The sequence below is a fragment of the Homo sapiens genome, chromosome 15 (assembly GCF_000001405.40).
Source record: "Homo sapiens chromosome 15, GRCh38.p14 Primary Assembly".
Taxonomy (NCBI): domain Eukaryota; kingdom Metazoa; phylum Chordata; class Mammalia; order Primates; family Hominidae; genus Homo; species Homo sapiens.
Genome location: NC_000015.10, coordinates 81,735,718 through 81,807,806, shown reverse-complemented (window position 1 = coordinate 81,807,806; position 72,089 = coordinate 81,735,718). Strand labels below are relative to the sequence as shown.

Sequence of the window (72,089 nt, the reverse complement as noted above, 5' to 3'; positions counted from 1 at the left end):
AAGGAAGCTGCAAATACCACCAGGCTTTTGCAACAATCACTTCACAATTTCCCCAAAGTCATTGCCAACTTTTATCCAATGGGATACTATTACTGTCAATCTCTAGGTCCTTGGTTCTGTCTCTTCCCTAGGTTTCTCTGATGACTTTGGTCTTCCCTCCACAGATTTGAGATCCTTCTACGTGCCACTCCACCAGCTCGTGATGGCTTAGGTTGCTTCCAGTGTAAATGATCTACCTCGTCTTTAGTCCTAGTAGAAACCCACTGGGTTCTACCCCTTCCCCATATATCCTGATACTTAGTTAGCACTTACTATCTAGGACATGAGCCAATGCCATCAGCAGAGTGGAGCTGATCCTGGGGCACATGACAGATGGTGCTAGGCTTGGCAGAGAGCGTTTTTTCAGGAAACAGGATCCTATTTGTTTTTCAGCCATGGTGTGGGAGGGGGTAAGAGACAGTCTTCATTTCACATTCTCTATGCCATCTTCTGACTCTCATCCCAGCTGTTCATTCTCACTCTTTGTCCATCTTCTCCTTTAGCCCAAGGACCATATGGAGCCTGCCAGGCAGGGTAGAATAAAAAGTTTAAAGAGGGAGGTACAGGCCAAAAGGGTGAGAAGAGAGGAGGAAAGCATAGAACTCTTAAATGAATTTAAGAGTAGAGATCTTCACCTTACCAAGTTCATACCCAGAGACTAAGGTTTGCAGGAGTGGAAGGGGGGATTAGTTATCCCATAACAATTTGGAAATCAGTGGGAAACTAGTGCCAAAGAACCTGAAAATGGGAATCTGATGCTATCATCTCCCAACCAATGCATCACTGGATGATTTGTGGAAAAGGCTCACATCTGTATTTACCCATCATCAAGGATCCTCTCCATTCCCTTTGCTCCAGGCCAAACTCACTGACAACTTTTAAGACACTCCTGTGGGCCATGGCCATTGGCCTCCTAAAGGTTCAGTGAAAAAAATCATTGGCATGAAGCAGATTGGTTACTAGGAGAAAAGGCATACACAGTTATTTAACGTGGATGCACAGGAGCCTTTAGAATGAAGACCCACCCAACAATAAGATACAGAAACTTATATGCCATCCTGAGGCCACAGTAAAGAAAGCGGACTCAGAGCATGGCCAGAAACAAGTTATGTTGGTAAGTCAGGTTTAGCAGCAAGACAAGTTGTGAGAGAGAGAAAAAGGAAAAAGCTTGCCTAGCCTTATTGTGTAGATGAAGCCTCCCTCCATGAGAATAGATAGATGGTAAATGTTTTTTTCAGTTTTTTTTTTTTTTTTTTTTTTTGAGAGGGAGTCTCACTCTGTTGCCAGGCTAGAGTGCAGTGGCGCAATCTTGGGTCACTGCAACCTCTGCCTCGCAGGTTCAAGCGATTCTCCTGCCTCAGCCTCCCAAGTAGCTGGGACTACAGGTGCGTGCCACCATGCCCAGCTAATTGTTGTATTTTTAGTAGAGACGGGGTTTCACCATGTTGGCCAAGATGGTCTCGATCTCTTGACCTCGTGATCTGCCTGCCTCAGCCTCCCAAAGTGCTGGGATTACAGGCGTGAGCCACCATGCCTGGCCTCTTTTCAGAGTTTTAAAGGTGTCAGACTCTCCATGTCTCCTGGATCTAGGAAAGGGTCCTCGTTCCCTAACACCAGTTACAATGGGCCACATATTATCGATCTCCCTACCAGTCACCCCACTGGTTTATAAATCCAAGAGGAAACACTGCTGTTGAGCCTCTGCTGAGGATCAAGCTCTCTCAGCTAAATTCTTTCAAGTCTTTCCAGAATTCATTTCCCTGCACTGTCTGGAGTGAATGGTGACAGCTGCAACAGTAAGAATGTGTGTCAGGAGGACTCACCATGTACACATAGGGGTTGCAGTTTGGGGTGCATTAATGGAGATTCTCTACAGATGCAATTTTCCCCCACAACAGACAGCTTTGCAAAGCCGTTTCTGTTTGTTGGCCAGGCAGCAGCTACTTCACAATATGTCAAATAAATATATATCTGGGGGTAGAATCTTTTAAGTTTTCTCACACTCTGCATGACATGTGCCCAGATTCTCTCAACTGGTCACCTTCTTCTGGAGTCAATAGTTTATCATTCTGTGCTCTTAAAATATGGTCTATAGCATGGGGCAAGGTGCTTCATTCTGATGCAGAAGATACGAAGGAGATTCTGTCAGATGGCTTTAGCAATCACATCACACTTTCAGCTCCTATTAATTTATTTAAGCTTACCTGTGGTTCCTTAGTTTTATCCTTCTCAATTGCAAAAACTTAAAAAATTAAAATAATAAAATGAAAGAAATAAAGATGGCCAGGAAATGTCTACAACCTATTGCTGATAACATCAACCATCTTTCCTCTTTATCACCATAACATGCATCTCCCCTTGGAAGTCATCCTGACTGAGGAATGGATTAAGTATCTCCTACTTGCTCTCAATCTCTTGCTTTCATTGTTTTGTTTATCTTCTTATTGAACTATGATTTTCCATTTCTGGGCTTCTCCTTGCCACCAGACACAGGGAATTATGTTTTATCCACAATACCTGAGATAGTGTGTGGCAGAGAGGTATAGCTTAATCAAAGTCAAGTAAATGAAAAAATTTATTTTTAGAAATGTATCCCCATCTCCAATTACTTTTATTCCTTTCCTTTTAATGTCTAGGAAAAGATTTTCTTATCTTTTTTACTTATGTGAACTTGACTTCACTCCCTCCAGCCTACCCCAGGCTTTGTATCCTCTTTCATGTGTTCTTTCCCATGTGCCATCAACCTTTCTGTTTTCATTAGTCATAAAAGCCAGGCCGGGCGAGGCGGTTCACACCTGTAATCCCAGCACTTTGGGAGGCTGAGGCAGGTGGATCACGAGATCAGGAGATCAAGACCATCCTGGCAAACACGGTGAAACCCCGTGCCTACTAAAAACACAAAAATAGCCGGGCGTGGTGGCACATGCCTGTAGTCCCAGCTACTTAGGAGGCTGAGGCAGGAGAATCGCTTGAACCTAGGAGGCAGAGGTTGCAGTGAGCCGAGATCGCGCCACTACATTCCAGCCTGGGCAACAGACCGAGACTCCGTCTAAAAAAAAAAAAAAGCCCACAGATATCTACTATAGGGGTAGAGGGTTAAAAGGGATCTTGTTTGACCTGTTCTGTGCCTGGACTGACTCCCAGCTTGCTTTCTTCTCTTCACAGCCAAGCTTTTCACAGAAATGAAAGCCTCCATGTTTTCCCTACCCACCTTCAACCCAGATCTCTTTCCCTTTCTTCTAGTGGCACTAAACCCTGCCCATGAGGTCTCTGTGGCCAAAGTATTGGGCGTTGGCTTGTCAAACACAAGTGGGAGGGTGGCTGAGATGACTCAAAAGACAGTTTTTAACCCCCAAGTTTAGGAGTCTGTTTTCCATTGCTCTATAGCTTGGTTACATGCCAGTTTTAACCTATTTCTTGCCCCCAGACTGAAAGATTGTGAGAATATAAATTGACCTAAGGCATTTATCACAAGGGTCTCAGTAACTCTTTGCATGATGATGCAAAGCTTTTCAACCAAAGTGACGCCCTCCCATTGCTAATAAAGTACCCTGCTCAGGTTATAAAAAGAAGTCCAAGTTATATTGTGGGACCTGGTCAAGTATTCATTCACACCACATACCTGGACCATCAAAGCACCCTTTATGATGCTCACTTTTTTTTTTTTAACTAACCTGTTCTTTTCCTCCATCTCTGAGTAAATCAGTCAAAATATTGAAGAAAAAGGGAGTAGAGGAGAAGGGGTCTTGCAAAAGGCATTGGGAAAATGGCATGCAATTATTCTTATAAATAAGAAATGGGTAATTATTATTTTTTTATTATATTTTAAGTTTTAGGGTACATGTACACATTGTGCAGGTTAGTTACATATGTATACATCTGCCATGCTGGTGCACTGCACCCACCAACTCGTCATCTAGCATTAGGTATATCTCCCGATGCTATCCCTCCCCCCTCCCCCCACCCCACAACAGTCCCCAGAGTGTGATATTCCCCTTCCTGTGTCCATGTGATCTCATTGTTCAATTCCCACCTATGAGTGAGAATATGCGGTGTTTGGTTTTTTGTTCTTGAGATAGTTTACTGAGAATGATGATTTCCAATTTCATCCATGTCCCTACAAAGGACATGAACTCATCATTTTTTATGGCTGCATAGTATTCCATGGTGTATATGTGCCACATTTTCTTAATCCAGTCTATCATTGTTGGAGATTGGGGTTGGTTCCAAGTCTTTGCTGTTGTGAATAATGCCGCAATAAACATACGTGTGCATGTGTCTTTATAGCAGCATGATTTATAGTCCTTTGGGTATATACCCAGTAATGGGATGGCTGGGTCAAATGGTATTTCTAGTTCTAGATCCCTGAGGAGTCGCCACACTGACTTCCACAATGGTTGAACTAGTTTACAGTCCCACCAACAGTGTAAAAGTGTTCCTATTTCTCCACATCCTCTCCAGCACCTGTTGTTTCCTGACTTTTTAATGATTGCCATTCTAACTGGTGTGAGATGGTATCTCATTGTGGTTTTGATTTGCATTTCTCTGATGGCCAGTGATGATGAGCATTTTTTCATGTGTTTTTTGGCTGCATAAATGTCTTCTTTTGAGAAGTGTCTGTTCATGTCCTTCGCCCACTTGTTGATGGGGTTGTTTGTTTTTTTCTTGTAAATTTGTTTGAGTTCATTGTAGATTCTGGATATTAGCCCTTTGTCAGATGAGTAGGTTGCGAAAATTTTCTCCCATTCTGTAGGTTGCCTGTTCACTCTGATGGTAGTTTCTTTTGCTGTGCAGAAGCTCTTTAGTTTAATTAGATCCCATTTGTCAATTTTGTCTTTTGTTGCCATTGCTTTTGGTGTTTTAGACATGAAGTCCTTGCCCATGCCTATGTCCTGAATGGTAATGCCTAGGTTTTCTTCTAGGGTTTTTATGGTTTTAGGTCTAACGTTTAAGTCTTTAATCCATCTTGAATTGATTTTTGTATAAGGTGTAAGGAAGGGATCCAGTTTCAGCTTTCTACATATGGCTAGCCAGTTTTCCCAGCACCATTTACTAAATAGGGAATCCTTTCCCCATTGCTTGTTTTTGTCAGGTTTGTCAAAGATCAGATAGTTGCAGATATGTGGCATTATTTCTGAGGGCTCTGTTCTGTTCCATTGATCTATATCTCTGTTTTGGTACCAGTACCATGCTGTTTTGGTTACTGTAGCCTTGTAGTATAGTTTGAAGTCAGGTAGTGTGATGCCTCCAGCTTCGTTCTTTTGGCTTAGGATTGCCTTGGCGATGCGGGCTCTTTTTTGGTTCCATATGAACTTTAAAGTAGTTTTTTCCAATTCTGTGAAGAAAGTCATTGGTAGCTTGATGGGGATGGCATTGAATCTGTAAATTACCTTGGGCAGTATGGCCATTTTCACGATATTGATTCTTCCTACCCATGAGCACGGAATGTTCTTCCATTTGTTTGTATCCTCTTTTATTTCCTTGAGCAGTGGTTTGTAGTTCTCCTTGAAGAGGTCCTTCCCATCCCTTGTAAGTTGGATTCCTAGGTATTTTATTCTCTTTGAAGCAATTGTGAATGGGAGTTCACTCATGATTTGGCTCTCTGTTTGTCTGTTGTTGGTGTATAAGAATGCTTGTGATTTTTGTACATTGATTTTGTATCCTGAGACTTTGCTGAAGTTGCTTATCAGCTTAAGGAGATTTTGGGCTGAGACAATGGGGTTTTCTAGATATACAATCATGTCGTCTGCAAACAGGGACAATTTGACTTCCTCTTTTCCTAATTGAATACCCTTTATTTCCTTCTCCTGCCTGATTGCCCTGGCCAGAACTTCCAACACTATGTTGAATAGGAGTGGTGAGAGAGGGCATCCCTGTCTTGTGCCAGTTTTCAAAGGGAATGCTTCCAGTTTTTGCCCATTCAGTATGATATTGGCTGTGGGTTTGTCATAGATAGCTCCTATTATTTTGAAATACGTCCCATCAATACCTAATTTATTGAGAGTTTTTAGCATGAAGGGTTGTTGAATTTTGTCGAAGGCTTTTTCTGCATCTATTGAGATAATCATGTGGTTTTTGTCTTTGGCTCTGTTTATATGCTGGATTACATTTATTGATTTGCGTATATTGAACCAGCCTTGCATCCCAGGGATGAAGCCCACTTGATCATGGTGGATAAGCTTTTTGATGTGCTGCTGGATTCGTTTTGCCAGTATTTGATTGAGGATTTTTGCATCGATGTTCATCAAGGATATTGGTCTAAAATTCTCTTTTTTTCTTGTGTCCCTGCCTGGCTTTGGTATCAGAATGATGCTGGCCTCATAAAATGAGTTAGGGAGGATTCCCTCTTTTTCTATTGATTGGAATAGTTTCAGAAGGAATGGTACCAGTTCCTCCTTGTACCTCTGGTAGAATTCGGCTGTGAATCCATCTGGTCCTGGACTCTTTTTGGTTGGTAAGCTATTGATTATTGCCACAATTTCAGCTCCTGTTATTGGTCTCTTCAGAGATTCAACTTCTTCCTGGTTTAGTCTTGGGAGGGTGTATGTGTCCAGGAATTTATCAATTTCTTCTAGATTTTCTAGTTTATTTGCGTAGAGGTGTTTGTAGTATTCTCTGATGGTAGTTTGCATTTCTGTGGGATCGGTGGTGATATCCCCTTTATCCTTTTTTATTGTGTCTATTTGATTCTTCCCTCTTTTTTTCTTTATTAGTCTTGCTAGCGGTCTATCAATTTTGTTGATCCTTTCAAAAAGCCAGCTCCTGGATTCATTGATTTTTTGAAGGGTTTTTTGTGTCTCTATTTCCTTCAGTTCTGCTCTGATTTTAGTTATTTCTTGCCTTCTGCTAGCTTTTGAATGTGTTTGCTCTTGCTTTTCTAGTTCTTTTAATTGTGATGTTAGGGTGTTAATTTTGGATCTTTCCTGCTTTCTCTTGTGGGCATTTAGTGCTATAAATTTCCCTCTACACACTGCTTTGAATGCGTCCCAGAGATTCTGGTATGTTGTGTCTTTGTTCTCGTTGGTTTCAAAGAACATCTTTATTTCTGCCTTCATTTTGTTATGTATCCAGTAGTCATTCAGGAGCAGGTTGTTCAGTTTCCAGGTAGTTGAGCGGTTTTGAGTGAGATTCTTAATTCTGAGTTCTAGTTTGATTGCACTGTGGTCTGAGAGATAGTTTGTTATAATTTCTGTTCTTTTACATCTGCTGAGGAGAGCTTTACTTCCCAGTATGTGGTCAATTTTGGAATAGGTGTGGTGTGGTGCTGAAAAAAATGTATATTCTGTTGATTTGGGGTGGAGAGTTCTGTAGATGTCTATTAGGTCCGGTTGGTGTAGAGCTGAGTTCAAGTCCTGGGTATCCTTGTTGACTTTCTGTCTCGTTGATCTGTCTAATGTTGACAGTGGGGTGTTAAAGTCTCCCATTATTAATGTGTGGGAGTCTAAGTCTCTTTGTAGGTCACTCAGGACTTGCTTTATGAATCTTGGTGCTCCTGTATTGGGTGCATATATATTTAGGATAGTTAGCTCTTCTTGTTGAATTGATCCCTTTACCATTATGTAATGGCCTTCTTTGTCTCTTTTGATCTTTGTTGGTTTAAAGTCTGTTTTATCAGAGACTAGGATTGCAACTCCTGCCTTTTTTTGTTTTCCATTGGCTTGGTAGATCTTCCTCCATCCTTTTATTTTGAGCCTACGTGTGTCTCTGCACGTGAGATGGGTTTCCTGAATACAGCACACTGATGGGTCTTGACTCCTTTATCCAATTTGCCAGTCTGTGTCTTTTAATTGGAGCATTTAGTCCATTTACATTTAAAGTTAATATTGTTATGTGTGAATTTGATCCTGTCATTATGATGTTAGCTGGTTATTTTGCTCGTTAGTTGATGCAGTTTCTTCCTAGTCTCGATGGTCTTTACATTTTGGCATGATTTTGCAGCGGCTGGTACCGGTTGTTCCTTTCCATGTTTAGTGCTTCCTTCAGAAGCTCTTGTAAGGCAGGCCTGGTGGTGACAAAATCTCTCAGCATTTGCTTGTCTGTAAAGGATTTTATTTCTCCTTCACTTATGAAGCTTAGTTTGGCTGGATATGAAATTCTGGGTTGAAAATTCTTTTCTTTAAGAATGTTGAATATTGGCCCCCACTCTCTTCTGGCTTGTAGGGTTTCTGCCGAGAGATCCGCTGTTAGTCTGATGGGCTTCCCTTTGAGGGTAACCCGACCTTTCTCTCTGGCTGCCCTTAACATTTTTTCCTTCATTTCAACTTTGGTGAATCTGACAATTATGTGTCTTGGAGTTGCTCTTCTCGAGGAGTATCTCTGTGGCGTTCTCTGTATTTCCTGAATCTGAACGTTGGCCTGCCTTGCTAGATTGGGGAAGTTCTCCTGGATAATATCCTGCAGAGTGTTTTCCAACTTGGTTCCATTCTCCCCATCACTTTCAGGTACACCAATCAGACGTAGATTTGGTCTTTTCACATAGTCCCATATTTCTTGGAGGCTTTGCTCATTTCTTTTTATTCTTTTTTCTCTAAACTTCCCTTCTCACTTCATTTCATTCATTTCATCTTCCATTGCTGATACCCTTTCTTCCAGTTGATCGCATCGGCTCCTGAGGCTTCTGCATTCTTCACGTAGTTCTCGAGCCTTGGTTTTCAGCTCCGTCAGCTCCTTTAAGCACTTCTCTGTATTGGTTATTCTAGTTATACATTCTTCTAAATTTTTTTCAAAGTTTTCAACTTCTTTGCCTTTGGTTTGAATGTCCTCCCGTAGCTCAGAGTAAGTTGATCGTCTGAAACCTTCTTCTCTCAGCTCCTCAAAGTCATTCTCCATCCAGCTTTGTTCCGTTGCTGGTGAGGAACTGCATTCCTTTGGAGGAGGAGAGTCGCTCTGCTTTTTAGAGTTTCCAGTTCTTCTGTTTTGTTTTTTCCCCATCTTTGTGGTTTTATCTACTTTTGGTCTTTGATGATGGTGATGTACAGATGGGTTTTTGGTGTGGATGTCCTTTCTGTTTGTTAGTTTTCCTTCTAACAGAGAGGACCCTCAGCTGCAGGTCTGTTGGAATACCCTGCCTTGTGAGGTGTCAGTGTACCCCTGCTGGGGGGTGCCTCCCAGTTAGGCTGCTCAGGGGTCAGGGGTCAGGGACCCAGTTGAGGAGGCAGTCTTCCCGTTCTCAGATCTCCAGCTGTGTGCTGGGAGAACCACTGCTCTCTTGAAAGCTGTCAGACAGGGACATTTAAGTCTGCAGAGGTTACTGCTGTCCTCTTGTTTGTCTGTGCCCTGCCCCCAGAGGTGGAGCCTACAGAGGCAGGCAGGCCTCCTTGAGGTGTGGTGGGCTCCACCCAGTTGGAGCTTCCCGGCTGCTTTGTTTACCTAATCAAGCCTGGGCAATGGCGGGCGCCCCTCCCCCAGCCTCGCTGCCGCCTTGCAGTTTGATCTCAGACTGCTGTGCTAGCAATCAGCGAGACTCCGTGGGCGTAGGACCCTCTGAGCCAGGTGAGGGATATAATCTCGTGGTGCGCCGTTTTTTAAGCCCGTCGGAAAAGCGCAGTATTCAGGTGGGAGTGACCCGATTTTCCAGGCGCCGTCCGTCACAGCTTTCTTTGACTCGGAAAGGGAACTCCCTGACCCCTTGGGCTTCCCGAGTGAGGCAATGCCTCGCCCTGCTTCGGCTCGCGCACGGTGCGCGCACCCACTGACCTGCGCCCACTGTCTGGCACTCCCTAGTGAGATGAACCCGGTACCTCAGATGGAAATGCAGAAATCACCCGTCTTCTGCGTCGCTCACGCTGGGAGCTGTAGACCGGAGCTGTTCCTATTCGGCCATCTTGGCTCCTCCTCGAAATGGGTAATTATTAAGTATAAAATTATTTACACTAACTGGATGGCAAAGTACTGGAATATATTATAAAGTGTCTGTTTTAATATCTGTATCTTGGTGGTTGCTAGGTTACACTGGTACTTTTAATAACATAAAGGGAGCTAGAAATACTTGTAGATACTTTCTTCATTGAAAATATTACTGGCAAGAAAAGGGACATATTGCTGGTTAGTGCAGCGGGATATTATAAGCTTTCTGTTGCTCATTAAAATGCATCTTAGATGTTTGTATTATTAGTGGTGTAGTTTAGAGGTTTTTTTTTTCAAAATAGTTGAACCTTATGATAATAAGACTTGTGGTTTGATGGATATGGACGGTGGATAACCCTATCTCCCTGAAAGCTAACTAGATTTAATTCCATTCAGTCTCACTGTATTGCATTCCATCTGATCCAAAAGACCTTTGCTGAGCAGCTACTAAATGTCAAGCACTATTGAGACACTAGGGATGTAGAGATTTTTAATAAGACACTAATTGGACTTCTTATTGGCAGTTAGGAAAGCATACAGTGTTTTTCTTTTTGCTTGAAATCATGGCAATTGGTGTTTCTTTATTTCTGCTTAAGAACGAATATTTCCTTGTCATTACTTGTATCTCAAAGATCATGAAGTTTGAATTAGCCTGTGGCCCTTTGCAGAACAGGAGGCCCACTCTTGGTTTGTGCTGGATAGAGCTGCATGAAGCAGTTAAATCAAGTACAATGCTATTATTGCTCTGAGTCTGGATAAATCTCATGGGAGCACAAAGTCAGTGATTAATTTTAACCTGGAGGATAGGAAAAGGAAAAAACTCTTAAAAACTTCAAAGAAGTGGTGATATTTGAGTTGGGATTTGAGAGAAGAGATAAAGATTTTGAGATGGGAAAGGTGGGAAGAGCATTTGCAGTAGAGAGATGAGGGTGTAAAATCTCAGAAATACTTGTTCTATAATCACTAATATTTATCGATCACATGTCCAGTGCTTTGGTTGTATTAACTCATTTAATCCTAAAAATCACCCTTCTGAGGTAGATATCATTACCATCTAAAAGCGGTTAACTAGATCAAGGTCACACAGTCAGTGTATGTGATGAACCTGAGGTTCCAACCCATGCAAAACAGCCTTTGGAGCCAGAACTCTTGTCCATTATTCCACCCCTCCATGTGGCAGGTAGTCTACTGTGATTGGCATGAATGAGATGGGGAGGAGCTCAGGCTGGTAGGTAAGATGAGGCTAGATTGTGCTGGGTCCTAAATGACATGTTTAAGGTGTTTATACTTTATCCTTAATATATGATGGGGAGCTGATGATGTGTTCCAAGCACAGGAGTGATGGGTCCTGAACTCATATTTTAGAACAATGATTCTGGTGAGTGTATGTGGGCTGGACTTAGGTGGGGGTTGTGACTGGAGATTTTAAAAATGAGTTAAGAGACCTCATTGTACCTCATTGTAAATGTTCAAGTGAGAAAATTCAGCCTAATAAACACCTTTTGAGCATCTACAGAATGGTGCACAGAAACTCAGATCCTTCCAAAATAACATCTTAATCACTGATCTTTTTGTAAGAATGAAGCTTACTAAATCAATTCAGAAGGGCACCATACAGAATTTGACCCTTTTGGGTCATCTCTTTCATGCTCTCATGTTCTTGCTTTTTCAGGCTTCCTTCCCTGACTTTTCATTATGGAATTTTCCAATCTATACATCATAACCTCTGGAACTCCTGCCATTTTGGGGACATATTCTGAAATTCACACCTCCTCACCAATGCTCATTCCATCTTTTGCCTTTATTTATTTATTTATTTATTTATTTATTTATTTATTTATTTATTTGTGATGTCACTCAGGCTGGAGTGCAGTAGTGCTATCATAGCTCACAGTAGCCTCAAACTTCTGGGCTCAAGCAATCTTCCCGCCTCAGCCTCTTGAGTAGCTGGGACTGCAGGCATACACCACCATGTCTGTCTTGATTTTGTGTAGAGGTGGGGTCTTGCTATGTTGACCAAGCTGGTCACAAACTCCTGGCCTCAAGCAATCTTCCTGCCTCAGCCTCCCAAAGTGTTGGGATTACAGGCATGAGTCATCTTACCTGGCCATTTTTGCCCTAACCAAAGCTTAGGTCTACACTAAGGATGTTAATTTCTCAACCAATGTGCCCTCTCCAGTGGAGGATATTCTGCTTTGTATACTCTAAGAAATAAGCTGGCAGGAGAGGACTTGCCTTGCCCTGCTGGTCTATCGCTTCTTCCAAATTTTGAGCAAAAATCCATTTTCACATGAAGCTCACACCATTCCTTGGTGCCATCATTTACTAGCTATAAAAATAATCTAAGACTATATGACACCCACCCTGAACCCCATCATAACCCTGGGGAACCTCACCTTTTGGACACTCCATCACTAATACATCGGTTTTAGAGTTCTGTGACCTCCTCATTTCCAGTGACTTCACCTCCTTCCTTAATAAACCATAGCCTGAGCTACCTCAGACCTTGCCATCATCCAGAATGATTCCATTTCTAAAATGTGGGTGGGGGATCCTCAAATAGAGCTGGGGTGTGCTGTGCCCACCCATTTGATTAACTCAAGCAGGTAAAAGTCATGAAAGGCAGCTGTATGAGTGGCAGATCCAGGGTCTGGATCACTTAGATCATTTCTAAAATGTTTCTAGCGTACCGTTTCAAGGATATTTCAAACTCATCTTGGCAATTTTGCCTGCATTTCTTCCCTCCCTTGTTTCCCTGCTTAGGAGTTGTGTTGCTTAATGATTTTATGCATTCTTAGTGAATACTCTAGACCTGTCCATTTGGCCTTGGGATGTTTTGTGGTCTCCTGTAGCATTTAAGACATAGTTGAGTTGTCTTATTCTTCCTGTAGCCAATGGAATCTATGGATGCTATTGTGAGCTGTGTGCCTTTGTGCTGGACTGTGGGAAAGATACTTTGGCTCCCTGGCACTAAGGTGTTAGAAAAAGGAATTAGAATGCTGGTGTCGGGCAAATTGATTCATCAAGGACCAACAAGATCAGTGGTTGAGACTTCTGAGGAATCACCTCCAATGTGGGGTATAGTTGGCATTGATTGTCTTGCTTTACCTCACCCTGCTGATAATGTCCCAAACGTCATAAAATGTAAGTTGTTGTTGAAATGGAAGGTTACTATGAGTATTGAGACTGTGTGAAGGGGAATGAGAGCCTACTGCTGTCATTGATGGCCGTGGGAAACTCAGAGTTTGAATCTTAAACTCCAGTGCTCCCCTGTCACTTCACTCTTTCCATTTCCACATACTTCACTCCCATTTTCATGCTAATTTCCAAAAGCCTGCTGTTTGGCCACACGCACACTAAAATGATTGCTCTCTCCACTTCTGCAGCCCTGCTCCATGGTCACTTCACTCCTGGCCTCATTTTCTCTCCCATCTATCCTGAACCAAAGAGAACATTCTCTAAGCCCTCTTACCTTCTAAGTCTTTGCTGTCTTTTGTCTTTCTATAGTGTCCATGCCATATGATTCGGTCTTAAATTATTCCAATCACCCACATTTTGACCTTTCACATGAGTGGGCAAGCAACTACAGAGAAAAGTCACTGAAAACTACAGGTTTCTGTTTTGTAAACCTTTTCTGCAAATCTGGTCCTGTCCTTCTCCCATCACGATCAGCAGCTATGGCAAACCCTCACCACTCTGTTCTAGATTTCCATCAGGCATATGCATTCTCAGCAGATGGCTTCATCTTCCACTTAAGAGACAATCAGCAGGATCGCATTCAACCTCCTGTCTTTTCCCTCCACATTTACCCTGGCCTTCTATCTTAGTTACAAGGGCATCTTCTCTTTCTTTCCGTCTGTGATTTATACACGTGCTACTTCTATTTTGCCAGGGACCTCATTCCCTTCCCTGTTTCTGACCGTTAATTTCTCCCTACCTACTATCCTCTTCTCTGTGGCCCATGATCATGTACAAGTCTCTCTCATCCGAAAAGAAATGAAAACAGCAATCACCTTTGGATAACCCTGGATCTGCCACTGACACATCTGCATTTCACAATTTTTACCTGCTTGAAAGTGTGGATCACACCCCCTCTTCATTTTCTCATTTCCAAATTTCTCATTTGTCTCTGAGTCCACTGAAATCTGTCTGCTCCCACCACCCACTAAAGCTATTACTGCCAAGGTCATCAGTGTCATTACTGTGCTAAAGTTATGAGCAATTTCAGCCCTCTTGGCAGTATTTGGCTCGTGTGATTGCTCTCTACTTAAAACTCTATTTTTCCATGGCTGTCACAACACTAAGTGTTGTTTAAAGTGAGTGAGAGAGAGAGAAGTTTAATTTTTCACCAAGTCCACCCCTGTTTAAATGAGAGCATGTGTGTAAAATGGCTCTGCTTACTGTTGGACACAAACAAGGGATTATCATGACTGGTTGAGTTCTGTTGCAATTCATTCTAAAACTTTCCCCTGCAGCCTATAAAGCCTGCCTGCTACACTACCTATTTTGTAGGAGAAGCAGTCGGGATCCAGAGGGGTTGAGTGATTTTCTTAGCAATATACAAGGGCCAGAACCAGGGCCAGGGTTCATTTCCATAGACTCTGAGTACAATTCTGCCTTCACTTCCCACATGGCTTTTTAAAACTTTTATTAACAGTGTGACTTTTCTTCTTCTATTTTCCCATCTATGTCCCTCCCTTCTTTTCCTTTTTTCCTTCCTCCCTCCCATCTTCCTTCCCTCCCTCTCTCCCTCTCTTTCCCTTCCTTCTTTTCTGCTTTCCATTTTCTTCATTGTTCTGCTTCTTTCCTTTTAAGGACTGTTTAAATATTTACCTTTTCTTTGTTTACCCATCATCTTGAGTGAAAACCATGAGCTGTGTTTGTGTTACTGTTGGGGTTGGGGTGCTTGCCTTGGGGTAACTAAGTATTAAAATTAAAATAAGGTGGAGTTTCTAAATGTTTGACACAACCAGGGGATTCTCCTTCCCATTAACAATCACTTCTGATTCTTTGCAAGGGAGAAAAACCTGTTCTTGGAGTTGAAGAAATACCTGTGACTGATTAGGCTAACCTCCTGGTCTTGGGTCTGTGATTCCTCAGCTCTGGACGCGTCACATATTTCTTCTGACCTTTATGCTGCAACAGCTTTCATGGAAGATTTAGGATGCATTCCTTACTTATACCAAATCCCTCCTCATTTCTCAAATCCATTTCATTACTTCCAAATTCCCACCTCATTTAATAACTTCTCTGCAAAATCACTTCACTGATATCCACCTAAGATTTATGCCTGCCATATTGCAAATGTACCAAGTGGGACGTCTTCCCTTGTCTACCTCAACTCCCTGCAGACTGAATAGCCTGCAATCAATAAGACTTCCCATAATTCATGATTAGTTAGACTTTTTCAGCTGGATTTGTTCAAAATAGGGTGGTACAAATCAAGCTCTTATTTGGACTTTGAGTTGAGGCCGGTAGTTTTTTGAAATAATAATTGTTGAAGTTTTCTTGGTTCATAGATAGTGGACTTTTATAGAAAGAAAACTGGGAAATAATAGCACAAGGAATAAAATAAAACAGAATAAAATAAAAGAACCTATTTTAATTCTATCTTCCAGAAATAATCATTGTGGCATGCATATGATTATTAGCATTTTTATAAAGGTTGTAGCATTAAATATCCTTATGTACAAAATTTTGTGAGTATGTATTTTAATTTTTTTTTTTTTTTTTTTTTGAGACGGAGTCTCGCTCTGTCACCCAGGCTGGAGTGCAGTGGCCTGATCCCGGCTCACTGCAAGCTCCTCCTCCTGGGTTCATGCCATTCTCCTGCCTCAGCCTCTGGAGCAGCTGGAGCTACAGGCGCCTGCCACCACGCCTGGCTAATTTTTTTTTGTATTTTTAGTAGAGACGAGGTTTCACCATGTTATCCAGGATGGTCTCGATCTCCTGACCTCGTGATCTGCCCGCCTCGGCCTCCCAAAGTGGTGGGATTACAGGCGTGAGCCACTGCGCCTGGCCAATTTTTTTTTTTTTTTAATTTTACTTTAAGTTCTGGGATACATGTGCAGAATGTGCAGGTTTGTTACATAGGTACACATGTGCCATGGTGGTTTGCTGCACCTATCAACTCATCATCTAGGTTTTAAGCCCTGCATGCATTAGGTATTTGTCCTAATGCTCTGTCTCCTCTTGCCCCTCACCTCCCCGACATGCCCCAGTGTGTGATGTTCCCCCCCTGTGTCCATGTGTTCCTATTATTCAACTCCCATTTATGAGTGAGAAAATGCAGCATTTGGTTTTCTGTTCCTGTGTTAGTTTGCTGAGAATGATGGCTTCCAGCTTCATCCATATCCCTGCAAAGGATATGAATTCATTCTTTTTTATGGCTGCATAGTATTCCATGGTGTATATGTACCACATTTTGTATATAAAAATTAAATTTTTATACATCGAGTTTTTAGAAGTAGAATTGGGAGGCTAAAAGATATTATTTTCTTTTTGGGTCTTGATCTATATTGCTAAAAAGGTACTGTGGGAATTACAATTTTCCAACATACTTCCCAGCACTGGATAACATAATTTTTAAAAGTTTCTAATTCGATAGTTGAAAATGGTTTATTATTGTTTTAGTTTGCATTTATTCGAATGCTAGTAAAGTGAGACACAAAAATATTTTTGGCCTTTTTAATTGTATTATTTTGTGAATGATCAGTATATGTCTTTTATCAGTCTTTTCATGGTAATTTTGGTATGCTCTAGTTGATAAGTGAGTTTTCCTCATATACTAAAGCTACTAACCTACAGTTACATGGCTCAAGTATTTGTTCCCAGTTTTTTATTTACTTTTCAATTTGCTACTAATATATATTAATGAACAAGTTTTGAATTTGAACGGAATCAGATCTAAATATCTTTTCCTTTTTGGTTTGTTCTGTGGTTTGTTTGCTTAGAATAATTTCCCTTATTCTGAGATCAGGTAAATATTTGCTTGTATTTTCTTGCTTTTTCATTTTCTTTTAATTTGCTTATTCATTCATTCATTTACATTTTTCTCTGTATTTCATGGTTTGGATTTTATTTCAGTATAAGATTTAAGATAGGGAATCTAACTCTCCTCCCTCACCAAATATTTAGCCAGTTATCCAAGCACCATTTATTAGATCACCCATTTATACTTATCTTGTATTAAATTGTTATATGTACTTGCAATGATTTCTAAGCCTTTTATTTGATTCTGTGACTTTTTATTAGGTCAGCACAATATTGGTTTTACTGTGTTTTAATATACAGCAATGCAAGTTTAAACTTTTTTAAACTTCTCCCACCCAAGAATATTGCCTATTTTAATGAGGTTTTCCTTTCAGATGAATTTTATAATCATTTTTCAAGGCTCTTTTTCTACCTCCTTGTAACAAACCCTGAACAGGTATTTTGATTAGAAAAAAATTGAAGGCATAAATTAATTACTCCTTATCTCCATTTCTTTGTCTTTGTTCATACAATCTGGGATTTTATATGTTTTATGAAATTTAAATTAATATTTTTTGTACTGTATTTCTTTGCTTCAAGAATAATTTTTACATTTGTATGTAGTATTTAATTCTTTTTTTTTTTGATTCTTTAAGAATAGCAAGAAGATGCTTTGTAAAGTTACTTCTACTTCTTAAAAATATTTTAAAAACTCATTCTCTTCCCTTTGGCTTCTTCTTTCATTGTATTGGGGAACATATTCATACACTTCATGATGCCTTTTCTTTAGTACCAACCTTAAGTAGGGCAAGTCCTGGGATGTGGAACTTTCAGTTTTAAAATTAGGAGAGTTTTGCGCAATCTAGGACCAGCTGGTCACCCATTAAGTGAAAAAAGATTGGTTCATCTAAATCAATTATGCCCCCACTACTTCTGCTGCCATTTACATGTTCCATTGGGTGGACTGGGTTCTGGTCGTCATATTTAACTCCTGCCCTCTAACAAAAAACACAATAAAAACATAGAGTCAGATGTGGCAAAAATAGTTTCTTTTCGTCTCATCTGAATCAAATTTCTTTTAGTTTCGTGTTTCAGTGTTCTCCAGGTACTCAGGTGCACCTCCTAAATCAGCGCGGTGCCCTGCTTATTGTTGCCCTGGGCTTTTGCATCTGCCATTTCCTCTGACTGGGATGAACTTCCTTCAAGTTAGTTGTTCACTCCCTCATATCATTTAGATCCTCCTCATGTCAGCTCCTTGGAGAGGGCTTCATTGCCTTTCCATCCAATCTCGCAGCTCCTCTTTACCTGCTTCATTGGTTTTGCATTACACTTGTTATCCGTCTCGCCACCATTCTGGGCTCCACAAGGGCAGGACTTGGTCTGTTTCATTCTCAGCTGTACACAAACGGTGTCTACTGCAGTGTCTGGCACAGGGTGGGCACTCAATGCAGTTTTGCTGAATCAGTGAGTAAATACTCACACCTGCTGGTTTCTATCTCTATTATGTCTGTATATGTTTTCCTAAGAAGCCTGTATTATATTCCATCTGTGCTACTATGATGGAAAGGAGGGCATTTTTCTCACTCTTTTTAGTGCAAATGGTAACTTTCAGATTTCATCTATGATAGCTACTTTTAAGAGTCACCTTGACTGGGCCATGGGTTGCCCAGATTAAACATTATTTCTGGTGTGTCTCAGAGGATGTTTCTGGATGGGATTAGCATTTGAATTGGTGGACTCAGTAAAGCGGATGGGCTTCCCTTATGTGCGTTCTGAATATAACAAAAAGGCAGAGGAAGGAGGGATTCTCCCCTTTCTCTTCCTGCCTGTTTTGCTTGAGCTAGAATATCTCATCTCATCTTCCGCAGCCCTTGGACTGAAATTTACCTGATCAGCTCTCTTGATTCTCCATCCATTGGACTTATACCAATGGTTTTCCTGAGTTTCTCGCTTGTAGATGGCTGAACATGGACTTCTCAGCCTTCGTAATTGTGTAAGCTAATTCCTTATGATAAATCTCTTTCTCAGTCTCTATACCTATATCTATCTATCTATCTATCTATCTATCTATCTATCTATATATCTATCTATCTGTACACATTCTATCTATCTATCTAATCTGTTTTGTTTCTATTGGTTTTGTTTCTCTCTAGAATCCTGACTGATACAAGCTGAAAACGAACCCTCTTTCAGACAGAAGCCTCAACATACCCATGAGTTTTGGATGACACCATTAAATATTTCAGAGTTATTTATGTTTAACTATTTCATTTTTTTTTTTTTTTTTTTTTTTTGAGATGGAGTCTCGCTCTGTCGCCCAGGCTGGAGTGCAGCCGTGCGATCTCGGCTCACTGCAAGCTCCGCCTCCTGGGTTCACGCCATTCTCCTGCCTCAGCCTCCCGCGTAGGTGGGACTACAGGCGCCCGCCACCACACCCAGCTAATTTTTTGTATATTTAGTAGAGACAGGGTTTCACCATGTTAGCCAGGATGGTCTCGATCTCCTGACCTCGTGATCTGCCCTCCTCGGTCTCCCAAAGTGCTGGGATTACAGGCGTGAGCCACCGTGCCCGGCCCTATTTTACTTTTAATATCACATGGCTTTGATCATATTTGGGATGTTATTTCCTTCTGGCTTGCAGGTTTGTCCTTCGTATCTTCAAAGGAACAAGGATCAGGCAGCTTCTGCAGCCCCAGATCCTTGTTCCACTGTCTCCACAGTGGAACTGAAGGGATCTTGTTCATTTCCTGGTCTGGTCTCTTTAACACACTGGCAAAATCTCAGGTAAGGTACCTGGGAAACAGATTAAAAACAAACATGCAAAAATACACCATTTAAATTGGAAAGTAATCAGTTTAGGCTGACTTTCAGAACTTCCAACACAGCCAGTGGCAAAGAGGAAAATGTTTTTTGCAGTTAATCAGTCGTCTTTCCTAGGGGAAAAAAAAGGACCCTGCAGCATTACTTGGAGCGTGTTCCCTGGGGAATATGCTTTAGCTCTCATGGTGAAATTGATCTGTCTAAAAAACACCAAGAAACTTCGCTATAATCTCCTTGATGATGGTCCCAGTGACTGTTTCAAAGTGAAGGTGCATGTTGAGACTTATTCCTGGAAAACAATTTTCTCTATTTTCTTCTCAAGGTGGGTGAGAGTGAAAGTTTAGAGGAAATATTGAAAATTATGTGAAATGAGGCAGTTTGGCTTACTTTGTTTAGGAAGAGATGTTCCTTCACAAGCATTTATTGAAAAGCCATCAATATTAATGCATGTTTTCATAGAGCTCTGAGATGTTCAGAGTACTTTTCAATTTTGTTTCTCAAACCTTATAGGCTCTCTCCTCCAGCTGTTGATTTGGAAACAGAAGTTCTCATTTATATCACAGAGTCATTTCATAAGCCTCACAGGGTTCCCTAATACATAAACTTAAATGAGGAGAGGTTGGTTAAATACAAACCAAGGATTCCCCTTCTGGACCCCTCTCACTTATGTGATCCAGTGGATGACAGGCTTAGAACATCTTGGTAGGCATACAAGTTACTCTTTTGTATAGGTTTGGAAACAGCTGTCGAAATCCCATTTTCAGGATCTGATAACTCTATTTAATGGGGCAGCTTCTTTTTATCTCGCACTCTCTCCTTCTTTCTCTGTTTTTCTCTCTCCTCTCCCTTCTCACTCATGAGCATGTGTTCTCTTAAGCTTTCTCATGTTTATCTCATCCAAGTCTAATCCCGAAAATGGGTCTCTATCTCAGAGAGCACTTCTTCAGCAGATGTGTAATGGCTTGCATTAAAATAGGAAATTGTCTTACAAAAACACAAAATCAGAATGAAGGAAAAAAGAAGAATGCAGGCAGTTCTGCTCTGAGAGAGTGTGAACTTGACCCTGGTGTGATTTTACTCTGAACCTGAATTTCCCAGTTGCCCTTGCTGGGGGCCTTTATCATCTTCGCTAATGCACAGAGACTGCCATCAACAGCTGTCTGGAATGGGGAGAGGACTGCTTCCTTAATGTGAGGTCGCTACAACTACGGTGGTCTCAGGGAAGGAATCACAAAGGGAAGCTTCAGTTCCTCTACTTCCCCATCCCTTAGTCCCTTCTGCCCCAAAATATAGCATAGCATTTTGTTACGTTAATATACCAACAGATATTTATTTATTCTACTGTTGATGGACATTTGGGATTTTATTTTTATTTAATTGCTGTTTTCAGATTTTGAACTTAATAGATGCATATATAAGAGAGTTCACTGCAGGTTTGGGGATGAGGCTGTCAAGTATGTATTTTTAAAATTATATTTTAGTATCTAGTTTTTAGGACTTTCCCGATTTACGTGGGAAAACCCACGTAAAACTGGATACTAAAATATAATTTAAAAAGTACATACAAGGTTCACCAAAAGACTTTTATAAGAATGTTTGTAGCAGTATTTATAATAGCCCCAAGCTGGAAAGCACCCAGATGTCCATCAACAGTAGAGTGCATGGATTGGGCTATATTTGTAGAAGGAAATAAATACTATGCAGCAACAAAAATGAATAAACTGTAATTACATCTCATGGAACAATATGAATGAATCTTACAAAAATATTTTGAGCAAAAAAAGTTAGAAAAGAGTATTTACTGTTTGATTCCATGTGTGCGTAGTTCTGTGTTGGACAAGAAGATCTTTAGTGTTAGAGTTCAAGGCAGTGGTTACCTTTGGGGGTGGGAGGGTAATAGCAATCGGAAGGAGACATAGAGTGGCCTCAGAAGTGCTGGCCCTGCTCTCTTTTCTGGGTTGGGTTCTGGCTACATGAATAAATTTAGTTTGTGAAAGTGCATCAAGCTGTACACTCAGTTTGTACACTTTTCTGTAAGGAGGTGGTATTTCAATAAAAGGTTCAAAAAGTGACTGTTTTCAAAGTCCATAGCAAAAGGGAATATACTCCCTCTACAGAAGTCCCCTGGTGGGCACCTCTCCATTCCTAACCTTGTCTGACTGTCTCAGGCCTCCAATCCTCTAGGAGCGCTGTCTCCAAGAATCAGCTCCTCTTCTCCACTAAAATGGAGAGCACAACCATCCACATAACATTGCCTGGAGCTGGGGAGTATTCATTTTAGGTCCTAGAGTGACACCGTAGGAGCCTTTGGCATGACTGTCCAGGTCGGGCTTTAGTATTCTACGTCTCATTGCCTTTGAAGTCTCTCTACCAGTGTGAAGCGAAGATACATTCCCTCATGCTTCCCTCTCAAACCTACACTCCCACCACTATGACAAACATAGCTATATCGTCTAATTCCAGCTATAGTTTAATTCCGTATAAAGGACAAAAAAGCAAAAACACCTTTTTCCCCAAAGACAACATAATATACAAATATTTTAACTCTTTATAAGAGCTGTTTCACCCCATTTTCTCATCCTCCTACAGTGGTTCAGAGTTCAGTCTCTGAAGCTTTCTATATGTGTGACATGTGGGAAACAGCCCTTAACACGAGAGGCTCCAGTTTCCTTCTCTGTAAAGTGGGGACAGACGTTAGGGTGGACCTCCCTCAAAGGATGGATTAAAGAGGATTAAGCACTGTGCAGAAAGCCCGGCACATCATAAGCTCCTAAGTTTTTGCAGTGATTGTCATTGCAGACCTTGTCTCACTGAAGGAATACAGCCGTCTGTCCTTGAAACTCCCCTTAGCTGCACAGAGAACCAGCAAGAGCAGAGCAACTTCTTGAGCAGAGCTTCTCTTCTAGCCATCTCTGGAGGAGAGAGAGGAGCCATAGGCACTTTTTTTCTTCTCTTGTCCACAGCAAAGCCCTGGAGTTTCTGTCCTCCAGTTCCATGGCTTTCTGATTTACTTTTAGTGCCTGCCTGTAGGCAGGCACAGGGCAGGGATTATTAAAGCTTGAGGAATCCAAGAGCCTTTTGGACTAAATATTTCTACCACTAGTACTCATGCGGGTCTTGCCAGGGATGGGCTTTCAGCAAGGGCTGCTCCATGCTGCTGGGTGGTTTGGGCGGCCTCACCTGGCCGCAGGCCTTGCTTCTGATCATGCTCGTTCTTGAGCTTCCCATGCCGAGCCTCGGGCTCACCCAGGGCCACTGTGCTTTGCCCTGGGGCAGAACAGGGTGATAGGTAACACAGCTTCCTTTGAGGGGTGTCTAAAGGGATACACCATGTCCAGATAGTCTGGCTTTATTGCTCTAATCCAGCCATAAGGGCAGAGTGTTTTTTCTTTCATTGTGGTAAAATACATACACTTAAAGTTTAAGATTTTAACCATTCTAAAGTTTACAATTCTGTGACATTTAGTACATTTCCAGTGCTGTGCAGCCATAACCACTACCTAGTCCTAGAATATTTTCGTCATCTCAAAAGGAAATCCCACACCCATTTAAGCAGTCACCCTGCACTTCCCCCTCCTTTCTTCCCCTGGCATCCACTCATCTGCCAGAGTATTTTTATTGCACCTAGAATTTGGTTTCAAAGAGAAAATGTCATGCGCTTCCCCCTGCCGCACCTCCCAGCTCCCATCCGGCTTCTTTGGGTCTCTTATTAAGTGTTCCATCTTAGGAGTTTTTGAGTGTGGGTCCCTGCTAGATTTCCAAGAATCTCTGAATACCATTAATATTCTCAGAATAATTTCTCAGGGTTTTAGCAGGAGACATAACCAAAGGTTTCCGACTGACTTAGGCCCTGCTCACCCTGTCACCAAATCCTATTTTTTGTTCCAGTCATCCTTCCTGCCACCCTGCTGCTCTTCCCCACCGCGGCATGGGCTAGAGGGCAGTGAGTGGAGCTCCAGATGATTCCAGGAAAGCCAGGCTGTCCTGAAAGGAGCTCTCAGAGCTAGGCCTTTCAGGGCCTCCTGAGCCCTCAATGTCACCTGGCCGCCCTCTCCTAGATCCTAGGGGCCAAGGTGTAGTGGGGGCCTCCAAAAGATATGCTCACCTCCTACTCCCTGGAACCTGTGAATGTCACCTTATATGATAAGAGCTGTGATTAAATGAAAGATCTTGAAAGGAGGAGCTTATCCTGGATTATCTGGATAAGCCCTAAATGCAATCCATGCCTTATAAGAGAGACATGATTTAACATGTCTTAGAGTGAGACACACAAAGGAGAAGACACAGAGAAGAGGAGGAGGCAACGTGACCACAGAAGCAGATGTTGGAGTGATGCAACTGCAAGCCAAGGAATGCCAGGAGCCACCAGAAGCTGGAAGAACCAAGGATCAAATCCTTTCCTAGATCCTTTGAAGGGAGTGCGGCACTGCTAACACCTGGATTTCAGACTTTTGCCCTCCAGAATTGTGAGAAAATAAAATTTGGTTGTTTTGAGCCATTTAGTTTGTGGTAATTTGTTACGGCAGCCCTAAGAAACCAATACAAAAGGGTAAGGTAACTTTCTCAGCAGTCATAGGGCGGATTCTCATTGCCACCTTTGTTAGTTTCCTATCACTGCTGTAACACATTACCACTGATATAGAGGCTTAGAGAAATACAATTTTCTGCCCTATAGTTGTGGAGGTCAGAAGTCTGCATGAATCTTACAGGGCTAAAATCAAGTTGTTGGCAGGGGCGGTGTGCCTTCTGGAGGCTTCAAAGGAAAATCCATTTCGTTGCCTGTTCCATCTTCTGGAAGCAGCCAGCTCCTGGAGGCATGGCCCTACATCGCCCTGACCTCTCCTCCTGTCCTCACATCTCCTTCTCCGACCCTCCTGTGTCCCTCTTACAAGAAGCCTTGTGATTGCCTTGGGTACCCATGTGGCTAACCCAGGACAATGCCCCTGTTTTAAGATCTTTAATTTATTGACATGTGTAAAGTCTCTTTTACTGTGTAAGATAACACATTCGTAGGTTCTGAGGATTAGGGCATGGGTGTCTTGGGGACCATTATATGGCCTCCTGTACCATATTGCTTTGAGGCCTGAGGTGACCACACTTCACATGCCCTTTTGCTAATAGGAGACATTCCAAGCTCTTATGTGAGTCAGGATTCAGTTACAGAGAACAAAATTGACTCTGGCTAGTTTAAGCAGAAAGGGTTATATTTCTAGGTAGTAAATGGGTTACTAAAAATTGCAAGGGCTTAAGGAACAGACTCCAGACTGAGTGTTCAGGAGCAACTCCTAAAACCATACTTCACGGTGGAGCTGTCCAGGAAGCTGCTGTCCTTGCTATCACTGAAGGTTACCACTGGACATCCTTCCCCAGGACCTTGCTGTGACAATTTGCATCCGCAGAATGGATGTCCTCTGGTCCTCCTGCCCACTCACCTTCTGTGTCCCTCCTACTTAACTTAGTTTCTTAATCAGTTCTCACCCTAGTGTAGATCTGCTTGGGGGATCATAATGTGTGGAACCCTGGCTGCAAGGGTGTATGGGAATTGGTTTTAGCTTTCCAGACTGCCGTCCGGGAGACACACTAAAGAGGTTGGAATAAATGCGGAGCAAGCACAGCATCTCCCATGGGAGCCATCAGAAAACACGGTATTGGGTATTTAGGAGCCTTTTTTAAATCTACAAGTCAATGGGACAGCTTCATTGTAAGGGAACCCTGAGGCATCTGCCAGCTTTCTGGAACTTTCTGGGTCATAGAATCACTGTGCACTCATGGATTTTGGAACACCCCAGAAAGTTGGGCTCAGGCTGCCAAGTTGTCCATAAATAAGACATACCCCCTACCCCGACTCAGCTCCTTCAAAACCCAGATCCAGACCCCTGTCCTCCCCAGTCCCATCTGTTGTCTTGGTTACCTCCTTGCCTTTGGGCTCCTCATCCGCTCAGTTCTTACAACCCACTTTTTCATGCACTGCCCCTTTGTGGCTCTGTTTTCACATGTGTGCATTTGATGACTGCAGGTTTCTTAGAGTAAAAATCGTATGCTCTGTTTCATTGATTCCTTTCTTCTTTCTACCACCCTATATCATCTGGATATTCCAACCCAGTTGGAGGCCCATTGTTCCCCCAACAAAACCTTGATTCTGCTGCATCTATGCCTTTGCTCTCCCATCCATCTCTGCTTCTTTCTGTGCTCAGCACGAACTCTACCTTCTCTGGGAAACATTGCCTTTCCCCCTGTCCAGGAGTTATATTTTCTCCAAACACTTTGCACTTTATCTGTTCTCCACTTGTAGCATGCACAGCTTTTATTTTCATATTCTACTCACACCTGTAGTTCTCCAGGTGGGAAGTCCTGTGAAGGCAGGAACCACTTCTTGTCCATCCTTGCAAAGCTCCCAAAGACAACCGCAATGGCAAGTTCATAAAGTTCAATAAACGTTGAGTCACTTCACCCCTTTGAGACCACTTCCTCATTTGGAAAATCAGAGAGTGGCATAACAACAGTTAAAGATAACAGAAATATTGGAGACACTGCTATGAATTTAAAAAATGTCTACAAGGAAGCAAGATGTGTTATGAAAGAAGGTGATGACTTTGCCATTTTATGTGCTTTTTTGCTTACACAGCTGTTTGTAAGCCCCCTGAACCACATGCCTGGAAGATTCACCATGCATGAAATGGCAGCATGGTTTGGGAGGATATAAATGGTGGCCAGGATGTGGCTGGCCTGGGGTTTGTGTTCTTGACCTGTCTCCCAAATGATGCACAGGAACTGCTAATTACCTTCTCTGTCCCTTTGTTACTCCATTTGGGAAATTAGGTTTCAGATAATTGACTTTTGGTGCTTCTTAAAGCTGTCAGACAAAGGGTCACATGAGCAAATGGACATTGCTTTTTCTGGCTTAGCATATTCAGAAAAACCTCTCTTGCTGGCCAACTTGGCAGGTGTTCTGGAACAGAAGTCCTGGCTCCTAAGTTACAATAATAAAATGTTTAAGGGTACCAAATTGCCAATTGGCTTCTCTCCTGGTTGATTCTCTATGGAAGGATGTCTGTCCTCTGGGGCAGGGCTCTGGCAGCAGCAACACTCCAGGGCAGAACTGAAATGCTAGAGTAGTTCCTCCACAGCACCCCACTCACACCTTCACTATTCCTTCCTCTTGTTACCTTTCCTGCCATTTGCTACTTATCTTGAGTTCCCAGGGTTAATGGCCAATGAGGGACTTTTCCAATACCGTGGGTGTTGTAAATATTCTTGTTGATATGACCTGTCCTGATCATGTGGGCCAGCTTCTCCATACTGCTCCCCATTGTCATCCTTGGTGGAACCAAAAATGACCCATAGGTAACTGCCACCTCATGCTGGAGTTGTCTGAAGAATCATAGGTCACCCTGCAGGTTCTCCTTGTCCACTGTCTAGACAGAGCTGATTTATCAATACAGGGGAACTGCAATAGAGAAAGACTTTAATTCACACAGGGCCAGCTGTACAGGAGACTGGAGTTTCATTATTACTCAGATCAGTCTGCAAGAGAACTCAGGGACTGGGGTGTTTGAGGCTAATTTGGTGGGTAAGGGATCGGAAAATGGGAAGTGCTGATTGGTCGGGTGGAAGATGAAATCATAGGGAGTTGAAGCTGCCCTCTTGTACTGAGTGAGTTTCTGGGTGGGGGCCACAAGACCATATGAGCCAGTGTATTGATCTGGGTGGTGCCAGCTGATTCATCGAGTACAGGGTCTGCGAAATATCTCACGCACCGATCTTAGGTTTTATAATAGTGATGTTATCGCCAGGAGCAATTCAGGGAGGTTCAGAATCTTGCAGCCTCCAGTTGCATGACTCCTAAGCCATAATGTCTGTCTTTCTTTCTTTCTTTTTTTCTTTTTTTTTTTTTTTTGGTGGGGTCTTGCTCTGTCGCTAGGCTGGAGTGCAGTGGCGCGATCTCGGCTCACTGCAACATCCAACTCCCTGGTTAAAGGGATTCTCCTGCCTCAGCCTTCTTAGTAGCTTGGATTACAGGCACATGCCACCACTCCCAGCTAATTTTTGTATTTTTAGTGGAGACTGGGTTTCACCATTTTGGCCAGGATGGTCTTGATCTCCTGACCTCATGATCTGTTCGCCTCGGCCTCCCAAAGTGCTGGGATTACAGGCATAAGCCACTGCTCCTGGCCTTTAATTTCTAATCTTGTGGCTAATTTGTTATCCCTGCAAAGGCAGCCTAGTCCCCAGGCACAAAAGAGATTTGTTTTGGGAAAGGGCTGTTATCATCTTTGTTTCAAAGTTACACTATAAACTAAGTTCCTCCCAAAGTTAGTTCAGCCTACGCCCAGGAATGAACAAGGACAGCTTGCAGGTTAGAAGCGAGACGGAGTCAGTTAGGTCAGATCTCTTTCATTGGCATCATTTTCTCCGTTTTAAATTTTGCAAAGGTGGTTTCACAAGCAGGTGAATCAACCCTCCTCCACTTCAGTTAGTCAAAGGGACTGGTGCACATGAAGCTCTCTCATGGTCTCTGTGGTAAGCAGAATAATGTCTCCCAAAGAGGTCTACATCCTAATTCCTGGAATCTGTGAATATGTTTACCTTATATTGCAAAAAGGACTTTGCATATGTGATTGAGGTTACAAATATTGAGATGGAGAGATTATCCTGGATTATCTGGGAGTGCCCAGATCACAAAGATCCTTAAAAGTGCAAGAGGGAAGTAGGAGAGTCTGAGATGTGATGTCAACAGCAGAGGTCAGAATGATGTGGGTCACTGTAATCTCGGCACTTTGGGAGGCCAGGGCTGGAGGATCAGTTGAGGCCAAGAGTTTGAGACTAGCCTGGGCAACATAGCGAGACTCCATCACTACAAAAAATTTTAAAAATATAAAGAATGATGTGGGTCAGGAACAAAGGGATGTGGGCAACCTCTAGATGCTGGAAAAAGCAAGAAAACAGATTGTCTCCTCGATCCTAGATCTTCTAGAACGTGGGTCCCCAACCCCTGGGCCATGGGCCAGTATGTTAGAACTGGATGGCACAAGCAGGAGGTGAGTGGCAGGCGAGTGAGGGAAGCTTCATCTGTATTTATAGCCCCTCTCATTACCACCTGAGCTCCGTCTCCTGTCAGATCAGCGGTGACATTAGATTCTCGTAGGAGCGTGAGCCCTATTGTGAACTGCGCATGCGAGGCATCTAGGTGGGCACTCCTTATGAGAATCTAATGCCTGATGTTCTGTCACTGTCTCCCATCACCCCCAGACAGGACCGTCTTGTTGTAGGAAAACAAGCTCAGGATTCCCACTGATTCTACAATATGCCAAGTTGTATAATTATTTCATTACATATTACAGTGTGATAATAATAGAAATAAAGTGCACAATAAATATAATGTGTTTGTATAATCCCAAAACCGTCTCCCCGCCCTGGTCTGTGGAAAAATTGTCTTCCATAAAACAGGTCCCTGTTGCCAAAAAGGTTGAGGACCGCTGCTTTAGAAGGAAGGAAGCACTGCTGACACTTTGATTTCGGCCTAGGGAGAGTCATTTTAGACTTCTGACCCCTGGTACTGTAAGACGATAAGTTCGTGTTGCTTTGAGCCAGAAGTCCCCAACCTTTTGGCAATAGGGACCTGTTTTTCCATGGATGAGTGTGGGGGGATCATCAGGCATTAGATTCTCATAAGGAGCGCATAACCTAGAACCCCCACATGCACAGTTCACAATAGGGTTCCTGCTCCAATGAGAATATAATGCCACCACTGACCTGACAGGCAGCAGAGCTCAGGTGGTAATGCTCGCCCACCTGCCACTTCTTGTCATGCACTTTCATGTCCATTTCTTCGCTTGATCCCTTGCCATTTCCCAGTACCAACTTTTCATTACTTGGCTACCAGTCCCTGTGGCACAGCCACTCCTGCTCCCTAGTCAGGAAACCCTGTAGGTGATCTGCATGATAAACACTGGAGCCCATTTCTTCCAGGGCTAGTTCCCTGGCACTCCATTCTCCCCATGTAGACTCCAGACAACCAGCCTGCTTTTCTTCTCCCCTTTACAACAATACCACCATTCCTTTTCCCCTGCTGCCAACATTAGGTACAGATGGGCCAGTCCAGTCTCAAGACAGAAACCATGTCCGTTATTTAACAGAGAAAATTCGATGTAAAGAATTGTTCACTAGTTATTAAAGAACTAAAGAGGCCAAAAGAAAATACTAATGTATCAAGAAGTAACAATTGGAGGAAGCAATTGCCATCCCAAAGGCTGGGGGAACAGGAGGAAGCAGTTGAAACCATCTCCGAGTTGAAGCTCAGACTTCTGTGAAGGGGGCACTGATAGGCTGGGGCCAGTGTGTCTGAACTTGGAGGAGGATCCTTGATGCTGGGACCCAGACTTCTGAGGAGGGGGCACTAGCTAGCTGGTGCTGGCATTGCTGAGGGTGGGAAATGAGGTTGAGTCTGCAGGCATTGCACAGAATGCACACTGGATACAGTTGCTTCTACTAGAATAGACTGTGGCTGCTGGGGTGAAGAAGTGAGTGTGGGGTGCCATTGTCAGGGACAGGAAGTAGAACATATCTTCTCTCTTTTAAGGTTGCCAGATATAGCAAATAAAAATACAGGATACCTAGTTAAATTTAAACTTCAGATCAACAACAGATTAATTTTTCAGTTAAATATGTTCCATGCAATATTTGGGACATATTTATACTAAAGATATATCTGTTGGAGCAAGTGGAAGGGGCCAGGTGAGCACAGATACAGGCAAGGAAGCGTTAGGACTCTTCATGAAACGGCATCAAAGTCTCTGCTTTGATTTCCTATCTTGAAAAAGATACGGCTCTTTTGTTTCTCTCTGTCACAGAATGAATAACAAGCACCAGCAAGCAGAAACCTAACTTATGTGGTTGATTTCATGGGTTCTGACAGTTCTGTTGTGTTTCCAGCTGTGACACTAGCTGCCTGGGAACATGGCTGGGGCATGGTCAGGACGGTGGGTCAGCTGGCCCGTGCTTTCGTTCCACTCCTTCTCTTTTCTCCCTTTCAAGGTCTTTCTTTTGGTACTCTGGTGTTCAAGACCTGCCCAATCTGGCATCCACCCACGTGGCACTCTCATATTTCATTTCAATTGTAGTCCCCCCTCAGTACTGGTCCAAAAGGAAAATACAATCTTACCCGAACGTGATATGCTTGTTTATTGCAAAAAGCATGCTTAGAGGTTTATTATCTTCCCTTAATAACAGATGAACATGACTGGACATAAGCCCGCAAATGACCGAGATCATTCTTACCTAAGATATTATCAATGTGCTTTTTATTTACCAAAATGGAAATAGTTCTGCTGTTTCTGATTTTGAAATACATATTTATTACATAAAGTTCAGGAAAAAGAATATAGAGTAAAATTAAAATTATGAATATCCATATTCCACCTACATCCTGGAATATAATTTTCCAGATATTATACTAAGCAAACGCAAACATACACACGTGCGTGTATTCACACACCACATTTGTTGTGATTTTATTTAATAAAATAGCACGTTGCTCATGTTAACTAAGTTTTACTGTGGCAATAAATTAACTCTGGATTCTCAGTGGCTTAATAAAACAAAGATTTATTCCTGCTCATGATGCTTTTCCAACACAGGTTGGCAGGGTCTCTGCTCTACATGGCTTTTCAGCGAGCCAGGCTAGCAGAGACTCCACTGTCTTGTGACTGCACCATCTGGACCATGGATGGGGCTTCTTGGTTACTGAGAAGAGAAAGAAAGACTGGACATTGGCCAATTGGACATTGGCTTTTTGCTTCCTCAACCCAGAAATCACACCAGTCACTCTGCACTCATCCCATTGATCAGAGCTAGTCCTGTGATTCCATCTAGTTTCAATGAAACTGGAAAGGGAGGCTTGCTGCCTGCCCAAAAAAGGAGGAGGACTGCATGTGGAAATACTAGTAATATCTCCCACACATGGGTTCATACTATCCATATTAACTTAGAGTCTACTGTTTTCAGCTAACAATTTGTCATGGGCATCTCTCCATTGGTATCATTATTGTTTTCAGTGGCTGCACCATATTCTATTCTAAGGTTGCATCATATCTTATTGAAATAATCCCTTATTCATGGTTGAGGATTAGATTAGTTTATTTATTTATTTATTTATTTATTTATTTATTTATTTGGAGACAGAGTCTTGCTGTGTCACCCAGGCTGGAGCGCAGTGATGTGACCTTGGCTCACTGCAACCTCCACCTCCCGGGTTGAAGTGATTCTTCTGCCTCAGCCTCCCAAGTAGCTGGGATTACAGGTGCCCACCACCACGCCCGGCTAATTTTTGTACTTTTAGTAGAGACAGGGTTTCGCCATGTTGGCCAGGCTGGTCTTTTGAAAACAATGTTATGAAGAACATTCTTAAACATAGTCCTTGCACATTTGCTGAGTTTTTTTTCCTAGTGTGAGTTTTCATTACATACAATGTACAGTTGGCATTGCCAAATGCCTGCCAGATGAGAAGTCAGTAAAAGAAATCATGGTGGTGCCACTTTCTGATGATATCAACGATGATATTAATGAATGTGATTTTGAAAATTTTGTATAATGAAATATGTCAACATTTTGAAGGCCTGAATAATTTGCTGAACCAATATTTTTCAAATTAACAATAAAGAGCATTATAAAATCATGGATAAAAGACTTATTTAAAGAATTAGATAGACCAGTACATTTTAATGTAATAGAGTACAAAAATGTCCGTGATATAATTTCAGATGACACATTGGAAGCAACCTTTAAGAAACTACCATATGTTGAGTATTGGTTTAATATCAGAGAAGAATATCCACAATTGCCTGAAAAGGCTATTAAAAGACTCCTCCCTTTTCCAACTACTTGTATGTATGAGGTCAGATTTTCTTTATATACTTTAACCAAAACAACATAGGCCAATAGATTGGATGCTGAATCAGATGTAAAAATCAAGCAGTCTTCTAGTAAACTAGACAGTGAAGAGATTTTCAAACTGTAAAAGAACAAACAAAACAAAACAAAACAAAAAAACCAAACCCTGTCCTTACCAATATTTTGTCTTAAAAAATGTAGCTTTTTAAAAATAGAAATCATGTTATTTATGTTAACATGTAATGGTTACATTGTGTTTATTTATTTATTTTTTTCCTAAACACAGGCCACTCATTGTGTTTATTTCTACATGCCTTAGCAAACAAATATTTTAAATATCTCTCAGTTTTAATTTCCAATAGGTATATATCAATAGATATGATACAAGGAAGGAAAATGTCTTTGAAGTTATCAGTCCTGTTCAATAAAAGAGTATTAGTCTTTTCATTATTGTTTGCACTTCTCCAGTCAGTGCAATGGGGTAACTTACCCTGTAAGATAAGATACTTTAGTGGCTTTATCATTTCTGGCTTGAAAAGCTGTAAAACACTATGTCTGCCTTTCAAAGAGCTCATCATGCCTACACTTAAATATTCTATTCTGTTGTCTTGAAACACTGAATGATTAGACTCAAAAGGATGCAGATACTTAACAGGCACCATAATCCTATTTGAAAATATTTGGTTACACATGGCACAATAAGGTAAATTACTAACATTTCTAAAGCCAAGAGAACAAGAATGTTTGTCATATTTCTGTTTCTTATTTATAGTTTTTTCCAGTTTCTTTGGCATAGATTCCTCATTTTCATGAGTCAGTGAATTCTCTGATACATCTGTTTCATCTCTCTTTAGCATCTTTAGACTTAGATGGTGCACCTGTAGGTTGAGAAAGCAAATCTTTCAATCTTCTTCAAGCCAATGGGCAGTAAATACGAGACAAATACTTTATGTGTTTGTTTCTTTTATTTTGAATAAAATACGTAATTCTAAAATAAGTTTTAGGTAACATAATTCAGAAACTTTTTCAAAAATCTTTTAAGTATTATTGCAAAATCTGACAAGTTGCATTATTTCTTGTTGGTTTTTGCATAGCCACAAAGAAAACTTTGAGATTTTAAAGTGATGATTTACAGGATGATAAATGTCATTACAGAGGAATAGTAAATAAGAAATAGTGAGACAACAGCAAAACACAGTAAAAGCACAGAGAATGAAGAGTTAATCCTCAAAATGCATATATTTATTCTCTAAACTTACTACATTTGAATATTCTAAAAACACATGAATATACAAGCTCATCTTCTAATAACTATCAAATGATGATTTAATTACGTTGTATGGCTTTAGAAAACTCCACTCTTTATTTGTGAAAGAATGAAAGTGAAAATGGCCAACAGACCTTACTAATATAAAAATAATTTTGGACTGGCAGACTCTTGGAAAGGATGTTGGGGACATTCAGGGGTATCAGAACAGATTTTAAAATAATCAGGGCTCCAGATGACCTTTAGAATTACAGTTATCAAATTAAAAAAGTTAATACCATATGGAGTTTGGTTGGGATGACCTTAATGGTGTAGTTTTATTTGCAAAGGATTGATATCTTAAATTTCTTTTTTGTCTTTTAGCAAAGTGGCATAATTTTTTATATGATACTTTTCATGTCTTGGTAAGTGCATTAACAGGTATTTCATATTTTTGTTGAATCCAAAGCCTCCTCTATACTTTTAATTTTTAAAATAACTTCTCCTTTGGTGAGTTTATTCACTCCAACAGCTTCAATTAAAAAATTATATTTGTATTACTCCAAAATCTGTATCTCCAAACCAAAACATTTCCTGAGCTTTCCACACATATATACAACTCTGTTTAATGTTGTCATTATAATTAAGAAACCCAATATTACAGAACAGAACACATTAATCTCAGGTAAACCGGAAGACTTCCTTTAGAGAAAAAAAAAAAAAAATCCATTGGTTTCCATGACAACTTGATCACCACTAAGGGCCCCACGTGAAATTCTCCACTTCCTACAGGATAAAGTGAAGACCCTCACTGTGGCACTAGTAAGCCTCTTCTCCAGCTCCTCACCCAGATAGCCAAAGTCCCAGCATGTCAGACTGCTAGGACCCTGGGAGCAGGCCAGTGTGTCCTTCCATGTTTTTTCCCTTCTGCTCAAATGCCATCCACTCCTCAAATCTTTCCTTCACTTCCCCCAAGACCCACACAAAGTTAGATGTCATTGTTTTGGAGGTGCCATGTCACTTTGAACACACCTCTGTTCTAACACACATTTCATTGCATTATTCTTAGTTTATATTAGGTTGGAGCAAAATACAACCAATACATCTGTCCACATCCCTAGGCTGCAAGCTCTTTGAGGCCATGTCGAGTGTTGTTTTTCTCTAATGATCCTTACTTCCTGGCACAGGACCTGGAACATCCCTAGGCCTGTAACAGATGCTTGTTGAAGTGAATTAACAGACCAACAGCATTTCGAATGTTGAGCTTGCAAACTTAACCTAGAAAGTGACAGAAAATATCACAAACATTAATGTAAAAAATGGCCTTTGGTGTCCGGGGGAATAAGCTTTGGAAGTTACTAAAGGGCAAATAGTTTACAACCAGTTGTTTTATTGAATGTCTCATGCAGTTTAATTTGGATTGATTGCAACTTTGGAAAACCTGGAACCAAGGTAGGCTTCGGGAAAACACAGCTCATAATGGATGCAGCTAATGACCATTTTCAGGTAATTGGGTCACGCCTGAGCAGCCCTGTCCTCAGCCTGGCCTGCCGCAAAAGCTGCCAATGGAGCAGCCCACCTATCGTGTTTGCCTTTTCAAACTATCAACAAGGGACCTCCAAGCAATCAGACTTCAACCACCAATTAATCTCTCTGGATGATGTTTGTGGAGCACTTAGTGAGTTCCCACAAATGAGCTCCCCATGGCCTGACTTGCCATAGTGGTTGGAAAGTGCCTGCAGGCTGGAAGCCTGGACGTACTGCTCGCAGGATGGTCGGAGGGCCTTGGGGCTCTCCCAGCTGGGGCCTGCAGTAGCACTACAGGAAGTTCTTTAAAAATTCAGCAAGCCACTATGAAGCAATCTGTGGACTAAAGCCCCTCAAAATGGGCAAACCTTGTCCCAGACCTCCTTGCTGACTTTCCTCTAGGATCAGGCCTGTTATGTACCAATAGGAAACCCCCACACCTTCCCTCGTGAAAAAGAAATACAGCCTGGAGGTTGAGTACATGAGTGCTGAGGTCGCCTAGCTCCACATTTGAGTCCAGGCTTTACCATTTAGTAGCCATATGACATTTAGCTTCCTAATCTGCAAAATGGGGAAAATAATAGCTCTTAACCCATAGAGTTACTGTGACGATTGAGTTAATTTGGCAAAGAATTAAACCCAGTGCTGATGCATAATAAATACTCAATTAAATGTTAGTCATTATCAATAATGGTGAGCAGGCAGCCTAGTGGGTCAGGGAGAGACCAGCCAGCCATTCTGACCCATAGGGGCACGTCCCTCTTTTCTCCAGTAGCATCTGCCACAATCTATTGCAGCTGGTGAATGGTCCGGGTTTGGAATCCTCTGGGGGAAAAGCAAAGTGCAAAAGGACACAATGTGTCCTCTTGGTAGGAACTTTCCTTTAAGTGCAGGCACGTGGGGAATGAGGACAGAACCCACGGAGCTCCCCACAGAACACTTCCTGTGCGTGGAATGTGTGTCGTGCTATGCTGGGCACTGAGAAGGTAAATGCTGTCTACTCTGCACTGCAGCTCGGTGGCTTTCTCAGTGCCTAAAACAGGACAATAAGAGAACAATCTTCCTCTCTCCTTCCCTCCCTAGGTAGGGAGCTCCTTGAGGGCAGGGATTCTTTGTTTGGTGAAAGCTGTTTTTTTTTGAAATGAAGTCTAGTTCTGTTGCCAGGCTGGAGTGCAGTGGTGCAATCTCGGCTCACTGCAACCTTCACATCCCAGGTTTAAGCGATTCTCCTGCCTCAGCCTCCCGAGTAGCTAGGACTACAGACGTGCGCCACCACGCCCAGCTAATTCTTGTATTTTTAGTAGCAACAGGGTTTCACCGGGTTGGCCAGGATGGTCTCAATCTCTTGACCTCGTGATCCACCTGCCTCAACCTCCCAAAGTGCTGGGATTACAGGCGTGAGCCACCACACCTGGCCTAGTGTAAGCTTTTTATTGTTAGGTAACATACATGGAGAACAGTGGACAGATCATAAGTGTGCAGCCTTATGAATTTTCACAAAGTGAACATACCTGTGTAATCAGTACCCAGATCATGAGAAAGACCAATCAGCTGCCTCAGAGGACTGCCACCCCATGTCATGCCCTAGTCATTAACTTCCCCAAAAGGTAGTCTCCATTATATTTTATCCATCTTTTAAAAACTTTCAACTGAGTGTAACATTGGCAGTGAATAAAGGATGCTCAGTGAAAGCGTGTGGCTGGAAGGAAGGGTGGGACAGAGATGTACAGGGGCTCAGCTCAACTCTGCTCCTTATGCAGCCTCATCTCCATCTGCACCATGTGCTAAAGGAAGCTACAATGCCCCCTCTCATCCCTAGCCCCAGTTTTGAAATGTTCTCTTTCCGTGTTCCCTACACATGGATCTGTCCTGATTTTGCCCTCTCAATAGTGAATCTTCTATTCCTATTCTCTTCTTCCCTCTGTCTTGGTGTTATTGGAATGCTCTAAGTCTTTCTTTAAAGTATCTGCTAGATTTTCTAATGCCTATGAACTGGAATTAGAAAATGTAATTCATTTCAATATTTTGGACATTCAGCAGTTTGCCCACTATGGCTCTAGGAAGATGACATATTCATTAGCAACATTGCCTGTTTTCAAGGAGCTTGTACCATAATTGGGAAGAAAACACAGAAAATTAAATAGTGCAGGGAGGGTGGGAGGAGGGAGAGGAGCAGAAAAGATAACTATTGGGTACTGGGCTTAATACCTGGGAGAGGAAATAATCTGTACAACAAACCTCCATGACACATGTTTATCTATGTAACAAACCTTCATATGTACCCTGAAACCTAAAATAAAAGTTAAAAAATAAAATTAAATAGCAATATGGTGCAAGTGAAAAGTACACTACATACATGACTAGAAGGTAAGAAAGAGTTAGAAGACAGTGATCTGTCAATGATACAAACACCACAGAGAAGTGTATCACATATTTTATCACTAATCTATAATATTCGAAGCAAGAACAAACATTTGGTATGGTTTTGAATTGAAGAAAGATAGAAGTACTGAAATCAAGAGGACTCACCTCATTTCCGGCAAAAAGAGAACAATAACAACAACAAAATCTTCACCTAGGAGCAAGACTGGGAAATTTAAAAATATCATGTATTAAAAAAGGTTTCAAAAATTTTCAAGAGTCGACACGAGTCACTTGCAAAAACAAAAATAAGAATTAAATCATATTTCCCACAAATGAAAATGGTTGTTAGGAGTCCTTGGAACTAGGTTCTCAATGTTTTGAGGAAAATTGATTTTGAACTTTAAATTTTATACCCACTGAAACTATCATCCGAAAGAGGAGATAAAATAAAAACAATCTCAGGTATTCAAATAGTGGGAAATGTTATCTCCTGTGCACTATTTCTGAAGAAGTTATTTAATACTATGTTCCAGCAAAATGAGCAAAAAGCCAAAGAAAAGGATGATGTGAGACATAAGAAATAATATAAAGCAACCTGTGAATGTGAAGAAAATAAATCCCAGGATAATGGTTGTACTGCAGGCTGAGGAAACAATTTTTTTCTAGTCAGAATTAAGTGGGCTCCAGAACAATGCCTCCAAAAATGAGAAAAGAATTCAATCAATATATAGAAAAAAAACTGTTAGGAAAAACACAGATATCTTTTTTCAAGAAGGAAAAAATTCTATTTTCAGGAAAAACAAAATATACAAGAAATTTGTGGCCTTACCACAAAGCAATTCCTGAGGCCTTCATCTCAAACAGGGTAAATGCTGGTCTTCACAATGTTGACAAGGCCCCATTTGAGCTGGCCTCTCACTCTCTTTCTGACGTCTTCTCCTACTACTCTTCTGCTACTTTACATTGCTCCAGCCAGAATGGCCACCTTGCTTCAGAATCTGCTGCAACAACTTAGCCAAGGTCATGCTTCCACTTGGCAGCCTTTAGGCAATGATGGAACATGGCATGGGGACTGAGGCCTGGCCATTTCTGCCCCATACAGGGCTCCTATGGGCGATCTTCTGAAGAGCTCCCCATTGGATGGGCAGAGGTTTTGTGTGCCCTGCATGGCAGTTGGAGGCTTTCTCTCTCCAGCCCTGCTTCTTTCACTGGTCTTACTCCTCCTCCACCCCCCAGTAAATATCTGCTTCTTGGTGGAACTGAAACGACACAGCCCAGCCACACATGGATGCCCTATTTTAGGTATAAACCATCATAAGCCCATGTGGTGCACTCACATCACCATTTGTCATTGAAAATATTTGGTCAGTGCCAGTTGGACATTCATGAGGTAGCTCTACCTCTGTGTCACCTTGGAAGAAAATAGTCTCTCAATGGGGGAAGGAAGGATGGTTTTGGGCACCAGTACCTCACCTTTGGGAAGAAAAAAGAAGAGATACTATGAGAACAGGAAGGGTCTCCATTCTTTTCTTAGTTAATATTTTTAATCTGTTAACTTAAAGAGAAGCAGGGGTCATCTATTATGTATTTGAAACACATCCTGGTTTACAAACTATGTCCACATCTACACCTTCCTGATTCCCCCATCAACCCCATGATTTTAACCCACATTTCACTGACAAGAAAACTGAAGTTCACACAGGTATGCCATCTGCAAAAATTCCAGAGTTAGTGAGGGTGGAAGCAGGGCTTGCAAATCCATGATTTCATCTGGGTCTCACAGAGACTTAAATGAAATTACAGTAATTTTTTTTAAGAAAAAAATTTTTAAGTAGTTATAGGTTCATGGCAAGATTGAGAAAGGCATGAGATATCCTATATGCTCTATCCCCCCATGCACAACCTCCCTCATTAACAACATCCCCCACCAGAATGGTACATTTGTTACAATTGATGAACCCACATTGACACATCCTAGTCATTCAAAGTTCATAGTTTATATTAGAGTTCACTTTTGGTGATGTAAATTCTATGGGTTTGGATAAACATATAATGACATGTATTCATTATTGTATTATACAGAGTAGTCTCACTGCCCTAAAACTCCTCTGTGCTCCACCTAGTCATCCCTCCTCTGCCCCAACCCATGGCAATTGCTGATCTTTTTTTTTATTTTTTGAAATGTAGTCTCACCCTGTCTCCCAGGCTGGAGTGCAGTGGTACAATCTCTGCTCATTGCAATGTCCGCCTTCTGGGTTCAAGCATTTCTCTTGCTTTAGCCTCCTGAGTAGCTGGGACTACAGGTGTGTGCCATCACACCCAGCTAATTTTTGTGTTTTTAGTACAGACAGAGTTTCACCATGTTGGCCAGGCTGGCTTCAGGTGATCTGTCCGCCTCAGCCTCCCAAAGTGCTGGGATTATAGGCATGAGCCATGGCGTCTGGCCTGATCTTTTTATTGTCTCCATAGTTTTGTCTTTTTCAGAAGGTCAGCTAGTTGGAAACTTATAGTATGTATCAGACTGGCTTTTTTCACTTAGTAATATGCCTTTAAATTTCCTCCATGTGTCTTTTTCCTGGCTTTTCATGGCTTGGTAGCTCATTTCTTTTTAGCACTGAGTAATAATCAATTGTCTGGATGTACCAAAGTTTATTTATCCATTCACCTGTAAAGGACATCATGGTTGCCTCCAAGTTTTGGTAGTTATTAATAAAGCTGCTATAGATACCCATATGCAGTCTTTGTGTGGCCCTAAGCTTTCCAGTTAGGGAATTTTTAATCACCCATGCTTCATAAAGGAGAGCATGTGGCTCAGAGATGTTCAGGGACCTGTGCCAGGTGGCATAGCTCAGACTCCCCACAAAGACCTAGTGTCTATTCTGGTATGTGGTCCTGCCATTCAGATAGTGATGCTGTCAGTTCTTGCACTGATAAATAGTAATTAATTAGCAGTAATCAGAGTGAGGGGCTAATAGTTTGGAGAAAAACAGAAGCCATTAAAGAGTAGATTCAGCACCATCACTGACTTTGTTTCATAATGTTTATTTTCCATTCATATGGCACTCAGCATGCCTCATATATTTTTAATGAGAACATTCTATTAAAGCCAATGGAATTGATTTTTAAGGAAGCATTAGGACCAGCAAAATGTGCCTCCCGTGCAGTATTGACTAAGATCCATTATCCTACCACATTCATTCTGACCTTATCATCAGCTGACAAAGAGAAATAGGACATTAGTGTGTTTACAAAAACCTGTATCTGAGAATGGGCAAAGGCTGGAGCCCACTGTGGCTATGAGCATGTGCCTCTCCTGAATGGCCTTGCATAAAGAGCCGGCCACAGAGTCGGTCTGTGCATGGGCAGAGTGAGGCATTCGAGGAGTCCCTTGGCCTCCACATGCTCCTCCTCTGTACTCTCTAGGCCCAGTGTCTTACCAGCTGCAAGTCATCAATGGCCCTCAGAGCCCAAAGCAGAGTGCTATGAACAGGCTCTGGCTCCAGATACTCTTTGTGCCTCAATTTCCTCCCCTGTGAAATAGGGATCATTATCATACTTATATAGTTTTTTGGGGAGGACTAAATTAGTTAATATACGTGAAACATTTAGAATGGCACATGGCATGTAATTTGAGCTACAGAAGTGTTAGCTTTTATTACTATTGTTGTTTTTACATCTACAAGAAGGAAAGCATCATTAAATCTATCAGAAGCAAGGTACAGATTCTCCATGTGGTTCCTTAGGTGACGACGAAGAGATTATACACAGATTATCTTCAGGAATAGAAGTTGATGATAAGATAGAGAAAATTTCCTCACCAGGAGTCTATGGACTGCCTCTGTTTGTTCAGGAGTATGACTGATAACTTTAGGTTGTAAAGGGTGTGACCCAAGGGTCAATAACTTTAAGTCTCAAAATGCCGTTGCTAGCTACCTTTTATGTTTGCTGGGTCTTTCACCTGTGGGGACTATCAAGCCTTTGAGCCTTTATGGGTTTGGATGTATAAGTCTTGGGCAGAGCTAAGTTGTCTTGGATATGAAAGCATGAGGAATTTGAGGTTCTGATAATAGTCAGGTGTCAGCAAGTTGGTGTTTGACGGTAGGCTGAGGTGAAAGACAGATATCAAAGTAATCACCACTAAACACAGACAGTGATAAGGCCAAGGAAGGATGTGACAGAACACTTAATGTGGAATTCTGAGTGGCTTGGAGCAGGACTCAGGACATTGGTTCCTTCCTCTGTCCTTCCCAAGAGCTCTTCAGGTGAACTGCAAAATTCATGGAGAGGTAAATATTGGTCTTAAAGAGCAATCAAAGACATGGAAATGAAAAGAATCACAAACAGTACTCTACTATTAAAACAGTAAAAATAATGGCATCATTGTGATAAAATAATTTCTCCAGTATTGCTCATGTCAGGGTTATCTTGCAATCCTTTGGGTAAATAATTGACAATCTATATTAAGGTTATAAAGCATGTATATCCTTGAATGTTAATCCTTCTTCTGGGAATTTACCCCAAGGAAATAGTTTAGAAGAAAAAAATTCTCAGTTATGGAAGATGTTAAATGTTGATTGCAGAATTAACTTTAATACGAAATAAAGGAACAGACCAAATCTTGGAAAAATGGTCACATAAAGAATTTTATAACCACTCTATGGAGACCTAGGTGGTTATTACAATGGTAATTTTTAAAGCAAAATAGAAAATGCTTATGATATAAAATTGACTATGAAAAAACAGGACAAACAATTATATTTACAGATGGTCCCTGAATTACAGTGGTTCAACTTTATAATTTTTTGACTTTAGGATGGCGTGAAAGTGATACTCCTTCAGTAGAAATATATTACACTTATTTCATGACAATGGGCAGTGGCAGCAAGCTGTAGCTCCCAGATAGCTATGCAATTTTCATTTATAATATTTTTCAACTTATGAGTGTTCATCACAATACAACCCATTGAAAGTCGAGGAGTATCTATATACCTTAATAAGCATGTAAGCTATGCTTGCATGTAGACAGGGATTAGATAAGAATACAAATAAATGAAGCAAGGTGATGTGCTGAAGGGTGAAATAGTGTCTCTGAGTACTTCAATTTTTCAAATCCTTTATTCTTGTTAAAGTACCATAGATATTCTATTTCCTTTCTTGGCAAGGAGATGGGAAAAGGTAGGAGGCCCAGGCACTGTGGGGCTCTTGGCTAGGAGTGAGATTAGGCAAAATTCCTGGAGGTGGAATGAGAGGCATCTTGGATCTGCAGGATGGGTCAGGCTGGTTGCAAGGAGAGGGTAACTCTGCAGGGCAAGTTTAGGAATCTAGACAAGATGGAGCACAACAGATAAGATTCTCAAAGGAAGAGAAATGGTTGGGGTCTTTTGAGGGCACTCATCTTTGGGGAGAGAACCAAGCAGGACAAAAAGTCAGAGAGGACTCCACGGTGGTAAGTTCTGTGCTTATCCCATATTGGCTTTTCAGGAGGCTGGTAACCTGTTTAGCGGCTTTATCAAGGTGGAAGTTGAATTCCCCTAATAACCCTTTTGTTTGAGTCCTTCCCAGCTGTATAGATACTAGAGTTGCCCATGACATTGCTAAGAGCCAGGAATCCCTGTACCATATACTCTGATTCCTAGTTCTGGGCTGCTAGAGTAGATCACCAGAAAAAGTGGATGGTACATTGTCCATGCAAAGGGCGAGGTATAAATGTGGGGACTATTTGGCAGAGGCAACGGGAGTCAAAAGTTACTGGGCTGATGATGTCTATGATACAGCAAGAGTATTTGGGAAAAGGCACAAAAGGATATAAGAGGAGCAAAGGGATGCAGGGGCTCATATCTTTTCTGATTCTTGTTCACATGTCCAGAGGAGAGCAGTTGCCATGTTGCCTAAATAACGTGACCCTTACTTCCTTCCCTCTTTCCATCTCTTAGCTGGGGTAGTGCTTGCCTTTAGAGCAGTGGTTCTCAATTAGGAGTAATTTATCCCCCAGGGACATTTGGCAATCTCTGGAGACATTTTTTGGTTGTCACGAGCAGAAGGCGGTGCCATAGGCATTATCTAGTGGGTAGAGGCCAGGGATGCTGCTAAACATCCTACTATGCACAGGACAGGACTGCACGACAAAGAATTATTCAGCACGGAATGCCAATAGTGCCCAGGTTGAGAAACCTTGCTTTAGATCCAGGACAGGACTGCACAACAAAGAATTATTCAGCATGGAATGCCAATAGTGCCCAGGTTGAGAAACCTTGCTTTAGATCCAGGACAGGACTGCACAACAAAGAATTATTCAGCACGGAATGCCAATAGTGCCCAGGTTGAGAAACCTTGCTTTAGATCCAGGACAGGACTGCACAACAAAGAATTATTCAGCACGGAATGATGTCAATAGTGCCCAGGTTGAGAAACCTTGCTTTAGATCCAGGACAGGACTGCACAACAAAGAAGAATTATTCAGCACGGAATGTCAATAGTGCCCAGGTTGAGAAACCTTGCTTTAGATCCAGACTTCTTACTGGAATGCTCTACACCATGGCCAAGAGGAAATAAAGATAATGATGATGATGATGATGATGATGATGATGATGGTGGTGGTGGTGGTGTCCCATACTTATAAAGCATTCACAATTATTTATGCACTTTTGCATACATTAATTCATCAGCTCCTTTCAATCCATTGAGGTGGGTAGGAATTATGATTCCTATTACTCCTTTTTTTGAAGTAAGGAAGTCTGAGTTGGGAGAGGGCAGTAATGTGTCCAAGGTCACACAGCTAGCATTAGGCAGAGATGAGGATAGAAGCATTTGTGTCTCATGACTTCTAACTGTATGCTTTCTCCCACTGCACTCTGTTGAACTCTGTGGACAGAAAAAGAGAGAAAGGCTAAATGATGCTCTTAGACTCTGAATCTGTCCAGGGCTTTACAATTAGTGGTGGAGCCAGAATTCCTCATTCCCAAACTAACAGAAACAAACACACCTAAGAAAGAATGAAAGGGTATGTGGTATTATAACTGAGGCCATTGTGGTGTTGAGAATTTAGCTGTGTATCTAATTCTTCCAGGCATTTTAGATCAAGTAGAAATCCATGTGCAAAGGGCAACACTCATTAACTTTTTATCTCCAGTAGTAGATACTCCACTGTAACTATTGATAGCTGAAAGTTTTATAGATCTTCCCCTGGGGCTAAGTATGAAGTAAGTGTAAACTTGTTTGGTATTTTCATTATTTGCCAAACAAAAAAAAAGCCCCAGAAAATAAAAAGCCTCAATTGCATCCCAAGCATGTAGGGTGGAACTGATATTCACTAGTTTTCATGAAGCCCCGCATCCCCAACCAATGTTATCCCCAAGACACCAAGTATGACACCAGCAGCCCCCTTAACCGAGGACAATGTTGTCCCTTTCTTTAAGAGTATCACAGACAAAGGTTGGAAACCCAATTGATTAATTATTCGCTGGAATATAAAGTTGGCATTGTAAAATTTGCAGCTATAAAATAATCAAGAATGGCACTTAAATGGCTGCCCAAATGGCCAAGTTAAACCGTCCGACATTATAGAGATAGAGCATAGAGGAATCTGAGTGAGAAGTGAGAGGCAGAGCCAGGGGAGGGCTGGCTCAGTGACACTGTTAGAGAATGACCTGTGGCCCCCTGGGTGAGTAACGTTCCTCTGAGCACCGTAAATTTGTGTATTCAATCGGGGTTGGGTTGTGCTATGAGTAACAGATATTTTAATAGGAACACTTTCACCTGGAAGACATCAAAATGCTGCTTCTTGTATTACTGTGAATGGGTACTACACTTCCATAAAAGGTGAGGTCCAGGATGGGAGAAAGCTCTGGGGCTCCACCCACGTCAGAAACACCTAGAAGTAGACTCAAAGGCTGCTGGGAACACCCTTGAGGTTTGTCCTGTCTGCTTCGCTTGGTTCCATCAGAACTACTTGGCCCACATGGCCAGAAACTCCTGCACCTCACATCTCAGAACTTTGCCACCAGAGAGGGGCTGATTCTTCTTAACCAGATCCACTGAGAAAAACCCAAGGGATAGACCCTAATTAATCACATGAGTCCCATGCCCTAGCACTAGGTACTAGGATAAGCTGTTCTCTCCGGAAGTTTGGAACAAAAAACCAAACTTATAGCAGTTACTGTTCCAAGTACTCATATTTACTCACTGAATCCTCGTCACAGCATTATGAGGTACCCCATGAGATCGTCACTCTTACAATCAGCTCTATTCTAGGGATGAGAAAACTGAGACACAGAGAGATAAAGGGACTTGTTCAAAAGCACATAGCTAGTAAATTGTGGAGCTGAGATTAGGGAGGTTAAGCCCCACTGGAGGCAAAGTTCTGAGATGTGAGATGCAGGAGACTCTGACTGTGTGGGCCAAGTGGTTCTGAGAGAACAAAGCCATCCCACATTACAGAGAGATAACACAGAGAAATCTGAGTGAGAAGTGGAAGGCGGGGCCTGGGGAGGGCTGGCTCAGTGACACTGTTAGGGAATGACCTATGGTGCCCTGGATGAGTAGGGCTCCTCTGAGCACTGTGGATGAGGGTACTCCATCATGGTTGGGTCATGCTATGAGTAACATATCTTAATAGGGCCATTTTCACCTGGACAAAATCCAGACAATTTTGATCCGAAGTTGTGCTTTTTACCACAATTCCACACCACCTCTCACTGTATGTTAGAGGCGGGAGAAAGAAAAGCTGCCCCCAAAAAGGGGGATATTGTTCCCAGAAGAAAGGAGGAGTAGGTGAGCAGAGAAAGCAAGGGAGATCCACTACTTATTCCTCAGTCTTATTATCTGTAGAACGGGGATGGCATGGACTCCATGTCCTTGCGGTGCAGGTGAAATGAGCAAAGACGCAGGAGAGGCAGAGTGTCTGAGGGCAGCACCCACCAAAACCCATACATCCATCCTTATCCAAGCACACTCCACCTTGCACCAGCATCAGCACCTCACGCTGAGTGGTTACTGCATGGTCAGTGTTTGTTTTCGTTTTACTCTCTCTGAGTGTTTGAAGTGTCCCTTTGAAAACTCTAGGAGCTTGCGCTAAAGGGAAAGGAGAGAGGGCTGTGTCCACGCAAAACAGGGGAAACCATGTTCTTCGGGGGCCCATTTGAAGATGGCAGCAGGAATGGGGGAGCAGAGACCCCTAGGGAGGAGATGAGATGCAGGAGGGGCATTTGGGCCTTGGGGCTGGTTCACTGCTTCTACGTAAAAGCCCACCTTTGAACGCTGCAATCTTGGGGGCCCTGTGTTTTGTCGTAATGAGGAAGCTGGGAGCCCTCAGAAGGGCGTAAAGAATTTCTCGTGGCTCTATGACTTACACTGCCTCAGTGCTTGCCTTGCACTGAAGCAGGCCCCAAGGTCAGATGTGAATAGGTTTGTTTGAAGGTGAACAAGTGAAAGTGAAAAAGTAAAAGCCTGGGGTTAGGCCACACCTCAGCTCCCAGCTTCTGGGGAGAAGGGAGATTTGAACAGCTTGGAGCCCACAGGCATCCTGGAAGAACTCCCATGGCTTTCTTGATAATTGACACAGTGTGCAACTTCTGCTTATTCAGGCCCAGAGGCCTGGGAGGGTAGGAGTAGAGAGTGGGGTAAGGGTGGTGGATGGAAGGAAACTTAGTGGGAAGCAGGTGTATTACCGGTGGAGGGTGTCCAGGTTCTTGGCATCTTGAACAAAGAATTGGACAAAATGCACATTCAAAGCAAGGAAAGAATGAAGTAACAAAAGCAGAGATTTATTGACAATGAAAGTACACTTCACTGGGTGGGATCCGCGGGAGTACATGGGCTCAAGAGCCTGGCTACACAATTTTCTGGGGTTTAAATACCCTCCAGAGGCTTCCCATTGGTTACCTGGTGTACACTCTATCTATGTAAATGAAGTATTGGGCTGCAATCAGAAGCTGAAATGAAGTTGCAAAGGTTACACCCTATGCAAGCTCTGACTGGTTGCAGAAAGCAATCAATCAGAGGTAGTTTCAATTTTCCATCTTCCATGCAGAAGCGGGTGGGGGCTTTTGTTAGTTAGGTGTGGAAAGTTGGAGTTTTCCTTTTGATTTAGTTCTAGTGTAGCAGGAGAAGCCGCAGACAAAACCCCTCAGACACTGAGTCAAAGAAGGAAGGGCTTTATTCGGCTGGGAGCTTCAGCAAGACTCATGTCTCCAACAACCGAGCTCCCCGAGTGAGCAATTCCTGCCCCTTTCAAGGGCTCACAACTCTAAGGGGGTCCGTGTGAAAGGGTTGTGATCGATTGAGCAAGCAGGGGGTACATGACTGGGGGCTGCATGCACCAGTAATTAGAATGAACAGAACAGGACAGAGCTTTTCACAGTGCTTTTCTATACAATGTCTGGAATCTATAGATAACATAACCGATGAGGTCAGGGGTCGATCTTTAACTACCAGGCCCAGGGTGTAGTGCCGGGCTGTCTGCTTGTGGATTTCATTTTTTGCCTTTTAGTTTTTACTTCTTCTTTCTTTGGAGGCAGAAACTGGGCATAAGACAATATGAGGGGTGGTTTCCTCCCTTACTAGGAAGTCAGAGTGAATCAGCCTTAGGTTCCCTGCCTCCAGACCCTATTCTCTTGCCTCAGGTGGACTTCTGGAGCAGGGCCGCTGAAGCTCCGATTAGGCCTCTGCTTCCTCTTCCCGGTGGTTTTTTCTCTTTCTAACCTGTAGGTCCATCCTGACTTTGTCCTTTCTGGGCTTGCCATCCACAGCACATTTGTAAAGAGGAGTAAGAGTTTTAAGTAGAGTTCTACAGCCATGGCTGCTTACTGTAAGCAAAGCTGATTTATAGACTGCTTCCAAAACCCATATATCCATCCTTATCCAAGCACACTCAACCTTGCACCAACATCAGACTGCATTTCTGTGCAGACTTCACCCTACACAGGAGGCTCCAGACCCTGCATACGGGAGGGATGAAAGGTATTTTTGATTCAAGTTGTGGAAAGGAAGAAGGGAGAGAAGTTTATCATTCCTGCCAGAATTCTGTGTAAGATCAAATTCCTGCTTTAAAAAAAAAAAAAGTGGGACTCACTCCAGCTAAACAATAAATCATGAAATGGCCATGTTAATTGCTGTTGAAAAGGAGGCACTAAAATTCACTTTGATGGGAAGTTATTCTTGTTTATATTTCCTTTCTGTAGATCAAAGGGAACCACCAGCCTTAGCCTCTCCTGACATTTGCATGTCTTAAGCATTGTTCTTTTCATACAAGAAGACTCGGCATCAGATATCCATTTCCTCAGGCTATTTTAGGTAGGAATTAAAGAGATATTAGGGGAATTGGCTTTTTTTACATTTTTAAGTGTGTCATGAGTGATTGAAGAAAAGCACTTCCTTTGTTCACATATTCCAAACAGCCGGGTGAAGGCTCATAATTACTGTGGAGGAAGCTGGGAAGATGGCAACTCACCTAATCCCTGATTACATTAAACGATGCCACCCTCCTCTACTTACAAGCTTAAGTACACTGGCCTTCGCTGCCAGGTTCAGGTAAGAAGGAGTGCGGCTCTACCCACGGAGAAGCAAGGCTTTGATTTGTGATAGGCTTTCCTTGATGTAGTCTTGCTGACTATAAACATCAATTAAGCAGCTACTGTGTGATAGGAATTGCGTGAGGTATAGGGAGAGTGAAGATGAATTAGCCTCCATCCCTTCCCTCAAGGAATTCACGGTCTTGAGTCCCAAATAACTAGCCGATTAATTACAATGCAGCTTTACAGATGCTTAATCATATTTGCGCAAAGTTCTAGAGGAGCACGGATTCTGCTTTGAAGATCAGAGAAGCTGTGTCTTGAAGGCTGAGTACCTGTTCTAAGATCAAAGAAATGGAGAGGGGACTCAGGAATGGCTGAGAGGGCTCATGAGGCAAGAGGTCTGAGATGGTAAAGGACATTTGGGGGAACAGAGAGCAGTTTTATGGCCATGGCCATGGGTAAGGCACATTGGGCAGGTGTAGGGGAGGCAGCTGGTGGGTTTAGCATATAGGAAGGGGAGGAAAGAAAAGATTCTAAAGCCCTAGCAAGTCCTGTCAAGGGGTTAGGTTCCTTTTTTTTTTTTTTTTTTTATAAGAGTAGGGACCTATCCAAGTTATCTGAGAAGGGGAATGCTTGAAGTACATGATACTGTGCGTTTTTAAAAAAATAGTCACGGTATTAGTACAGAGATCAGCTTGGAAATCAGTGGGACTATTTAGAGGCAATAGTCCAGATATTGAGTTGAGAGAACTTCCAAATAATAACAGAACCAAGAATGGAGATGAACAATCTGATTCTAGAAATATCTTGAAGTTGTTTGGGAGAAGCAGAGGTTTGTTAGTGATAAAATAAAAACCTCAGCCTAATTACATTTAAAGGGGTTTAATTGAGCAATGAACGATTCTCAAGTCAGGGAGCCCCCAGAATCACAGTAGATTCACAGAGACTCCAAGGGTGCCTCATGGTCAGAAAAAATTTATAGAAAAAAAAAAGGTAGAGTGACATGCAGGAATTGGAAGTGAGGAACAGAACACAGTTTGAACACTCAGCAGTCTATGAGCAGTCTATGAAGTATGGCCGCTGGGATTGGCCAACACTCAGCTATTGTTATGGGTGCATACTATTAAGTTAGGTTTTTGATTTTGTCTGACTATTAAGCCTGGCTACAGTTCATCCACAAGGACTCAAATATAGAAGTACAGAGTCCTTCTCAGGCCATATTTAGTTTGCTTTAACATTGGAAAACCTGAGTTTAATAATTAGGTTTACCACTTACTGGCTGATTGATAGTGGGTAAGACAATCTCTCTAAGATTATGTTTTCTTGAGCTCTCAAATATGGATAATAATAATAATACTCATTTCATACATTGAGGATTGTGTGGGGGCCATGAGAAGACACTGCATAAATCAACAAGTATAGGGTGCTTTAAAGGCCGAGGATCATTGCTGTTTTTGTGCCCAGGACTTACCAGCTCCTCTAGTCAGTGACTGAACTGGGCAGGGATATTAAGGCAGGCCCATTAACAGGACACTCAGAATTCCTTTAACATCTGACTTCGGCTTCCAGACTCTCCACAGGTCTTGGTGAGCCTCTTTTAGACTCTCTGGTGCACGGGACGATTCCATCCAACCTTCTCTTCCTCTCCCCTTCACTGAGGGAGACTTGGGTCGTGTTCTCCCCACCTTATCTAGCCCCCGGTCCCATTTTCTTTCACAGGTGGCTTTCCTAAAAAAAATCCTTGCACATTAATTGTTTCAGCATCTGCCTCTAAAAGGACCCGGACACAACCTAGACTGAGATAGTGATTTGTAAACCTTAAACTTTATTTATAGTGATCCAAATATCCATCCACATATCCATGTACCCAAATATCCATGAATAGATAAACAAAATATATCTATAACGTGGAATATTATTGAGCCCTAGACACAGAATGAAGTACTGACACATGCTGTAACATGGATGAACCTTGAAAACACGAGAAGGTCTTTTGAAATCAGCCCAAAGGATCACATCTTGTACTATTCCATTTATATGAAATATTCAGAATAGGCAAATCCATACAGAAAGAAACAAGATTACTGATTGCCAGGGGCTGGGGGTTAAGCAGGGCGGTGGAAATAGGGAATGACTCTTTATGGGTATAAAGTTTACTTTTTGGGACTGGAAGTTTATTGGAGTGTTCATTTTAGTTCCGGACCTGCACAGTGGTGATGGTTGTGCAACACTGTACGTGTACTTTACTCACCAATGTGTATACGTTAAGATGGTTAAAAGAGTAAATTTTATGTTCATGTATGTTACTACAATAAAAAAACTTTATGAGGGTACTAGGCATATTATTATTACAAATACAGTTCTTTACCAGCTACGCATGCTCCCCTCTCAGTTGTTCCTCAATCCTCTCTTACCTCCTTTCTTTTCCCCACTGATCCACAGAAACTCTTTTGCTAAATCGCCAAATCCACCAGACAATCCTCAGTACTTATCTTACCTAAGTTCTCCGCTGCCTTTGACACTGTTAACTCCTCCCTGTTTCTTGAAATCCTCTCTTCTCTTGTTTTCTCTGTGGCACCCTTTGCTCCTGTGTTCCTCCTTTTTCTATGCATCCTTAGGGGTTCCCGGGGGTTTTGTTCATGGTCCTCTTCTTTCTCAATCTGTTTTCGAGAAACTTGCAAAAGTACAACTCAGCCTAACATGCCTGTCCAAGTTCCAGACCTGAAGAGCTCCAGCCTCCTCGTGGATCCCTTTATCTCAACACGTCTGGAACAGAACTCATGTGGGTCTCTTTCTGGGCTTCTTATCTCAGTAAATTTCACCACCAAATATCCAGTTCTGAAGCAAGAAACACTGGGCTTCACTTTTGATTCCTCCCTCCCTCTCAATGCCCAAATCTCATGGGTCTAAAGTCCCATCAATGTTATCACTTGCATATTTTTGAAATCCACACCATTGCAACCCATTTCCAAAGTAGACTACTGATTGCCAGGGGCTGGGGGCTAGGCGGGGCAGGGGAAATAGGGAAATGCTTCCATTTTCATTCTCACCAATGCTGTCCTGGACCACTGCAAAGCCTTCTGACTGGTCTTCATGCTCTCCTCACCTCCTCTTTCTAAAGCATCCTGCTTAACATTGCTAAAATAATTTGTCTAAATGGAAATTTGACCGTATTACTCCCTAGCTTAAAATACTCCGGGGGTTCCGCATTGTCTCCTCCATAGCATGGCCATAAAGTCCTGCAAGAATCACATGCTTTGGCCTTTGTCCTCCTCCAGCGTGTCATTCCTTGCAGGTGACCCCTTCTGGTCCAGTGGGTCTCCATCCTGGTGTGTCTCAACCTGTGGATGATGCTTGAGCCCTCCTCTCAGAGATTCTGGTCTGGAAAGGGCCCTAAACGTTGTTGTTGTTGTTGTTGTTTTAAGTTCCCAGAGCTGCTAATATGCCTCCAGGGGTAGGCACAACTGTGAACCTAGCCCTACATGTGAAGGGTTTGCAAGTGCCAGGTCCCGAACCTATTGAGTAGAAGGAACCAAAGTAAGCAGCATTGCCTCCGTCATTTCCCACCCTCTTATGATATTTTAAGGAAAGGGTTTTTCACTCAGCTATGCAGCAAATATTCCTGGAAATCTTGCCTGGGTCATAAGGAAATGAGGGCTCTTGTATTGCCTAGCTCCCTTCCTTTTGCCTGCTAGAGAGGAGATAGGGTAGAGGCTTTCACTGCGTAAGTTGAGCAGATAGTTGTATGCTCCTTATGAGCAATTGGGTGAGGGTGGCAGCGGGTGGAAGATGACCATCAAGAATGGTCTGTCTCCCTTCCATTGCTTGAATTCCTATCTACCTGATGGTTTGCTACAGCTGCAGTAACAGTAACAAAGACCACAAACTGAGTGGCTTCAACAACAAACACTTAGTGTCTTACAGGTCTGGAGGCTGGAAGCCTGAGATCAAGGGCTGATTCCTTCTGAGGGCTGTGAGAAAGAATCTGTTCTCTGTGTCTTTCCTAGTTTCTGGTGGTTTGCTGGCACAGTCTTGGTGTTCCTGAGCTTCTAGATGCATGACCACGATCTCTGCCTTTGTGTTCACAAGGTGTTTTCCCTGTGTGTGTTGGTATCCAAATTCCCCCTTTTTAAAAGGATACCAATCTTACTGGATTGGGGCCCAACCTATTCCAGTATGACCTCATCTTAACTAATTCCATTTGCAATGCCCTGATTTCCAGGTACTGGAAATTAAGACTTCAACATAGGAATTCTGGGGGGAAACAGTTCAGCTCATAACCCTAACAAGAGAGTGGCAGGCCAGAGACTTGCCAGACTGATACCTAAAAAGGGCAGCTACACATTCAAAACAGGGAGTGAGTCATCCCTCTTCTCTTGTCTGTCCAAAACAATTCAAACCCAAGAGGAGAAACGAGAAAGAGACCACCTTTGCAGATAAACCCCAAATCCCTAACCCCATACATTCTGAAGTCATCTTAATTTCCTTTTAATCCCCCAAATCCTGTTGACATCTCAGATCCCAGTTGCTAATTAGCCATGCTTCTATTCAATGTGTTATATGCCTAGTTATTGGGCAGATGCATACTCTCATTTGATAATAACTAGCTAAACCCAAAATGCCTTTTATGGATGTGATATTTCATCATTCAAATCTGATTAATAAGACCAGCTTGAAGAAATTGCGGGAACTGATGTTTTAGTTGAAGGGTTAAAAAGAAAATAACATTTGGAATAGTGACACTGAAATTAAGTGACATTAAGAACAAATATCTAAGTTTCTCTCTCCACACCGTGGTAGCCAGCCCCTCTTTCTTTTCTCTCATTTTCATGGGGTATGAAGAACTTTTACTTACATCATCCTGGTGCAGCGTTTTTCCCCCTTGAACTACTGACATTTCAGGCTGAATGACTGTTTGTCGTGGAGTCTGTCCTGTGCATTGGAGGATGTTTAGCAGCATCCTGGCCTCCACCCACTAGATGCCAAGAGTGTCTCCAGACATTGCCAGATGTTTCCTGGAGGGTAAAATCACCACTGTCTTAGAATATACAAAAGCAACTTTGTCACTCTAAAATACTATGCAGATGTGTGGAATTATCTCATTTATTACTTCCAATAGCCGAGTGGTTTGTGTAGATGGGAAGATGGGGAGAGTTGTTTAAATGACCTGCTTCAGATCCCACTGCAGATCTGTCTTAGTCCTATGCTCATGAGATTACACTGCAATCACCACAAGCTTCTATTCTAAAGGGTTTTAATCATTCTTTCAGATAGGAAAGGGTGTTGTCCCCAATTCACCACCAGAGGACATCTCTGAGAGTTAGCCGTGATATTCCTGGGCTTGATAGGACATGGAGCCCATGCTAGCTTTTCATCTAAATGCTGCTAGCACTGCTCACATATTTGCATACAGTTCTTATAGGACAATGCAGCCATGCGCTTGCTTGCAGAGGAGACGTGTAGATCTTTCCTAATGTTTATTTTGGGTTAAGTTCTCTTTGCAGGGGTATCCATAACTACTGAGAATTAGATCCTTATGTTTAAATGGCATAAAATGCAATGTGTGAATGAGGTATCTCCCCGCCCTCCAAAAACAAAAAAAAAATACATAGCTTTTCATGGTCACGAGGGCTAATCTGATTCTGGCTGCCACTGTGGAAGGCTTAGTTAATCTAATTAAATGAAGCTAGTGCCTCCTGATTTCCTAGTCCTGCTCTCCCTTCTCCATCAAGGAATGGCTTTAATGGCCCAACAAAGGGCTCAGCCTGGTGCACCATGAATTTGAAATAATGTCCCGCACTGGGTTAACTGAACTCTCCTGCCAGCAGAGCTGATGCCATCTGCCCATTTATTGACAGCCTTGTCAGCAAAAATCTGGAGTCTGAGGGTTGGCAGGCAGCCAACTTGCTTTCCACTGTCTCTCCAGTGTCTCAGTAACAGATGTTGTGCCTCATGCCTGGAGCTGCTGTTGGCAAATCGCTGCATGCTCATGTTATTTATCAGGGCGTGGAGGGAGGGCAGGAAGGGATACATGTTTTCCAGGAAGGAATTTGTATTCCTTTCCAGGTTCTTGGTTTGCAGATTAAAAAAAAAAAAAAAAGCATTTGAAACTGACTTTTAAAAATGTGAAATAATCAGCTTATTGTTCAATACTGAAAAAAAAAAAATCTTCCAAACCATGTAACTATTTCAGGTGCCAAATCACAAGTGACGGAGGTTATGTGGACTTGAATGTTTGCCACAATTCCTTCCCCTTAGGAGCTCCCTGGCCTTGGAGGATGCCTTTTAATTATATTGTCATACAAAGGAAACTGAATTGGGAGCATTTTTTTTTTTTTTGCAAATAATACCTCACTCGTAGTGAGTTCTTACCCCTAATCAATGGAAGTTAATCAGAGTGTTCATTGAATGAATAAAGAGTGAACTGTGATTCAGGGAAGGCACAATGTGTATGTCCTTGATACAGGAAAATTTTCTGGCAGTACCTTCATTTGTAAAGGAGGAAACAGGAAATAAGCGACAATTTTAAAGAAATGAATTTCAGCCTCTATATGGAGCTTCGTACACAGGTCCCGACCAGCCATTCTACATTGAAGATCTCTATTTGGAAATTCTTGTCAAAGCAGTTTTATGAAAGGATTTTTTTTCCCCTTAGGTGTAAGGCACTCAACCATTGGTTCACGTGGACTCTGTGTTTGTCCATTCAGCCATAACAAAGGGAATCTTGGATCAGGACAGAAAAATAGCACAGAGGGAATTATGCCACACTGACCCCCAGAAAGGGGAATTATTTACCTGGAGAGTGGGGAGAAGACAGGTGGTACTGGTGGGAGGTTTGGGGTGGGGGAGGGGGGTGGAATTTGCAGCTTCCTGAGCCAGGGAGCAGCACATTTAAGGTGTTTCCCTGCCGACTACTCCTCTTTATGCACATCGAAAAGGCAAAACTCCTGAGAGGGAATCAGAGAATTTGTCGGTGAAAAAGTCCAGAAGGACCTCTCAGCATAGGCAACAGAGTCTGTCCAAAGCTATCCAAGAAATGGTTTGGCACCTGGGAAGCACCAGAAGCCTCCTACCACTCCCGGATGTCCAGAGGCGAGCAGGTCAAGCAGCAAAACTGTGCAAGCTGCTCTCTTGCGGGTGGTGCTCTCTTGTGTTGCTCGAAGACAAATGTCACTGTCTTTTAATGAGCTGGTCTCAAGCATAAATAAGACAATAAAAGCCTGATGCAAATGAGTGCAAACCACTATGGTTGCAAGCCCCCAAACTCACTGGAGAACGCATAATTTACATTTTCAGTTCTAGTATTGATGCAGTAGTACTATGGATCGCCACTTCTGGCATTTGTATTGTGCTTTGTAGTTTAAACGTTTCTTTCATACACATTTTCTTACCCATTGGAAGGCTTTCTTCCTGGCTGGTGTCCAGGCTACACTGTCCATTCTGGTACTTCGGGTTAAGACAGTGGCATGGGTCTGTGCCCTCTCATGCTAATAAGACCTAGGAGCATGCCAGCTGCTGGATGTGAGTGATGCTGTGACAGAAGACTGAAATGTATGTCAGTGCTTGTGATCTGGGGGAGATGAGGTTCTGAGAGGTGCACTGAGGAGTAGTCAGAGATGGCAGGAAATTGCAGGTGGGGTACCCCTTTTACTTGACAAATGAGGACTTGGGCTCTGGGCCAAAGTGGCTGCAGGACAATGTGCCCTGTGCCTAAACCCAAACTGGGGCCGCTAGGACGCCTGAGGTTTAGGCCATGGGGATATGAACAGAAGGCGATCATTAACTCTAATGGTAACAGCAGCACTGCGGAGGGTGAGGGCACTGCTGTTTTTGCAGAACAAGGGGTTGGGCATCTTGGTCAGGCAAGGAGGCACACGGCCCCCGCGCACACCCTTTTAATCTGCTTCCCAGACATCCACGGGGTTCAAATAAGTGGTGAAATCAACGAGGGCACACTTGCTGCTGGTGGTAGAGTGAGCAGACTCTGGCGGGGCTATGGTAGCTTCCTCTGGCCAGCCCATCATGAGCTTTGGGAAAGGGCTTCCAGGATGACAGGCGATGCAGCGTCCATACCTGGGCCTTCTCCTTACCTTTCCCTCCCGGGAAGCTGAGCAGTGTGGTTTCTGCTGCCTCCACCAACTGGAGCCTCTGCTTCCGCCTCTGCCTCCATTCCTGAGTTCCCGGCAGCTGGTAGGACGCCCGTTTCTCTCTCTGCACTGGCGCAGGCTGCGAGGACCGAGATAAAGGCCATTTGGAGCCTGTAAGCATAACGGAGCCAAGGACAGGGGCTGCCATTTTATCAATGCCCCCTCCATGCCAGGCAGCCTCCCCTCCCGGGAGCTTTGCCCGGCACTGCCAGCGCAAGATGCTCAGAGGCCGGCTGGCTCAGGGATGTTCAGTTGTGCAAAGCTGCCTGTCCTCCACCTGGTGCAGAAGATGCCGCCTGCACCCAGCCAAGGCAGCCTTCTTCTCCACTCTACCTCGGCCGGCTCTTTCGGACCTCGGCGTTTCTAGCTGACGCAGGGAGCCGTTGCTAAGAGGCTGCTTGGCTGGAAAAGAATGGCGAGCAGGTGTGGGGGTCGCAGCATGCTCTCCCGGCCCTGGCTGCTGGCAAGCTAAGAACTGCAGGCGCGGAGTTACCAGCAGTTCGTTCTTTGTTCAGCACCCCCAGCCAAGCTAGGCTGCAGCAGCTCATTTTTCTGCGCCTTAATACCTGCTCTGAGAAGCAGGAGTCGCCTGGCAGGCAGCCAACGCCCCTACTTCTCCTCCCTTTCCTCTCCTGCTTCCTCTGCCTTTGCAGGAAGGGTCTGGGGCCGTGACAGCACTTTATTGCTGGAGGAAGGGACACCTCTGCCTGTGGGTGCAGAATCCACACTTCATTCTTGTTGTTGAGTTGCCAGCTAGTTCCCTGCAAGGGACATTGTCCCACATGTATGCCAAACCCACAATCTCTGGGGACCTGGCATTTAAAGCTAATGAATGAAACAGGCTGGGCACGGTGGCTCAGGCCTGTAATCTCAGCACTTTGTGAGGCCAAGGTGGGCGGATCACTTGAGGTCAGGAGTTTGAGACCAGCCTGGCCAACATGGTGAAACTCCGTCTCTACTAAAAATACAAAGAAAAAATTGGCTGGTGTGGTGGCACATGCCTGTGATTCCAGCTACTCGGGAGGCTGAGGCAGGAGAATTGCTTGAATCTGGGAGGTGGAGGTTGCAGTGAGCTGAGATTGTGCCATTGCACCCCAGCCTCGGTGACAGAGTAAGACTCCGTCTCAAAAACAAAACAAACAACCCCCCCCCCCACAAAACAAACAAAAAAAAAACACTGAGTGAAATAGTCCAAGTGCAAGACAATTTGGAGCCATGGGGACTGCAATGACCGTCTCATTGGAAGATGGATGGAAAGGGACATGACAGCTCAGACCCCATGGGCTTAGTGTTGTCTATCTTCCAAATTGTCAAGAAAAGCCAGCCATTCTAATTTTTCTATACAATTAAAAAATTTACATATTGACAACAAATTCCATTTTTTAAAGCATTATGTTGGTGAAGGAAACCACCTCTGCAAGGTATGTGGGGCCCAAGGGCTGTCAGTGTGTAATTTCCATCCTACTTTTGTGAGTATACAGTCATAAACTCCATTTTTCATCTGTCTGGGTTCATCCCAGCTGGGTGTAGTGACTCTCTTCTGTGAATTCCTTTTCAAAAGTTCTGAGTTCATTTGGGAGTTCCATTTTAGTTTGTGTTCTTGGTGGTGGTGGTGGTGATGGGCTGGGGTGAGGGATACTGAGGTCTCCCAACAGAGCAATAACCAGAGGGAACTGAGTTGTTAATACAGAAATTTTTCTAGGTCCAGCATTGCTAGGATCCAACATTTGATCTAAGCGTATTAGTGTTCTATGCTTTGTAACAAATTAGCACCACTTGGAGGCTTAGTTTGACCCAAATTTATTGTTGCACAGTTTCTGTGGGTCAGGATTATGGCATAGGTGAGCCTGGTCTTGTACTCAGGGTCTTAGCAGGTCCTGACCAGGGCCATGCTCTTTTCTGAGGCTAGAGGGGCTCTTTCAAGCTCATGCTGGTTGTTGGCAGAATTCAGTTCCCTGTGGCTACAGGACTGATGTCTTCAGCTCCTCAGAGAAGGCCCGCTGTCCTCTGCCATGTGGTCCTGTCAGCAGCAGGGAAGGGTGTTTCTACAAGGCCAATAGAGGATCACTCTTGTTTTGAATCTCTCACTTCTTTTACAGGCCCACCTGATTAGCTCAGACCCACCCAACATAACCTCCCTTTTGAGTAACTCATTAGGAACCTTAGTTACATCTGAAAAAAAATCCTTCACCTTTTCCGTATAACATAACCTAACCATAAGAGTGAAATTCATCATATTCACAGTCCCACCCACATTCAAGGGTAGAAGCTTACAAAGTGTGTGTACACTGTGGGTGGGAATCTTGGGGAGTGTGTGCCAGAATTCTGCCTACCACTCTAAGAAAAACTCCTTTTGTTGCTGATTTTTAGTTAACCGTTAAATGAGGCTATGCTAGGTGATTTCTTATGTCAACTTTTTAGATCTAAAATGCTACAAAATTAATCTCAAATGCTACACATTGATCTCAAAGGGTAGCTTGTATTGTAAGAACTATTATAGTTTCCACTGGAAGGCCACAAAGATGAGATAGGGCCATCAAGTTAAATCTGGAACAAAGCTGATGTTTCATTCAATAATTTACATTTTTTTTAGTTTCTGGACAGATGATGTATTAGGCTGTTCTCACATTGCTATAAAGAAATATCCAAGATTGAGTAGTTTATAAAGAAAATAGGTTTAATTGACTCATGGTTTTGCAGACTGTACAGGAAACGTAGCGGCATCTGCTTCCTGGGAGGCCTCAGGAAACTTAAATCATGGCAGAATGCCAAGAGGAAGCAGGGATCTCACATGGCAAAAGCAGGAGCAAGAGAGAGAAGAGAAAGGCACCACACACTTTTAGACCACCAGATCTTGTGGGAACTCACTCACTATCATGAGAACACCATTCATGAGAAATCCACCCCCATGATCCAATCAGATCCCACCAGGCTCCACCTGCTGCAACATTGGGGATTACATTTCAACATGAGATTTGGGTAGGGATGGATCCAACAATCAGAGGGAGTTTAAGCAACATGACAAGTTCACAGATATCCAGGCATTAGAACATACTCCTTTGTTGTATGGACCCATATCATTAAACTTTGGTTTTTCACTAACAGAGATTAGGCTAGATCATACGCTTAACTGCTTCTGGGGCAGTGCTGGTTTATTGCAGGGAAAGCTTCAGGAGAATGCTGGAATGCTGTCCTAAAAGTTGAGGTTATCTCCTTATGCATCTTGCCTTCTGGGAAGAAGGGATAAAGGCTGCAGGCACCGGGAGGATCACTTGTCCTAGCCCTGCTTTTTGCTGTTAGTTCTTTCCCCTTCATTTCCTCCTCTCTCGGGTTACTCAGAAGATTCACACTTTCACTCCAGCAAAACCCTTTCTCTTGACTGTTCCTGAGATCTTCAGGTTACAGGAACATTCAGTCAGGAGGGTGAAGGGGGTACCATCTGTCTCTAGCAAAGAAAGAGCACACCAGTGTCGGTATCTTCAGAAAGATGTTCTCCTAGGTCCATGGGCTCACATGCACTAAAGAACAGTCACTCTATCAGCAGCCAAGTTTCTCCCCCCAAAACACAGAAGTTCATTACTTAAGAATTAAGCAAGTCTGGGACTGCTGCTCTCTGCTGTTTAATAGCAGAAGAAGCAAAAGACTTGCTTAAGTTTTTTACCAATTTGTAAGGAATATTGATCTTTCAATACTCCTGTTTCTAAAAGGAAGTGCTAAGAGCTTAGAAAAGCCCATCACTCTAAAATCTCCAGATTGGCATGAAGACATTTAATAGAAGAAAAAAAAAAAGTTTGAGAATCTTTGAGTAGTGCTTGCTAACTGCATAAGAAAAAACACCATTTTGGAAATCTTCAAAAATATATAACTGGCTGTTCTTTTCCTCCACTAAAATACACAAATAGTCTGTGACTCCTCTTGAGTTTGTTGGGAATTACATGTCGTTTTTATAGGGAAGCTACATGATGAGCTGTTTCACGTTGATCAGGAAAATGTCCCGGATTGAAAACAAACAAATGAAATTGAAAACATAAAGCAAAAACAACCAAAAGTACAATAAAATTCCTTGTTTCCTCCCAAACTTTCATCCCATCTTCTCTCCTGAGGGGCCTTAGACCAAGTCCAACGATTACGATTGGCAGCAAATCTTTGCCAAGATGCTTTTGACATGGATGAAATTAGAAGATTTGAATAAGTGGGCTGAATCGACTCCAGGCACAAGCTAATTGATAGTTTCACTATGTTCCTTATAATTATAAGTTTTACATAAAGCCTAAAAATTTTAAGTATATAAAATATCTATTTAATCCATTGGAGCATTATTATTTAGGGGAGAGGTACTGTTTCCTGGTGGATTGATCACTGGGCAACAGGTTAGAAAAACTGAGTTCTGGTTCTAGGTATACCATGAACTTGGTGTGATGAGGCAGGCTTCACCCTGAACCTCACTTTCCACATATGTAAAAGGAAGGGAACTGAATTCGATTATCAGTTTTCAAACTCTACTTTTTAGTACCTTGGGTTTCTATGGAGGTGATTGAGGGGAAGAAGGAAAGAGGTAAATGGTGGATAATATTTCAATCAGCAAGTGCTCTACCCCTCTTTCCATAGGAGGAGTTTACATTCCCACTCCACAGATGCAGGGAATGGCCATATGATTTGCTTTGCTCAATGACATTTGTGTGGAAGTGACAGTATGCCAATTCTGAGCAGATGCTTTGAAAGGTGATTTATGTTTCCACTTTAACCTCTTGCACCCCTGCTGCCTGCTATAAGAGCATCAAGTGCCCCTTTAGTCTGGTCCTACAATGAGAATATTTGTGGGCAGAACTAAACCGATCTCCCAGCCTGGAACAGAGCCAAGGCAACCATCCCACAGACCTGTGAGCAAAAAATAAATATATGTGGTTATAAGGTGTTAAAACTTTGGGGTTCGTTGTTACACAGCACTATTGTAGGAAAAGCTGATTAATAGAGGCCCAAATGGGCTGCCTCTAGTTCCCCTTCTGGACCTTCAACTAGTGCAGCTCTGTTCTTTACTCTTTTGCATACTAGCTTCTCCATAAGACTTCATCTTAATAAAGGAGTTCTGATGCTTAACACCCAAACAAAACACCAGTTGCATTAGATTAAGTTTCAAAAACTTTTCATTGACTTGAGGTTTTAGTAGTTTGCCATTTTTGATATATACATGTCTGATCATGCTTATTTTTAAATTTCTACTGTTGAAATAAGAAATAAAATAAAATCATGACTTCAGCAAATTAAATCTATTATAAATTTAAACAAAAAGTATCTCCAGGCCAGGTGGGGTGGCTTATGTCTGTAATTCCAGCACTTTGGGAGGTTGAGGTGGGTGGATCTCAAGGTCAGGAGTTTGAGACCAGCCTGACGAACATGGTGAAACCCTGTCTCTACTAAAAATACAAAAATTAGCCAGGCATGTTGGTGCGTGCCTGTAATCTCAGCTACTCAGGAGGCTGAGGCAGGAGAATCGCTTGAACCCAGGAGGTGGAGGTTGCATTGAGCCAAGATCATGCCACTGCACTCCAGCCTGGGTGACAGAGCGAGACTCCATCTCAAAAAATAAATAAATCAATAAATAAAAATAAAGTATCTCCAATATTTCATATTTTTATTTTTAATCTCCAGAAAGTAAATTGAGAAAGCCATTTAGGTGTCATTTCAACTAAGTATTCTATGATAGGTTACTTTTAAGCTACTTATTCTAACCCTGGTATTTTAAAAGTGAACAAATTACCATTTGGTCAATAAGGGGTTTTCTGTAGATTTGGAGAACAGAACAGGGTCTTACAGATATCTCAGTGCTGGTCACATGCTCAGATGCAGTGAAATCTGACCCTGAAGGAGGCGTGCTTTCACACATCCCAGCCTGGGCAATCACGTGACATGGCAAAAGCCTGGCTTTAATGGCCTGCTCATCTCACCACACCATCCCACCGCCGAGACCCACCACTTACCATCAGTCCTTAACTGACCCTGTGCATTTGGGTAGATTTGAATGTAGTGGACTTTCCTACCCATCATTTCCCCCTGAAAAGTGCACCTTTCTGTGTCTTATTTAATCAGGATCCTGAATGACGACCAGCAGTCAAACTTAGGGATTAAATTGAGGCCAAAGTATTAAAGATGATACCAGATTAAGGTGTTAACTTTCCCAAGGATTTAGTCTCCTAGTATCTTCCAATGTCTTAGTCCAAAGAAATGAATAATGAGGGATATTCCGGATACCATGGGAAGCCTGATAAGGAGGTATTTTTAGATTTTTGTATCAATTTAAAGACTACTAGGGGAGTGCCTACAGCTCTGTGAAGAACACGGGTACTGGTGGCTCATCTCAGCCAGTCCCTGCCCCTCTTCTCCTTCCTTAGTCCTTGGAGGGCCATTCACTTCAGAGGGCATGCTCCACATCCAGCTTGCCCCTAAAGTGATTGCCTAAAACTATTCAAGCTCTGTGACCAGTAATTTCCTCTAAAATGACCTCAGTTCTTCATCAGTGAAAATAATGCATTGGGTTATATTTTTTCTTCTCTATTTCTTTCCATATCTCACTAGAGCTTATCCTTTTTAAAAGCATACACTGAAATTATTTTAATTATAATATGTATATATATATAAAGATTTAACAGATTCCATGCATCCACCAGTTAAATTGAACAGATGTTAATTTATTTGCTCATATTTATTCTGGGTCTTTTATATTTCAGTCACAAACCAATTTCGAAAACGTTAAAACATGAGAAAATGGGCCTCTTAAGATGAAAAAGTTATAAGACGTTAAGGAGGAAATCAAATACACATTAATAAGTGATTATGAAAATGAGACTATTACATATGAAAACCTATGGGAAGAGTACCAAATTTCCACGAGAAAAAACAAAACCCTAAATGTTCTGGTTTTTTACTAAGACAAAAAAAAATAAGCCCTCTAGGAAAGTGAAAGAACAAGAAAACAGACATGAGGAAAGACAATAATAATGAATGGAGACAAAATTAGAAATAAACAAATCTGGAAAAGGATAACACATGTCCTAGGAAGAGATTATATAAAACAGAATTAACTCCTCCAGAGTATTAAAAAATATGGACATCTGCCCAGTTAGAAAATAAGCTTAACTTTGAAGCCAATTTCTATCAAAGAGTACAACCAGAGGAAACCTATGGCTAAGGAGATTCATAACATTCATACATATATATATATATTTTTTTTTTTTTCACGTTCTGAATTCAATATCACTTTATTGGTAAAAGAATATTGTGCCTGAACAGGAATTAACCTACCAATGGAAGTTAGATTATTAGGAATCTATTAATAAATATATAAGAATAGATAACATAAGAAAAACAATAATAGATAATGTAAGAAGAATGTCATTGCAAGACATTTTCAAAATGTATTTAACATCCATGGATGCACCTAGAGGACATTATGCTAAGTGAAATAAGTCAATCACAAAAAGACAAATACTGTATGATTCCACTTATATGAGGTATTTAGAGCAGTGAAAATCATAGAGACATAAAGTAGAATGGTGGTTTCCAGGGGATGGAGGGAGGCGGAATGGAGAGTTCCTGTTTAATTGGGTATAGAGTTTCAGTTTTGCAAGATAAAAAAGAGTTCTGGAGATTGGATATGCAACACTGTGAATGTACTTAATACTACTGGACTGGACGCTTAAAAATGGTTAAATTAGCAAATTTATTTTATGTGTATTTTCTCACAATTTAAAAAACAGGAGAATATATCAGAATTCCAGTGTTTAAGTCAACTAAAAAAATTTAACATCAACATATAACCTAAGTCTACATAAAATGCAAGAATAAGTACAATTAATTAGCTTGTCATAACAGTCGTCACAAATCTGTTATTAAAATAGTGGTTGGTTTTACATTTGATGGTTTCCTAGAATCAGAAAAAAGTAATACCTGTTTAATAGAATTTTTCTGTTTATAAATGATAACAGTTGATTTTCTGCCTAATTTTTTATTAACAGCATCCCTTTATTACTTGTTATTAAAGAATGTGATATCTATTATTTCTGCTTCTTAAATATATTGAAATTTATTTTGTGATCAAAATAAAATCCTTAAGCTCCCTCTACATCCTGGAATAGAATGTGTGTTGTCTGCTTTAAAAGTGTACATTTCCATCTATGTCTATTAATTCTACTTTGGTAACTTATTGTTTAAATTCTTCCTTCTTCTTTTTTGTTTATTTTTGCCTGCATGTTCTCATATACTGAAATTGGCAGATTTAAGTAACTCATTATAATTACATTTCTATTTTTTCCTTTTTCTCCTAACAGTTTTTCAATTTTTAACCAATATTACTGTCGTAAAAAAGTTCAGCTCTGTTATTTCTTGAGAATGAATCATGTCTTTACCAACCTGAGATGACCCTCTTTGTTGTGTGGCAGGGATGGGACTAAGACTAGGGGATCTGTTGGATCATTGCATAGAAGTATAAGTGCTGTGGCCTGGAGAGCCACTACTGCCAGGCAGAGAACACCAGTGGGCAGCATCATGCATTTCTGGGACAGGTCATCCCCTATCGAACAGTGTGCATCCCACAGAGATTTGTTTTCCTGAACCAGATTTCCTGCCTATGTAGATAGCTCCTTGCCTTTTTAAGATCAAGGGACACTCACTCAACTTGACAGGCAAAGCACCAGGAGAGAGACTCAGTATGACCACACAACACACCTGGTGTGGAGGTGAAGGTAAGAAGCCATTCCCGTATGGAAAACTGTCCTTCAGCTCACAGTGAAGTAAGATTAATTGCAGATCAAGGTCCTCCCTTGGCTAGTACCTGCCCGTATGCTTCAGATTGAAACATTGCTGGTCTTAAAGGTCCTAGGTGGCACAAGCTAACAGCAAGCCATAAAGTGTGGGCTCACTCAATAAGTATCTTCTACAAGATTTCTGGGAAAATCAGTCAAAGGTAGATATTTCCTTTTGTCATTCAAGGATAAATAGTTAAAAATAGAGTGTGGATGTGAAAAGAATCTGCAATGTCTAGTTCAAGATGGTGATTTGAACTAATCTTTCTTTCCCTATACTTTCATATTTCTATTGTAATAAAGAAGTTATATAGGGCAAAATCTATATAAAAGTTGGAAAATAGGAAAGAGTGTCACAAAAACTGTACAGACACTTTGAGGAATTTCTTGTTTGGTACTTTCTGCAACCTATAAAGAAACTCCAACAGCACAGTGGTGCAACGAATGTGAAATGGACAACTCCCTTGTCAGAACCATCAAATAAATCCCTCTGGAGCTTGGAGAGGCAGGGCCTTGAGGTGGTAACCATGGGGCTATCAATTAAGACAAAGCTAGTGCTGTGAGTAGCCTCAGGGAGTGAACTGATGTTGGCAAATGCAGCTATTGACCAACCTACTCCCCTTTAGTCTCCAAGGGGAGAGAGTGGTGTATAATAAAGGGGAGGCAATGTCACAGCAAGAGAAGGGGGCAATGCCACCACATATTTTAGGCTACCACTCCAAAAACATTAAAAAATGACACAGCAATGAGGTCTCTGCTATGCTCTAATAGATCTCCTATTAGGTCCCCCTCCTGAGTCTTTGCTTCCTTTGGATGAATAAGATTTGCTCTTTAAAGTGTCATGTTTCTATTTTTAAGTTTATTTGTCTTTGCAATTTGGGGAACAGTGTTATTCTTTTTTGACCCCAGATATCCTTTCCATGTTTATTCATTTTGTTTTCTTCAATTTCAATCTCCTGATCTTTGTTGAGAGCCAAGTGGCTTTTTATTTGTATGGAAATAAATGATCTTTTTACCCATGGAAACATTAGTCATCCTGCCTCCTCACTTAAAAACTTTCTTCTCTTGAGAGGATGCCAAAATCAAGGGTGCATACTCATTCATTCCTCTAGGGATCACTATCAAGATTGTTTTTCACAGCTATCACTTTTTAAAATTGAAGCATGATACTTTGTAGCCCATGATTTTAAGTAAAATTAAGGTCTAATGGATGGCTTACCACATCATGCTGCTTTTCCAGGGATTTCATTTACAATAGTATCAAATGCACTGAGATGAATGAGTTTCACCCTTCAATGGAAACTGGGAAACGCACAGTTGAATTGACTTTAGATAAATATTAACAGCAACTGCTCAGAAGCAAAGGTCAAGAAATAATACCCAAATACTTGTCTTTACTAAAACACTTAAATTGTATAAAACTTGAAAACCCATTCTCATTTTTAAGTGAACACATTAATCTCCCAAGGAATGAAAGAAGAAGTTGTCATGAATTTAGGCAGAGAATAATTTACTCCTGATTTTTTTTTTTTTGTCCCTTAGGAGAAAGATTAAGGAGCAGACCACTCAATCGGTTCCTGGAGTAGTGATCTGTAAGGGGTACTAAAATAACACCACTGTGGCAGATAGACCCTAGGGTGGCCCCAATGTTCAAGTCTATAGTCACTTCCCATTGAATGTGGGTGGGACCTGTCACTTGCCTCTAACCAATAAAATATGGTCAAAATCATGAGATGTCATTCCTGCCATTACGCTATGTATGTGTGCGTGTGAACATTAATACAAGAGAGACTCTCCATTGTAGCTTTGAATGAGTAAGCTGCCATGTTTGTGAGAAGGCCTATGGGAAGGCACCACATGGCAGGGAGCTGCAAGCAGTGTCAAGGACATGAGAAAGACCCATGACTGACAGCGAGCAAGAAATCAAGACATCCCAGTCCTACAGCCATAAGATGAATTCTGCTAACAACTTGAGGAAACTTGGAAGTGGATCTTTCCCCAGTCCAGCCTCTGATGAGACCCGAGCCCTAGCTGACACCTGGGTTGCCACCTGATGAAACACTCTGAAACAGAGAATCCAATTAAGCTGTGCTTAGATTTCCAACCTACAGAAACCTGTGAGATAATAAGTATATGTCATTTTAAGCTTATGAGTTTGTGATAATTTGTTATGCAGTAACGGAAAATGAATGCAATTGTGGAGTATGTGACAGAGATAGAGAAAATTGCGCTTACTAGAGTCCATTCAAGGAGAGTAACAAGTGTGGTTGGAATAACTACTGTCATGAGCTATGCAGATTTGGAGGTAGACTCTTCAGAAGCAAGCTCATTTACCATCTTATCTGGAGAGCAGCCATTGTTGCTGGAGGGCTTTTGTTTTGCTGAGTGATCTGTACTTCAGTTAGCACTGAAGTACTCGGAATAATAGAGATGACCCTGTTTGTAGTCAGCCAACCACAGACTTCTCTATCTTTCCCCTGCAGTGTTCAGACTCCACATAAACACATGTAAAATAAATGTTTAAAGAATATTATTTCTGAAAGCTGACAAATTAGCAGTCTCCACATGTTTTGGTCTGGCTTTATATCTATCATTGAGGTTATAGGCCACACTCCAGAACACACTTGAAGTTGACAATAAAGGACTCAGGAGAGACCACCCAGTTCATGTTGGGGTTCCATTTTCCAACAGGCTCGGATGGGCAGAGGAAAGTTAACATCTCCAAAGGAGGGTCTCCAAGTCTATTCCAGGATTGGGGCTGTGGGAACCTCCTGGCCTGTGCTGTTTTTCAAATAGGAGGCCTTGACTATGTACTTACTAACTTTGACTACTGAAAGGTCTGAAAAGGAGATAAACTATTTTTCATTGCCTTTAGTAAACAGAAGTGGTTCAGTTGTAAGGTACTGGGCCTGATTGGTTCTCCTGAAGATACAAAGTCTCCCCAGATAACACTGACACATGAGCAGTACTTCCAACAGCCACCTTCTCTTAGCCTGTCTAGGTGGGGTAGAGGCTAATGAAACATTGTAGACACAGTTTCCAAGAACAGCTCCTTCTCAGGGACCTGAAATTCTTTTTAAAAATTTTTTAAAATTTTACTCTAAGTTCCAGGATACATGTGCAGAATGTGCAGGTTTGTTACGTAGGCATACATGTGCCATGGTGGTTTGCTGCACCTATCAACCCATCATCTAGGATTTAAGCCCCACATGCCTTAGGTATTTGTCTTAATGCTCTCCCTCCTCTGGTCCCCCACCCCCCGAGCGGCCCTGGTGGGTGTTGTTCCCCTCCCTGTGGGACCTGAAATTCTTATTACATTAATTTGTATTGCTTTATTTGAAATTGTAACAGTAATACATGCTTTTAGCAGTATAATCCAATCAATAGAGATGTTAATATGTGAAAATTCCTGTTTATACCCTACCCTCTCAATTGATCCCACTGCTATATCCAGAGGTAACTATAATTAAAGGTTAGTGTGTAACAAACCTGCACATGTATCCCTGACCAAAATCAACTAACCATGCATTTCTCAAAATGTATCCCCATCATTAAGAGATGCCTGACTGTGGCCGGGCGCGGTGGCTCACGCCTGTAATCCCAGCACTTTGGGAGGCCGAGGCGGGCGGATCACGAGGTCAGGAGATAGAGACCATCGTGGCTAACACGGTGAAACCCCGTCTCTACTAAAAATACAAAAAATTAGCCGGGCGAGGTGGCGGGCGCCTGTAGTCCCAGCTACTCGGGAGGCTGAGGCAGGAGAATGGCGTGAACCCCAGGGGGCGGAGCCTGCAGTGAGCCGAGATTGCGCCACTGCACTCCAGCCTGGGCGACAGCGAGACTCCGTCTCAAAAAAAAAAAAAAAAAAAAAAGAGATGCCTGACTGTATACACACTAAAGGAGAGGGTTTTTTAAAAATAGAATTGGGACTAATTCTATTTAAAATTTCTATTTTTAAAATTCTGTTAAAAATTCTATTTTTTTAAATAGAATTCAGGGGTACATGTGCAGGTTTGTTACATCCGTAAAGTTGTGTCATAGGGATTTGTTTTACAGATTATTTCATCATGATGGTATTAAGCCTAGTACCCATTAGTTATTTTTCCTGATCCTCTCCCTCCTCTCACACTCGACCCTCCAATAGGCCCCAGTGTGTGCTGTTCTCCTGTATGTGTCCATGTGTTCTCATCATTTAGTTCCCACTTAGAAGTGAGGACATGTGGTGTTTGGTTTTCTGTTCCTCTGTTAATTTGCTAAAGACAATAGCCTCCAGCTCCATCCATGTTCCTGCAAAGGACATGATCTCATTCTTTTTATGGCTGCATAGTATTCCATGGTGTATATGTACCACATTTTCTTTATCCAATTTATTATTGATGGACACTTACGTTTATTCCATGTCTTTGCTATTGTGAATAGTGCTGTAATAAATATATGAGTGTATGTGTCTTTATAGTAGAATGAATTATATTCCTTCGGGTGTATATACAGTAATGGGATTGCTGGATCAAATGGAATTTCTGTCTTAAGGTCTTTGAGGAGTCATCACACTGTTTTCCACAATGGTTGAACTAATTTAAACTCCCACCAACAGTGCATAAGCGTTCATTTTTCACCACAATATCACTAGCATCTATTTTTTAAATATTTCTTTAGGATAGAGTCTTTAGTTGAATGGCTGAGTCAATAGGGTACACATATTTTAAATTTTGATAGATAACTGCTAATTTTATTTTATGAGGACTATACCAGTGTACATGCATTAGCTGCATAATGATGTTTCAATCAATGACAGGCTACATATAGTGGTCCTAAGATTTTAATATGTGTTTTTTTCTGTATCTTTTCTATGTTTAGATATACAAATACTTACCATTGTGCTACAGTTGCCAACATTACAGTAACATGCTGTACAGGTTTGTAGCCTAGGAAAATAGGCTATTCCATACAGCCTAGGTGTGTAGTAAGCTATTCCTTCTATGTTTGTGTAATACACTCTATGATGTTCACATGACGAAATCACCTAATGATGCATTTCTCAACACATATCCCCATCATTAAGGGATATATGACTGTACACACACTCATTAGAGTATGAGGTTAACCATTTTTCCATGTTTGACTACAGTGGATCTGTTTTTTTTCCCATTTTGCCAACATGGGAGAAAAATGAAATCAGAGAATTGGCTTTTTCATCCTTGGCCTTCTTTTCTCAAGCTTTTCAACTGTGTGATGATCTTTGTTTCTTTTCTCTCTTGCTCTGAGTAGAAGAGGTCTTAAACCATTCTCAAGTGTAAATTTATATTTAAATTATATCACTAGATTTTCTTTTTTTTTTTAATTTTTTTTTTAATTATACTTTAAGTTTTAGGGTACATGTGCACATTGTGCAGGTTAGTTACATATGTATACATGTGCCATGCTGGTGCGCTGCACCCACTAACTCGTCATCTAGCATTAGGTATATCTCCCAATGCTATCCCTCCCCCCTCCCCCCACCCCACCACAGTCCCCAGAGTGTGATATTCCCCTTCCTGTGTCCATGTGATCTCATTGTTCACTTCCCACCTATGAGTGAGAATATGCAGTGTTTGGTTTTTTGTTCTTGCGATAGTTTACTGAGAATGATGATTTCCAATTTCATCCATGTCCCTACAAAGGACATGAACTCATCATTTTTTATGGCTGCATAGTATTCCATGGTGTATATGTGCCACATTTTCTTAATCCAGTCTATCATTGTTGGACATTTGGGTTGGTTCCAAGTCTTTGCTATTGTGAATAATGCCTCAATAAACATACGTGTGCATGTGTCTTTATAGCAGCATGATTTATAGTCCTTTGGGTATATACCCAGTAATGGGATGGCTGGGTCAAATGGTATTTCTAGTTCTAGATCCCTGAGGAATCGCCACACTGACTTCCACAATGG

The 72,089-nt window shown here is 42.0% G+C and overlaps 1 long non-coding RNA gene across 1 annotated transcript, besides 4 other annotated features; it reads right to left on the bottom strand.

Annotated features, from left to right (window-relative positions):
* Positions 48,626–49,141: an enhancer, noted in NCBI's record as "NANOG hESC enhancer chr15:82051007-82051522 (GRCh37/hg19 assembly coordinates)". NCBI's record gives its function as "activates a minimal SCP1, AML or CMV promoter by ChIP-STARR-seq in naive H9 embryonic stem cells {active_cell/tissue: H9 hESC(naive)}" and the evidence as "EXISTENCE:reporter gene assay evidence [ECO:0000049][PMID:30033119]".
* Positions 49,142–49,658: an enhancer, noted in NCBI's record as "NANOG hESC enhancer chr15:82050490-82051006 (GRCh37/hg19 assembly coordinates)". NCBI's record gives its function as "activates a minimal SCP1, AML or CMV promoter by ChIP-STARR-seq in primed H9 embryonic stem cells {active_cell/tissue: H9 hESC(primed)}" and the evidence as "EXISTENCE:reporter gene assay evidence [ECO:0000049][PMID:30033119]".
* On the bottom strand, positions 51,015–69,578 carry LOC124903541 (uncharacterized). The gene is made up of 3 exons (XR_007064740.1): positions 57,303–69,578; positions 54,068–54,227; positions 51,015–52,727 (listed from the first exon to the last, which is right to left on the bottom strand). It is a non-coding gene; the product is annotated as an uncharacterized LOC124903541 (long non-coding RNA).
* Positions 57,476–58,050: an enhancer, noted in NCBI's record as "H3K4me1 hESC enhancer chr15:82042098-82042672 (GRCh37/hg19 assembly coordinates)". NCBI's record gives its function as "activates a minimal SCP1, AML or CMV promoter by ChIP-STARR-seq in naive H9 embryonic stem cells {active_cell/tissue: H9 hESC(naive)}" and the evidence as "EXISTENCE:reporter gene assay evidence [ECO:0000049][PMID:30033119]".
* Positions 68,276–68,787: an enhancer, noted in NCBI's record as "NANOG hESC enhancer chr15:82031361-82031872 (GRCh37/hg19 assembly coordinates)". NCBI's record gives its function as "activates a minimal SCP1, AML or CMV promoter by ChIP-STARR-seq in naive H9 embryonic stem cells {active_cell/tissue: H9 hESC(naive)}" and the evidence as "EXISTENCE:reporter gene assay evidence [ECO:0000049][PMID:30033119]".
* Positions 69,579–72,089: the final 2,511 nt, after the last annotated feature.